The following is a 51,702-nucleotide window of genomic DNA, read 5'->3' as shown; positions in this document are numbered from 1 at the left end:
TCAGGGAGATATCGTGCTAATAAATGCAAGGGTGTTGGCTGTATTTTGTATTCTGGGCATACTCCAGAGGGGTTCTTGAAATCTTGGTATGCTGATGGAATTCATTTGCAGCTGTTACTGAGATCCTAAATGGAATCAGATACGTGTCAGGTGTTGAAGTGCATTGCTTTTGAAATCTCTCTGCTAATCACATCCCTTGTACCTAGTATAAGAAGAGAAGCTCAGATACCAGATCCAAAAAAATGTTGGTTTAAATTAAATTTCATAAAATCTGTTTAGTGGCATCCCCTGTGTCTGCTGCTCAGTTAAACTCATTCAACCCAGAAGCTTATTCTCATCCCAGCAGCCGAGGGATGGTCAACAATATACTTTGTATCAGTTCAGCTAAATTTCTGCCCAAGATACAGCTGTAACAACTCAGAACATCTGAATTTTCCATCTATGAAACTCACTGCTAGCAGAAAGGAAACTATCACATATGAGGTCATTTTAGACATGCACAGGGTATGTAACAACACAGAAATAAGCCTGCCTTCCATTCCAATGAGGTTTTCATCAGGGCTACATCCCCATCTCCCTTGTATTTAATCCACTAATCATCACTGGTCAAAGATGAGCTTACATCCCTGCAAGAGGGGATCAGTTGTTTCTGTAGGAACTAAAGAATCACAACTGAATGTAATCTGAACAGTCCCCTGTGAACTGCCCTGTGTTCTGTCATCACAGTTCTAGAATCTCTGAGCGAGGCAGCATCCAGAAAGAAGAAAGTAGGATAGGTCAAAACCACCACCCAGCAGAGTACCTGAGTTTACAGAGATTGGCTCAGGACCACAACTTCATTGTGGCACACAACAGCAGAGGAGTGGCAATGAGTGGCTGTAAGTAGAGCAGATAGGCAAGAGGTGAGGATCTAGGAGAAAGAGACAGAATTTGAAGCTACAGGAATCAAGATGAAAGCATCAGAGGCATGTTTCACATGTGCACTATGGTGTCTCCAACCACTCAGGACTGTTAGGGAGACATCTTTGTACAGGTGCTTGCCACACCTTGAAGCTCCACTTTTCCTTCATGTGTGTTCTACTGGAACAGTTACAGAGCCAAAATATTTCGGTAGTCTCATCTTTAGATATACTCAACAAGGGTCATACCCTATCCAATGTCTGACTTGCTCAGGACAAGCTCTCATTCATACCAACCCCGTCCTTCCATCATGCTGGCCCAAAGCATAATTTGTCACCAAGAGCAGAGTACATGGCCACAAATGTTTTGCCTTATGGCAGCTCAGTTCTAACCCAGGTCACATTGTGCCTCCAAGCCACAGAGGTGACAGATGTGTTCTGCTTATTACTTACTAGAAGACTGCCAAAGAGAAAGGATTCACTGATCATACCCTCTTCCTTTTCCACTATCAAAGAAAATGCTATTTACCTAAATGAGGAGGTATTCAGTCACACAGGACAGCTACAAGATGGGTGCTCAAAGAACGGATACGCTCAACTGAGCAATGTAGCACATGTATAAAACAGAAGCCTATTTCCTGAATAAGCAAAATATCTTGTTCTGACACATGGTGTCTTTGACATTTACCTTCAGTCATGAGGGGACTTACAATTCACAAGTGCCACCACCATGTATAATTCATCAGCTGTCTCCACAAGACTGAAAAATAAATCAGATCAAAACCACCATCAATTTTATAGATGCTTATTAATATGTTATATAATGTGCCAAATTTGTTTTGCAAATTTGTTTTACAAATTTGTAGTTGAAGAATTTTTTTTTTTAGGATTTTCCTTAATTTGTTTTTGAAGGCACTTTGCCATAAAATTAATTACACTTTCGTGGGAAGATGGCTGGGGGTAAAAAGTAGAGGAAACTGAGAAGTTATATTCACATCCTAACAGAAGTTATAACAGTATGGAAATTACAGGGTAAAATGCAGCTGCTACTCCCTGGATGGAACATGGTTGGCAGCTCCATGATGATTCCCCATAAAACAGTAAGCACCTGCTAAGGGGGACGGAACAGAGGGTGGAGCGGAGTGGAGACACCACGGCCAGGATCTGTGGAAACCCTTGCAGGGAGAGGAACTCGGTGGTACTTTTTCAGATAAAACTGCATAGCACCTGTCAGCCAAGGGAGATAGGAGAAGATGTCCTGCTGTTGAGCCAACAACTGTAGCAATCTGAAATTTGGATATCAGCAGAAAAGGAACTTATGGGATTGTGTGGCAAGCAGTGGACAGCAGGGGCTGGGAGAGACTCCTTGCTCTGAGGAGCTTCATCACAAGACTTACTGATATTTGGCTATGTTGATTGGCCTGTCTCCTGCAGCAAGATATGGAAAGACTTTGTGATGATGTTATCAGACCATGCTGAAACCCCTTTGTTCTCTTCCTCCCCACGTAATCGTGGTTACGGGAAATGTTAACCATCTTCCCCTCACATGTAATCCTGGATATGGGAAGTGTTAATCAATTGTGTAATCCCCTAGTTAGCATAACCCATCCCCTGATTAACATAACCCATCCTCCTCATTAACATGTCCTGCCCCCGAGACCCTTAAATTGCATTTCGCATGTTCAATAAAGATTCCAGTTTTCACCCCCAAAATTGGGATCGTGTAGTTTTGGACATTACAAATGACTGTGGCAAAATCTCTCTCCTGGGATGAACTTGGTTCATTAAAGCCTAATTGTGATATTAATGCACACTCAACCTCAAAGTTATCCACCTCCAAGGCACGACCACCCCCCACCACTGGGCATGCGCTCTGTATTTTTTTTGACTGTCTCTTTAAAAGCAAAGCAAGAGAATCCTACACCAGTCAGCAACAAAGTAGTATAAAAGTAAGTCAAGAATGTGGGAAAAGTGAGGGAAGACTCCATCGTAACTGTTGGGATCAGTCGATGAGTTGAATCTGTCTCGTCCCCCCTAGGGACGCCTACTGGGTAAGAGCCATACTCTGTGCATGCTCAATACTTTTACTGGGATCAGAGTTTGTCTAAATATTGCTTTAAAATGTTTTTGCAGCCAGATACTATCACTGTCAATCCTCAAACCTTAACCTGTCCCTATTTTGTATTAACAAAGCATGTTACTCTGTAAACTGTTAGTGGCAGTCCTTCCCAGCTGCTGGTAGAGGGTAATACACTCGAATAAAGTGCGAATACCCGCTGAAGGGTCTCCCTTATGTTGTTGGCGTAGTTGCCTGAAAAGGGCAGTGGAATCACCTCCAATCCATCAGGACTGTTCAGTGAAGGGCTCCCATAACAGGATGCTGACAGATTGGTCAGGCACAAGGGTCTCAGCTTTCCTGGGGCACTGACAGACAAATCAAACGCTAAGGGTTGAGGACATCCCCCCTTTCATGTGACTACCTTAAATGGGCTTTCCTGCTCAGAATTCATGTTGTTTGCTTTGCTTTCTAAACAATGTCTCTCTCCCAATATATTGAAACCATGGAGAAAATCCTCACCAAATTCAGAAGCAAAATCAGACCCAAAAGATTCAGAGGGTAGATCAGATTTCAGTGCTAAGAAACAGAGGCAATTTCACAGGTTTGGGAATTGTGCCATAGTGGAAAGAGGAAGTGTCCTACCACACTCAGAGAGCAAGACAAGGTGTAGGGAAAGAAGGAAGAGCCCATGTGCCAGTCCAACATGGATGATGAGGTGCAGTCCAATTCTGCAAAGTGCTGAGGGCCTCTCGGACAGTGATGAGAACTTCCTGTGGTGCCAAGTCTCTGGTCACTGAAGCCTAAATGTTCCTGTAATATAATGCTCTTAAAAAGGAATTGCCAATGATTCATCCTAGAAAAAAAAAAAGAAAGAATACCCCTACTCTCCCTGCTATTGGGCTTCTTGAAGTTTTCAGCATATGCCCACTGGCTGATGCCCACTTAGCCTAGCTGAACTCACCATACTGTTTATAGACAGTAGCAAAGTCTGGATGAAAAGGCCCTGGGCAACAGCCCCTGTCATGCAACAAGGACTACATCACTGCACATGCTGCTACACACAAGAGATCCCTGTTCTGCCTCTAATGATCCCCAAACTGCAAATCTACTTCCCATGAGGCTTTGATTGCCAGGCTCTATGTGAGCAGCACTTTCTAGACGAGTTTGTAAAGGCTGTAATTCCTTTTCATGTCCTGAAAAGCTGGAGCACAGTGAAAGCTTGCTCTGAGCCCCGCAGAAAATTTATTCAGTACATTTTCACTGGCATGTGGTTCCAGAGAGCCCCAGGCTCTGCTTCCTCTGCCCTTCCAACCCCAGAGTGCTGTAATGGCTCCAATTCCTTCTCCTTTGCTTCTAGATGGTTGGATGCTAAGACCCAGGGCCCCGGGTGTTATCAGCATTGCATGGCCATTCCATTGTAGGGGAGGAATAAGAGATCCCAGGAGCAGAAGCTAGAAGGGGCCAAAGTAAAGCTTTTAGCATCTCAGTGCAAGAGGCAGCAGCTGCAGTATTCTGGGATGTCCCAGCACTAAAAATAGTTATGACTGTAGAAGAGCTGTTTTGTTGACATGTGCCACCATATAATTTGACAAATGATGAGTTCACCATACTCACTAACAACACTTGTGTTATAGCTGCATCCTGGAAGGTATTTTAGGATTAAATCCAAAGTCTGCCACCAAACACAGACATGGACACACACTCTCATACTGTGCATATGTAAACATTGCCTTTTGAATAGTTCTCAAACAAATGGATTTTGTAGGTAGCTCATATACAGTACAGGCACGCAGAACTCTGGATATTTAAGCTGTACCTTTACAGGGAATGTTTACAAACGTAAAGCTGAGTGCATGAAAAAGGAGATGAAGTAGTTGGCAGCCAGAAGTGACAGCCTTCAAATACTATCAGTCCTGGTTTAACTTCCATTAAAAATGGTAGGATAAAATGGCTCTCAGATCTGTGGTACTATGAGAAGGAACCACTTCCAGTGTAAGTATCTCCTAATAGACAGCATTAGTCTAAAGAGGAACTCAGATTATCAAACTTGTCTAGCTCTACTCAATTAAAACACTGCTAGTAATTAGGGAACCCCACTGGCTTTCCTCCTGTCTACCTCCTGATGCTTCCACTCCTTGAAATTCAAATTGGTTTTGCAACCCAAATCACATTTTACCATTCTGTTCTGGAAAATAAATAAATAAAGAAGGCCATTTTAAAACCTTAAACTGTGTTTTCTGCATTTGTATGCATCACATTGTTCATCTTTGGTAGAAGGTTTAGCATGAGCAATATGTCACCTCATTAAATCCAGCTACCCTGCAAGCTGAAAATGCACTCTGTACCATGTTAGCAATACTACTGCAGTTCTACCACTGTGCTGCTAAATTCAGGAGAGACTCCAGCCTGTGTTTCTGCCCATTAGGAAGACTGTCAGCTGCTTATTTGCCTCTGACTTTCCTGTTGTCATAACTGTTGATGTTTGAAAGAGGGAAAGATAAAGACAAGGTACAGAAAGGGCATTTTGTGAATATAAGAAACTTATCTCCTGATATTCTTAAGTGATCTCCAATTCTGAACAACATACAAGATTGGGAACAACCTGGAAAAGGAAAGGAGCTGTTAGAACACCACTAATTATGTGGTTCTCCACAGAAAAAAGACAACTACCTCTAAGGGATGTACATGTTACTCCCCCAATACTATAGGGTCACTACAGCTTTATTAATTTGTCCCAGAAAACAATGCACTACCTGTTGGGAGATCTTCCACTTGCTTCACTGCAATATTATTAGATCACACCTTCCTGAATCTGTCTCGGTACTGTTATCTGTAAAGGACTGGCTCTGACCACTATACAACTTCAGAGTTTGTGGGAATCACAAAAACCCAGTCAGTGACTCTTCAATGAGCTGAGCACTGACAGTTGCCCAGAAGAGTCCCTTAAAGAGAAACTCCTTCCAGACTGAGTCTTTTTGGTTGGCACTCTTCTGACCTGCAAAATACCAGCAAAAAGACTAGAGAGTTAATGCTGTTTTCCTTTGGCATCTCAACTAAAAATCATACTATCTCTTAAGATCAGATTCTGCTTTGCAGGTGTGGTGGGGGGAAACAGTTTTCCCCCTGAAGTTATAAAATGGTAAAACCCCAGGGGGTGGTGACCCTTGAGGTTTTACCCAATGAGCGCTTCCGCAAAATATAAACATATCACAAGCAGAACAGAAGAAAAGGTGGTTGTAGTTGTTGTTGAAGGAGTAGCCATGTTGTAAGGCCACGAGGAGAAAGGGCAGGAGCCCCTGGGGGGCTCTGGCCCCCCAGCCCCTGCTGGGGGTGCTGCAGGGACTTGGAGCAGCGTAAGGCTGGGCTAAGTACCTGTGGCTGAAAGTTAAAGAAGTTTTCTCCACCGTGAGTGAGCAGAGACAGAGCAGCAGCAGCGTCCAGAGATTGTGGCTAAGAGCCAAGAGATAATTGAAGAAGCAGCAACAAATATGCAGCCAAGGAAGACACAGAGCTGTCCGAGAGAAAGAGAGCCAGCAGCAGAGAGCAGACCTAAGCTCTACAGACAGAGTTTCTGGGGTAAGAACTAAACCAAAAGACCCCAAACTCCTTGGAGACCCCTCACTTCCTAGAAGGGAGGGGTGAAGTGCAGCATGCACTGCAGGAAAGAGCTAAAAAGCTCAGAGAAGGAATGCGGAGAGGGTGACCTTGGCCCCATCGCTGCTTGAGACAGAGCACAGAGCACAGCAAAGGGGGCTGTTTTTCCCCTGAAGATGCAGACCGTCACAAAGACCCCCGTGCTTCGTGGTATGACCGTGGTGACGCGACCGTTGTCTGGGTGAACGCAGCCCACGGAAGAAAAGACCCTCGCTTGAAGACGAGTGGCCGAGGGGCTTGGATACCTCCTTGTGTGTATTGGCAGAGATCCAGCTACAGCTGCTGCATGAGAAGAAGAGAACCTGCTGCTTTAGAGACATTGCTGCTCTGAGAGTGAAAAGGGATCTTTTCCTTCTTCCCTCCTGGACTTTTGTTTGGAGGGGAAAAGAGATTTGATCCATTGTAAATACTTATGTCATGGTAGAGATAGTTAAGATTGTATATAACGTATTGTAGTATTTATTTGTACAGTCATTGTAATATATATTCCCTTTCCCCCATTCTGAGTCTCGTGTGGTGTCTGGAAAACCCAATCTCACATTGGGTTGAGATGTGGGAGGGGGTTTGGACTAGGGAATTGAATTTTTGAGGCTCTCAAACCATGACAGGAGGAGCATAGAAAACACTGTATTGATGTTCCAAAAAGGCAAAGGAAGTGATCTGGAGAACAGTAAGCAGAAGGAATCTCACCTTCCCTTCTGGTAAATTTGAGTGTGGAAAGAATAGGAAAAACTGACATTCATGGAGGAGTGAAGCAAATACGAGTCTCTACCCGGAGCTCACCTGCAGAAGGAGACTGGAGCTCTCTCTTCGGAACAATCTTTGCACTCAATGACACATCACCAGCCACATCAGCACCCTGAAGCCTATCTCCTTGTGTGGAAGGTTAGCTGACTTGAAGTTTGATAATGAAGATAAGAATCTATCATAATCAACACAACACATACTGAAACTAGTAGAAAACCTAGGACTTATTATTCAATATGGTATCTGAAAGAGTTTAGCAGTCTTCACTCCAAACACGAGCATACATCACTGTCCAAAACAAAGGCATTTCTGGGGTTGCCCAGGGATTCGACAAAAGGGGCTAAGGTGTACATTGTTTTTGGTAGAAGGCTGCACATACACAGCTGTAGCAGAGTGACAATCAGGAGAAACACCACAGGAACCAGTACAAAGTAGAAGAAAGCAAAAAACCTGTCAGAACAAGCAGACCTGGCTTGGAGAACAATTCAAGGAGGGAGTTTTGGGGTGAGATCTGGGTAGCTCCTTGAATGAGAGAAGGAGAAAGCACAGACACTACCTGCTGTACTAGATGAGGACCATGAATAACTTTTTTTTTAGATTGGAAGGTAATATCAAAGATTCCTAATTGTATCATCACTTTCTTTAGTATAAACAATCCAAAGGGATTTGGACTGTGTGCAGCAAAGGATGAGGCCAAAATTTTGAACTTTCAAGCGACTAGATACACAGTAAAAACATGCAGCCTTATTAGGAACAGCAATTCTTCCAGAGCAGTGCACTGAGGAGCTGGTGACAAGAAAACTTTCAGAAATAGGTGGAGAAAGGTCACATAGGTTTTGTTCACAACCCAGCAAAAAAGCAATATATTTCAGACATTGAAAAAAAATCACTAGAAGGCCATAAGAAAGTAAAGTTTTAGAGAATGGTTTCTAGTTTGATGATTTTAAAATAGATCAGCATTTGATAAGTAACAGAGACAACTATCTGTCATCCTCCTTCTCCTCCCACCTGCCCCCACTGCCAGGATAATCATGATGGGAACACCAGTTTAAGGTTGCTTTTCTTTTTTCAATGCTAGATGTTGAACCTTTGTATCTTCTGCTGTTAAGCTCTGCATCAGCAACTGTTGCCCCTAGTAAGGGGCCGTCTACAATCTCACCTCCAAAATGTTAAATATCATGACTGTCAGAACCTATTTCAGTCAGTTGAAGCCTTTGAGAACACTTTAAAACACTTTGAGAACACTTGGAGAACACTTTAAAATCAAGGGCATGTTGGTTTTATGCAAAAATACGCCTGCATTTTGGGCAAGTAGAGCCTGCTTTGCAGAGAATCAGCACAGACACTTCCAAGGCATTGACCGAGGTACAAACCTTGTCCTTTAGCAATAACTATTGAGTCCTTGGGGTTATCCAAACCTTACTACCTCTTCAGCCAATCTTTTGTAATCAAGGCCTTTCACACTCAGCCTACATCTCCATACTGTGCTGTTCACCTTGAACAACAGCACATGTTCTGAAGTCAGCATTTAAAACAGCACTTAGAGATGGCAGTAGTAAAGTGCTTTCCCTGAAGCAGTTTTTGACTAAGTGGTTTTTTTTTCCAGCTTCATATCACAGAACCATGTGTTCCCATTAATCTGATCAGTGCTCATATATCCTCTGTTTAGGATTTTTATAAGTATTCATGCAATACAAACAAATTCGGTTACAAAAATGGGACATACCAGTAGTTCAAGGAAAGATTAATTAAAGCTTGCCAAGCAGGGACAACTTGAATACAGAATGAAGAAGAGTTCTTCCTCCTCATCCCAGCATGTCTAAATGTTGACACAAGAACAAGTTCTGTTTCAACTTCTGAGCAAAATGCAGTGGAGCCCATAAACCACTGAGCTGGGTAATTTCAGTACAGATTCAAACACTCCCTTCTAATTACCATTAGAAGAAAATTAAGAGTTTGGTCAGATTCCTTGACCATATCCTTGACCTACATGGCACTTCATCAGCGGTTTATAGTTAACTGGTAAGCTGGGACCACAGTTAGGGAAAAAAAAAAAATAAAGCAATTTAAGAAAAAGGACCCAAGACTGACATTACCCTGCAGAACTGTAATCTTCAAGTGCTGGCCTGACAGAAAAACTGGCTTTTTGTGGCAGACCTGCTGCACTTCAGCCATGTGGCAGGTGACAACTCAGCTAGGAACTAGAAGGCCCACACAGCCACAGGGACTTGGATGAAGGGGCCAAGAGTTTTGTTCCTGCAGTGTGCTCCACTGATACCCACCCTGCTTCTGTGCTTCTTCTGGCCTTACTTTCTACCTGATGTATGCAGTCCCTTCCTATGCAACCCCGATATGGCAAAGCCAAGAATATGTGCATATTTCCCTTGTATAGGAGCACTTTACAGCCAAAGGTATTTGCTGTCAAGAGTGCGTGACCAGCATGCCTTTTTGTGCATCAGCTGACAGCAGTCTGTGAAGGAGCATAAGCAGAACTGCACAAAGTCTTCTCTACATTCACTAGAGCCCCTTCTGAAGAGTATTATTTACCCAATAAAAGAAGAAAAACATCCATGGATTACTACCCCCCTTTAAAAATTAAATTTCTGAACCATATTCCCAAACTTCGTACTAACTTGCTATATTTAAAAAGAAGGAAGTGAAAGAAGCCTTAAATATTGTAATTCTTTTATCCCCTTTTCTACTCTGTTTTATTGTTTCAGTGATTTATAAGTTTACTAAAACATGCTGAGGAGTGATGAATGCAAAAGATCATTTGGGGTAACTGGACCCCCTATTTCATGTATTGCATCTGGACTCCCACACAGCCTATGTACTTAAGTGGGACAGCAAATATTTCCTCCTGGGAATCCCCATGCTAACATCTTTCAAAACCAGACTGCTAATATCTCAAATATTCTAAATTTAAAAAACATCTTTAAGGATGTTAAGAGGTCGTGAAGAGATGAAGAGGTGGTGATGATAGGGAGGAGAACTTTACCAAAACAAAACATGGCTGGAAGACTTGGGACACAGAAACAAGCAGAAAAGCTTGGTGAATTATCTCAAATCATTCATATACTGCTTTGATTAATTACCCTGCATACTCAGCACAGTTACTCTTCTTTACTAAGAGCTTCAACCTAGGAAAGTTGGTTTTGGCAGTCAGGTAAGACAGATACAGTCACTCTACAGTGAAGTTTGCCTGTGACAAGTTACAGATACAGCAGCAAGTGCAAAAGCTTTCAAATTTGACAAGGAAAGACATTCTGAGCCTGTACAGCATTGCTCTTCATTTAAACTTGTATATGTTCTATGTATATGTGGCTCTGTCTTGAAGGAAGCATTGAAAGGCCTGGAGTTCTCCTCAGCTGCACATACAGAGAGAGAGCAGAGCTCCAGAGATGACACGTACCAAGCACTACAGCACTGACAAGGGTATAGTTAAGGCCCTCCTTCATATTTCACCACATAAGCCTTCCCTTGGGCCCCCAGCGTGTAGAAAATTGTCCCATTAGCAAATTATCTGCTCTTTCCTTCATCCTGAGTACAGGAAAATTACTTCCATAGGTAAAACCCACATCAATAAATTAGGAAAGAGGCTAGGAAAAAGACTGGCTCATAAAGCTCACCTGACCTGATTCTTACCCTGGTATCAGCTTCTGCCAGCAAGAGAACAGATGAAGTTTACTGACCACTCAGATGTAATCTACTTAGTACTACTCGACATGCCGATACATGCATTGTTAAAAAATCAATGCCATACATTATCAAAATGCATCCATTAAACAGATAAAGAAGCCAACAATCAGGAGATACCAACAGCTACTGAAAAAGCATAACCATGGAGGGAAGTTGCCCCCATACCAAACGCCATTCGGTATTTTAGCTGATTTACCCCTCATGTGGCAATGTTGTTTTTTCTATGGTTTACAGATTCCTTAGGGCACTTGAGACTGCAAATGAAGAAAGGGAAAGCTCTATGCAACTCCTAAGATACTTGTAAAAGTTATTTAAGAAAAACAAGCTCTTAGGAATTGGTGCTTAAATTTTTTTTGCACTTATCTGTACCTTAAAAAAATTTTAAAGGTTTGCAGATAAAAATTATATTACAAAACTCCTACTATAGGGTATTAGCATGGTCAAAAGTGAGAATCCCACGTGGTTGGGGTGTCTGGATTTTACAAAGCAATATGGAAACTGGAAACAGTATGGAGCCACAGAAACTACTCAAAGAGAGAAAGTACCCTACACTGAGAATCCTAAAGTTGACTTCTTTTCTTAAATATAATGAGCAAGGTAAGGCAACTACAACACACAAATCCCCTCAAAGAGAGGGACTATCAGTTACAAGAGGCCTCTTTAATCGAGCACAGAACCACCTAACAAACCAGTTGTTGGAACGTAAAGGCAAACTGAAAGCAACGCACCTCTCACTCCCACACACTCCCTTCTAGTTTGTGTTAATTAAAAAGTGCCAGAAGTAGTACACCTACCAATCTTCAGATCAAGTCTGGCTGCTTTTTCTCACTGTCATGTCCTAGTAAAATATTTATTATTAGCACATACAATTCTGAAGACTCTGAGACACAAAAGCCTAGAATATACAGGAAGTCAAACTAGATAGATGTCTTTAAACTATGAATATGAAAATCTAGTCTTTAGAAGACCAGTAGGTTCACAATACATTTGAGGGACCCAGATGAGAATGGGAGAGAAACACAGGGATTTAAGAGTTTCAGCTGCCCTCAGTATTAATGGCAAATGAGCTCTTAAAACAAACAAACAAACAAACAAACAGTTAGGTTGTTTTTATGTTTCTCTCAAAGATTTCAACTTACCTTTTTTTTAAATCCCAGAGATTTAAGTTGTAACAAAAGCTAAAATTCTCTCAGATCACTTGTACTTACAAGCTGTTCTCACTAGATTTTTTTTTAATTCACTTCTTCCACAATTATAGAAAATGTAGATACAGCATTTTGTGCACAGATTAAACTCAAGGCTACAGAAACCACACGGTGGAAAAGACTGGAAAAACCAGAAAGTTTAGATGAGACAGTTAAGCTGCTGAGAGAAAGTAATACAAGACAGTTCACAGGAGAGTTCAGAGCTGAGATATTTTCCACTTGGATTTTGTCAATAAATGGGACAAGAAGGGGCTGGGGATTGGAAAAGGGATTGTTTGGTACTCCCTAGGCACTAGTTTGAAGGAGGCAGACATAGAAAGGTGTTCCTGGCTGTTAGACTGGATGGTTTAAATTCTGAGTAAAAACTACTACTCAAATTTCTGGAAAAGTTACTGACTGAATGCTGTGGTACTAAAATCATTCCATAACTGTGAAAAGAAATCCAAAGGAACACTATGCACCAGAAAGAGCCTTTTCTTGGTCAATAAGTCACACCATTATCTGGGCACTGGATATAACCCTCTCCCTGCTGCAACACAGGTGGTAATCATGTCCGAACAGTATCAAAGTCCCAAAGCTGAAAGGTTAAAAAAATCAAACAAGCAAAAAATCCCAAAGGCTTTGCTTTCTCTTAGGTCAATGGAAAATGAGTGAAACTAACTTCCTTCTGCAAATTCTCATCCTCCTAGCCTGTTCCATATACTCCTTCTCATCACAAAAACTTAGCTCAGGCAAGGGCTAACAAGATGTTTGTTCCAGATGGGCTGTTTCCTTACTGTCTGCATCTTTATTCTGAAGGATGCGATAAAACACCATCGACTGCTAATCATCCTTCATAATACACACATGTGCTCCACGTGGACACCACAGCCAAATATTCAGAGAAGGTCACGGACAAACAAGCTGGTTCATGCTGTACCTGCAACAATCTGTCTGAACAGCAGCCCTGCTGCTATCAGGCATAACTGGTTCGCAGGCCAAGGCAAGTCACTGCATGCATCAGCTCAGGCCATCCAACACCAATATACATTCAACAAACCTCAAGTCTGTTCCTAAAGTCCCCTAAGAACATGGAGCAAAATTCCTCCCATTTCCTCTTCCCACTACACTAGAGCAGTTTATAGGCCAAAGCAGTATTTCATGAGGTTTAAGTGCTCTGAGACTCCATGGTGATTTAGGAATGCCACGTATAATAGCATACCGCTTCTATCTCCGGCAGACAGCAGGACAAGCCCTGAGCAAACACCACAATACATCAGCAATGTCCTGCTAGAATAATAAAGAACAGAGATAAGTAAAGCACCAAGACACCAGTTTTTCTTTGTTTGGATACATATATTGCATATGTGACTGGTTTTTTTTGCATCATACAGACCAGACCATGCATTCTGCTTTTCTTTTACAAAAAAACCAAAACATATTGACAAGAGAAACAGGTCTTACCCCATAGAGCTCATATCAGCTGGGGCATTTAAAACTATTCAAATCACAGTGAGGAGAATGAGACCCTTAGGTAAATTCAGCAATGTGCTTTCCAGAGCAATGGTCTCTCCCTCTGGTTTTACTTGCTAAGGTTTACCCTGACTTAAAGCTGTCAGTCTATCTCCTGAACATCATACAACACAAACAAGCAATAGCCAGGATGATCCCAGCCTGCTCTCAGTTTCTCTCTTTCAATCATCATGAGATGTTCTAACTGCAGAGAGCAAGTTACTTTATCTGAAGTATTCCCCATGAAAAAAACAACCCCCAAACCAGACCTTTAACCTGAGAGATGCAGACTTCAATCCAGTTGATGAATGGAGGGACTTCATTACTCATCTAAAGGCTCTTCTGCAGCTTCAACCTGCTTAAATCTCTTGCCTCCACTTATCCTTGTGATTCAGTTGTCTGCCTGTCTCTCTCTCTCCAGTATGCTACTATTTTGCGGAAAGCTTTCTCTTACAACCCTGACTCAAGAATGAGCAGACATTTTGACAAACAAAACCTTTTTCTAGTGGCAGGTTATCTTCTATCTTTCCACAACTGGCAAAATACCTCACCAATACTGCATATTACTGTTAAATCAGCAGCTATGCCAATGATTTTACCGGTAAACCCACGTATTAGATTTTACACATTTTTCTTAAGGCATTTATTTAGCAACAACCAACAAAAATTCAATGGAAAAAATAATATACCCTCTGCATTGCTTCTCTTTATTCATGCTTCAGACAGGGATCATTAGTTTCAAGAAAAAATTCTGTGGAAACAAGGCAAAGCCTCTAGTAAATATTTTTGATTTAAAATCACCCCAAATCCCACACCCTTTAACCAACAGTTACATCTTAAAATGTGGAATAGATGAGTGTGTTTGAAAGTTCGTGGTGCAAAATAGAGGAGGACGGCAAAACCTCCTCAGATTTGTCCAGAAAACAGCTATCCCACTTTTTACATAAATACAGTCTTCTCCTTTCCCCTTTTCCTCTCTGTTTCCATCAACCCTGCAACAAAATCAATATATAAGAACATCAGCAGCAGCTTTGATGATAGGCAATGATCCTTTTTGACATCAGTCTGTGACACGATCGTTGATTCTCTATCTTTAAATTACATCATAGTTGTGTAAAATATGCAGTGACATCCCAAACGTGAACTCTTCACATCCGCTGTCGATACCTCAGCCAGATCCAGACTGCTGTTGCGGCAAGCGCCAGGCCTGGCACAAGAATGGCTGCTAGAGGAAGCCCACCTGATTCTCCATCGCTTTGATGACCCACAGGGCCATTTTGTGGCTGCAACTACAAGGAAAAAAAGAAGTTATTTGTGTCAGAACCCATCACAGGAGAGCCTCCAGTTTGGTGTCTGGACCAGCTGGTTCTGTAAGGATGTTCAAGACAGTTTCCCCACTATCTGTGGGGAAGGTTAAAACAGCTTGTATGGACTGAGCTTAACTGCAGAGTATCCAGTCAGTATCAGGCATGTTCGTGTTTCTCTGCCACTTTGTAAACTAGGACTCTAACGAACTGAAGCAGGATACAGCAGAAACAATAACACACACATACCCAGTCATCCACTGATAAACTTCCCATCACACCACTTCCTCCTCATTACCAGGAAAAGGACATCACTAGTTATCTCTGTTTTTCTTACCTACCCTCTGCACTGGTCCAGAAGACTTACTCCTTTGCTAAGGGAGTAGAAAAGGGATCTCAACCCACCTCTCCCCACCAACATGCTTCAGGTTGATCAGCATTTCTTTTGTCAATTTCAATGCTAGCCAGAAATTAAGAATTCAATGCTAACAAAGGATTGATGATTCCTCTCTGTTTATATCTCAGATAGTGCCAGTACATTCAAACTACAGCAGTCCCCATTTCGTATTATCGTAAAATCCTTTAGGTTGGAAAAGACCTTTAAGATCATCAAGTCTTGCCATTAACCCAGCACTGCCAAGTCCACCATTAAATTAAGCCCCACATCTACACATTTTTTAAATGCCTCCAGGGATGGTGATTCAACCACTTCCCTCAACAGCCTGTTCCAACGTTGGACAATCCTTTCAAGTGAAGAAATTCTTCCTAACAGCCAACCTAAACTTCCCCTGGTGTAACTTGAGGACATCTCCCCTTGTCCTACCGCTTCTTACTCAGAAGAAGAGGCTGACACCCACCTCCCTACAACCTCCTTTCAGGTAGTTGTAGAGAGCGATAAGGTCTCCCCTGAGTCTCCTTTTCTCCGGGCTAAACAATCCCAGTTCCCTCAGCTGCTCCTCATAAGACTTGTACTCCAGACTCTTCACCAGCTCATTGTCCTTTTCTGGACACACTCCAGTGCCTCAGTGTCTTTCTTGTAGTGGTGGGCCACACACACATCTCAACACTAACATGAGTGATGACCTCTGAAAACAACAGAGGAATTCTGTGTCCAGTAAAATTTTGGTCATTGAAACAAAACTGGAGAACTCGAGATTCTCTCTTCACAGACAAACCTTTACCTCTGAGAAAGGAGATCTGTGAGCAAACACACCATACTCCAGCAAAACAAAGACAAAGCAATACGCAGACAATTACAGCTGTGGCAACTAGAGAAGGCCATAGGTCAAAAAAGATCTTTATATGCACATGTCACACGGAGCACCTGGACATAGTACTCTTCTTCCTTATCAAATAGACAGCTACCAATCATAAAAACCAGTCTAAACTGAGCCAGCAATAACCCTAAGAAACAGGTAACACATACCCTGCGCTGAATTTTCAGAGACACATCACAGCCTGCATTCCTGAACAGTTCCACAGCATCCTTGTGCCGCAAATCCTTCAAGTCTTTGCCATTGACCTAGCAAAAAAGGAAAAGGAGAACCAGATGCTGAAGACAAAAAAAGCAAATTTTTAATGACACAGGCTAACATAGGAAGGAGATAAAAATCTTCATCTTCCACAAAATTCTGTATTTGGGGCATGATACTATAATCAGCAATATCAATATTCATCCACTCATATTATAGATGTATTTTTATACGTTGAGGCAGAACATGAGAAACACCAAGCCAAAACACTGAGGGTACTGAAAAAAACTACCTAGAAGCAAAATCAGAATATAAGACCACAGTTGTGTCAATAGCAGCTTCTGATGCTGTTGCTTTACTGGAAACAAATCAAAGGTGTGATTCTGACAGCTAATGAAAACAAAAGAGCAGCTACAGCAAAATTATTATTATGAGTCTCTTTCCCACATTGTTCCCTCTACTGGTTCACCTTTGAAACCCTGCTGTTTGAGAAAGTGTTGTAAACATAAATAAAAAAGCACACTGATGTAACAAAACAAAACAAAAATACTTACATACTTATTGGCATCCCCTTGAAAGTGGTAGGATTTTTCTTAATTTAAAATAATATATCATGGCAGAAAGCTTTATAGCCTACTTGATTTCATTCACTAAGTGGTTATATTATCCTAATTTTTTATTTTCATCTCCATTACCCATAACTGTATCCCCTAAGATCACATCCAGTGCCTCCCTTCTCTTCATATTTAGATACCCCAAACACAAGTACATAAATATTAAACTGTCGAGAAAAGATAGGATAATATTCTCTATTTAACTTAGGATCATTTCATGGATCAATAATAGGTTCCAACTAGTGCAAGGCAGTCTACAGAGGCTAAAAATATTGCATGTGGAACATAATAATCAAGTGTAAAATAAAATTAAGGAGTATTAAAAGATTGTGTATCACACTAGAAGATGCTACTTCTTCACCCATCACTTCGTAAAGCATATTGTCTTGTATGATTGCCAGCTGACTGAAGAACCAGTGGGACTGAACATCAGTCATCTTAAAACATTTTTCTAAAAGGAGAAGCAGCCTGTATTATTCCTGAGGAGCTGAAATGAAAACAAGAATTTTATGGTCTAGAAGTTTTATAGTTAAAAAATCCCCCTGAGCAAAAGGATCAGTAATCATGGATTACCGGTCAAAAAATGGAAAACTTTTATTTACACGTGTGTAAATGACGATCCATTGTGAACAAGAGAAGTTCTGATGGATTCTATAACCTTAGGAAGGCAAGTCACAGAGGAAACACAAATGCAGCACCATGGAGTGCTTCTGAGACAAATCAAGAAGGCAAAAGAGATGAGCACATCTGTAGAGGCAGCACTCAAAGCTCTCCCCAGAACCCCAAGATAGCTCCTCCATGAAGACTGCTCAGCATCACCTAATTGCATTCACCAAATCATTCCTCTCTGTGCAGTGATGGCAAACCTGCCTCTCATATCGCATCACTGATAACAGCACTTCAAGAACACACGGGGCGACAGAGGACAGGGCTTACCGCTAAAATTTTATCTCCTTCTTGTAATCGGCCATCAAGGTAAGCTGCCCCATCCTTTTTGATCCGGCTGACATAGATGCTGCTGTCATTGGAAATGTACTGCTGATCTGTCCCACCAACAATGTTGAAGCCCAGCCCTAAGGTAAGCCAAAGAGAAAACCGATGAGAAAAAGCTCAAAGCTTCAGATATTCTTGCTGTCTTGCTTATTGGGAATGCACCTTCCCACGATGCCCTGCTTTCTTCACCACACTAAAACTCACAGCACGTAAATCTACATCATCCTTTTAAACTATCACTGTCTAGAAATTAGTCTCACAAAACTGGTCTTGAAAGCAGAGGAGAGACACTAAATGCCTGAGGAACCAGATGCTTCATTTCACAAAACATGGTGAGCTGTATTCAGGGTGTTGGGGAATACTGAGGGACGTGCCATCATTTCTGAGATGCCGGTTCAGCCCTCAGCAGGAATACATTTCTTCAGCACAGCATGAAGGAAAATGAAATCATTTTGCATTTGACATGAGGCCATAGTAAATCATTACCTTTGAGCAACAAGAAATCATGCCTGACAAGCATTTTGTGAGCTGGGAAACAGAGTAAGGAACGGCAAGAAACATCAGACCCTGTCTACAGATGAAGAAACAGGTAAGCAGAACTGTACTAGGGCTCAGAAGGCTCCCCTTCCACATCCCAGGAGCTGGAACTGGTGTGCTTTGCCTCCAAGAATAAGACTAGCCTATATGAAGCTACTTCAAATTGTATGCAATCATTTTGCTCTGTTACATGAATTCAAAATGTGACAGGAAATAAAGACAAAGTTTGCAGATTTAAAGCAAAACAAAAAAGAATATGCATACATTAAACAGAACTGATGTCCACTTCACATTTTTGCCATTTTATATCATTCTTTAAAGTAAGCCTCAGTTACAGATATCTAGCTGGATCCAGCTTCTGGATTAAAGTTAAAATTTCTTGCTTCATCAAAACCCAGAAGAACAAACTGAGTTCAGAATCTGGGAATCTGGAAAACCACAGGTTATGAGAGCACATTCCCCATTGCACATGCAGCTAAGATTGTCTATAAATAATAATACATGACAAGGGACAGGAACAATTCCCTAAGAAGAGGCTTGCAAAGAAATAAGGGAAAGAAAAGCTCAGGAAAAAGAAAAAAAAATCAAATACACAATCAAAGCAAATGAAAAAAACAACTTTTTTTTTTTCTGACATAGACCAGTCATCCAAAAGTTATAGTCAAGAACAGCTGAAGGTAAATTCTGCCCATGTTCAGCCAGGCTGATTTATTTGTTTTCACTTTCTTTCTTATCTTCACTCAAAGTTGTGGCTAGAAACCTTGAGAAGAGGAGTTGCAAATGAAAGTAAAACCACCTTGTGCCTGCTGGGAAGCAGCATTTTAAATCAGTCATAGGAGATCAAAGGATTTACAAAATGAGTCATGCTATTTCAAGTGTGCATCTACAGCTCGGAAGTAAAGAAATATTAACTGCAATCTTGCCACGCTTTTTTTTTTTTAAAAATTCCCTTCCTGGCAGCTTCAGACAAGCGAGGAAGAAAATGAAAGCAAGAGTAAATTGAATAAACACTGACTTTTCAACTAGACTAATATCTGTTCCAAGCAGGGGCAGTCGTGAACAATAACACACTCTTCAGTGGAAATAAAAAAGAAAAAAATTAAAAATCCATAAACCTAAAAATTATTTGCCACAAAGCCAATACCCTGGAAACAGGGGAAATCAATACTACAGAAAGCATAAGGTTTAATCAGTACTTATTAAAAAGCCAGAAAGAAGGAGCTAGAGTTTCAGAACATATCGATTCTCTTTCACATATATAAAAGCCCTCAAATATATTTATATATATGAAAAAAGTATATATTTTGCAACTTTTCATCCACAATTGGATAAATAATCAAAAGTCACAGTCTTCATCATCAGAGGCAAATCTTTGTGCCAAAGAAGCAGCAATTCACACTAGACGAAGTTCAATATTCACTGAACTTTTTCACTGTGTCTTTCCTTTCCAGCACTTAAACTTCCACTCTGGCTAAAAATATCTTCCCTATAATTCCTTGAGCTCTCTACTATTCTCTCCCTTACAGTTCATGTAGCCATAGAAAGAGACACAGCACAGCCAGAAGAAAAGGAGCAAGGGGAGGAAGGGAGCACATGGCACTAAGTCTCTTGTCTAAAAGGTACCAGAAGCAGAATGGTAAAGCTTTAAAAGCAGGCTCTGGGCTAAACTTCTCGCCCTCCCTGAGGCTGCAGACCTCCCTATGCCTCATTTACCCTCCCTGAAACTAAAAAAGTACCTCAAAAAGACATGAAAAAAATTATAATTGCCAGGATTAGCAAAAAAAAAGAACTGAATACAAGGAAAGTTGAAAAAGAGACATATACACACCATTTTGCCACTGGAAATACATTCAACACCTCAGCAAACTTTTGCCAGAGATGCTTAGTATCAGACCTATTTAAACAAGTTGCAGTCAAAACTATGATTTGGGAGACTATGGTATTACATTGTGCTTCACAGATAATAGTGTTTTGTTCCTTCCACAGAAATGAATTCATATGGTAAGTACATTAAGGCCAAAAGGGGTTGTGGAACCTTCAAATCGAGTAACATAGCTAGAAGCCTAACTAAAAATGCACAGCCCGTCTTAATAACCAGACTTAAATCACAGTGGCCACATCCAAGACCATTCTCAACTCTGCACATCAACATTCCCTTCCACCTCTCTCAAAGTTTTAGGTTCCCAAACGCATGAAAACAGCTTTCCCATCAGAAGCAGCTTTGTTTAGCAAACAGTTTTCACTGACAAGCACAGCTTCATTAGCTTGAGCTCATGGCTCTACAGGCAGGGCTACGCGGCTTTCAGACCAGTGGCCATTCTGGCGAGCAGGGGAGGCAGAGGACTGCACCCCAGGCCCACCCTCTGGGTTCTGATTGCCAGCACAGGGGCCAGGACCTACCAAGAAATACGTTCACCCCAGAAATCGGAAAACGGCACATAGGCCAAGGGTGTGGGTGCTGCAGTCCCGGGGGGCCCGTGGAGCCGAGGCCAGCCAGCAGCCGCCCCTAACAGTTGTGCAGACAGACAGAAGGGCTGCCACATTTTCTTTTATGCTCGTTTTAATTAAAGACAAGGCCTCACGCACAGAAGTACAGCTGTAGCTCTGAAACCTCCCTGGAGTCAGGATTTTGCTCCAGAGGTTCTTTAGAGCCAAGATTTTGCTCAGGAGTTGTACGTTTGGTGCTAACTTGCTGCACTTCTGAAAGTGTGATTTGAATGGCATCATAAATCCTGAAAAGCAAAGCCAAAACAATGCCCCAAGGACTGCCCTGTTCCCTCTCCCCTCCAGCCCGTGCTCCTCTCTCTCACCACCCCAAAGCCCCTCGTGCTACCCCGTACAATGACCGCCAAGCTGACACTACAGGGCACGGTCACTGGGACACACGACTTTGAAATGGCACCTAACTCAGGGTATCCAACGCGGCTGGGCGCTCAACGCCTGCCACCTCACTTGGAAGCGACAGGAGCTCCACCGGAGATGGCAGCTTCCCAGGAAAACCAGAGGCGAGTTGTTCACGGGGACACCGGCCGGGGCTCCCGCAGAGGACGGAGCCTGACCCAGCAGCTCTCCTCACCGCAGGGCTGCCCGCTCTCTCTCGCCGTCCTCGCCGGCACCGTCGCCGCCGGGCCCTCCGCCGCCGCGCCGGTGCCACCACGCAGCACTGCCAGCCCCGCCACCACCGCGCGCGCTCCCGCTCCGGCCTCCTCGGGGCTCCGCAGGCCTCGCGCGGCTGCCCGCGGCCCGGGAGGCGCCCGGGGCCAGCGCGGGGTGGTCCCCCGTCTTTACCTGAAGGTCTGCGGGTGAGGCTGATGATCTCCTCCGGCGTAGCCGCGCCCGCCACGCTGCCGTTCATGCTGCGGCCTGATGAACTCGACACCCGGGGCAGCCGCTCCCGTCCCCTCGGCCGGCCGCCGCCGGCCGCGCCGCGAGCGCTGGGAGTTTGTAGGTCCGCGCCGCGGGAAGCGGTGCCAAGCGCGTCCTGCGAGCGGCACGGCCCCCGCGCCGGCGGCCCGGAGCTACAGCCGCCCGCGGGACGGGGCTGCTCCCGCTGGGCCCTCGGGCCCCGGGCCGCCGCGACCGGCGCTCACTGCAGAGCCTGGAGAGGAGCGGGCCCGCGGGAACCCAGCACAGCGTCCTCCTGCCCCCCGCACCTTCCCCGGATCCTACGCGGCATCTGTGCCTGGCCGTGCTTTGCTCCCCAGGCTGGAGGTGGCTTTCTCAGGAAGGTTAAGAAGTAGGTGATTGTTGTCTAGGGGGAACTTAGCAGAGAAAGAGAGAGAGATCTGACCTGTTCCCAGCCCTTTTAACTAGCCTCACAGCAAACTGAAAAGCAGATCAGACAGTGATGGGCAGGAGCAAAAGCCAAATGCAGGCAAATCGCAGAGAGAGTGTCTATGCCATTGCCTAGATATCCTGTGATACAATAAAGTGATGCTCTAGATTCAGAAGCGCAAATGGTACACACTGACTGCCACTGCTGGGACAATAAATACCTATCTATGCCCTAACAAGGCATTTGGTTTGAGGATTTGAGAAATTTCCTCAAAACTCTACAGATAATTACCTAGCAATAAAGTGCAAAGTAGTTCAACTTGTCTAACAGAGAAGCCACTTGAACCTGGCACTCTGTATGACGGGGATTTCTTGAACCAACAGATTCTTTGGAAATAAACAGCAAGGCAAAATTTATCATTACTTATTTCCTTATTAAACTGTATCCTTATCTATTTCAGCACATGCTACAAGTATGTCAATACAGACAATGACAACAGGGAACAATGAACAGGCCTGATCCAATTAAATTGCCTGATTGCTTGGCACTACAAGATCAGTCACATCTACATGTTGCAGGAACTTCTCTGATGAAAATGAGGACCAGCTGCTCTGGTCTTCAGTGTTAACACTATCAATCAATTTGTTTGGTATTACAGTACAGATAACAAATATTTTTGACTGCATTCATTCCCAGATGATCTGCATATTTGGATTCCTGAATTTAATAGGGAGAGGCAATCTGGGTGATGGATCTCTGAATTAGAGGAAGAGTGTGCTATGTGCCTTAATGCTACAACATTATTGCTTAATGCTAAACTGAGTGTTAGAACACCTGCCTCAGAGGTGGGAGACAGGCATTCAAAGTCCAATTACACCTGCGGTGATGAGCAAAACCATGATTTGTCTATCATGGGAAGACTTCTTAAAAGTTGAGCACAGCATTCAGTTTCACATCTGTTTCAGTCCAGTTCACAGAGTTATGTTGTCCTGGATGTCTATACTTTTTGTGGCCATTAAATAGGAACACTGCACAATAAAACTTGCACAACAGTCATCCATTATTTTCCCCCCTGTCCTGGTTTCAGCTGGGACAGAGTTCATTTTCTCCTTGGTAGCTGGTACTGTGCTCTGTTTTTTGGATTTAGTATGAGAATAATGTTGATAACACACTGATGTTTTTGTTGTTGCTAAGTAGCGTTAACCTTAAGTGGAGGAGTTGAGGACTTTTCAGTGTCTTGTGCTCTGCCAGTGAGGCACAAAAGCCTGGGAGGGAGCATAGCCAGAACAGGTAACCTAAACTGGACAAAGGGATATTCCATACCACAGAACAGTCTAGTTCTAGACATATACATGTTCAGTATATAAACTGGGGAACTATCTGGAAGGGGGCAAATCACATTCTGGGATGGAATGGGTATTGGCCAGTGGGTGATGAGCAATTTTACTGTGCAGGACTTGTTTCCTTTGGGTTCCTTTACTCTTGCCTTTTTTTTCTCTTTTTCTTTTTTTTTGTTTTGTTTTGTTTCAATTATTAAACTGGTTTTATCTCTACCCACGAGGTTAACCTTTTCTTTTCCAAATCTCCTTTCCACTGGGTGGAAAGGGGTGGGAGAAGAGTGAGTGAGCAACTGCGAGGTAGTTAGCAAACTCCTTGAAGATACATACTGTTCCTTACCAGCAGTTTAATGTATTTTAAAGATGCCAATCTTGGTTTAGAACAAACCCAATTTTATCTTGACCTGAGATAACTGTGATATTAACTGTTCTTATAAGTCTTCTTTAGCCAGGAAGAGATTTCAAACAAGAAACATGGATATACGTTGTACATTATTGTTGTAACTTTCTCTTAGGCAGGTTCAGGCTTCACCTATCACTAAGTAGCCTGCCACGTGTTAACAGCTACCTAAGACAATACCTTACTGCACTGGCACAGGCCACTTCACAGAATCACAGAATGGTTTGGGTTGGAAGGGACCTTAAGGAGCATCTAGTTCCAACCCCCCTGCCAGGGGCAGGGACACCTTCCACTGGACCAGATTGTGTCTTCTTATTTCCTCCAGCACCATTTCAAGTACTCCACTGACCCACATCTCTTGGGAGACAGTGCAGCAGCATTTGCAGGCTGCCTCTTCCATGTTCAAGTGACTTATACATTAACCAAGTTCTAGCATCCATTTAAAGCACTTTAAAAGGTAATTAAAACTATGAGGGGAAAAAAGGGGAAACCAGAAAGATTAGGATTAAACTTGAACCTTCCTAGCACCTTCAGAGCAGCGTCTTCAGAGTAGTGCGACATTTCTAACAAACTACCAAAGGAACCAAGTTATTCATAGCTATAGTAAAATGAGAAACAACAATATTTTCAAAGAGCAAACCTTAGCAAGGCAGCTCACACTTTTTATAAAACACAGACTAGGTTTGTTGGGATATGTGTTTGTCTTGCTTATAGCCTAAATTGTGCTTTCATTTACACCTCTGTCTCTTCAGCATGCAGGTCTGTAAATAAAAACTCCCTGACCCTCTAACTTTTCTCTGGTCTCAGCACAGATCTATACTTGGCAATTTATGGTACAGTATCAATCAGCAATAGGCAGCCATAAAGATGGCAGTCTGAAACTTCTGCCACTCTTCATCTATTTAAAAAGCAAAATTTAAAAAAGTCTGCCAGTACTTACCAGTTTTGCATAGCTAGTTGGAAGGTGATGTGTTACTTTTTGTCTCTGTCTTTTGACTAACCCCCTTGTTTATCAAGTATCCCTTGTTAGCAACACCTGCATTACGATTACTATTTCTCAGAGAACACTCCCCCTATGCTCCCCAGAAAAAGGTCTCTGGCTATAAGGAATAAATTTGTGGTGTTAGTCAAGGGGCAGTTATCTTGTCATTTGACATAAACACAGGATTAAGTTTTCTTCATCTAATCAAAATTATCCATGTTTTATCAAGACAATAAGCACAGCCTGCTGAGCAAACAATGTGTTACCTCATTTCCTCAGACAAATATAGATAATTATGTAAGGATCCATTTGCTCTAGACAAAAAGCCATGAAACACTGTGAATCACATCCTTTGTATTTCACATCCAATCATAATCTAACCAGCCCTTTTTTCATATAGGACATAATTATGGAGAAAAAAGAGTATTACAGGAAAATGTGTATTCTAAAAACATAAATGTCACATTTGGGAGGCAGCTAGAGTTGACCATCATCATTTGTAGAGTCACCAACATATTTCTTCCCAAATGTTGCAAGTATTGGGGTACTTATCCTGCCTTTATAGAATGTTTGCTAAAAATGTCCTCTTTGCTTCCTAAATACAAATAATTCTTTTGTTAGCAGAGAAGTGCATTATAGCCCTTAATCCAGAAACACCAGACCTTTAGAAAAAAGGTCTGTAATGTGGACTACAGAATCCTCTTCATGCTGATCTGATAGAAAGATCTAGTCACTGCTATAATATAAAATAATAAAATTAAAACTTATTGAATGGTATTTCCACGTCCCTCATATTTTTCCAGAAGTTAGACACATTTTATCTTGTGTTAAAAAAAAAATGAAAAATACAGTGCTTCTGTGTGGCACTCTGTAGAGCTGCAAGGATACATTCAGTTATAGCGTAAGAAACAATCACATGGTAAACCAAGAGAAACATCATGAGAAAGTCAGATAAAACATCTATCAAATATTGTAGGAATTCTGGGTGGGGAAAACTCTTGCAGAATAGTTCCGAATACTTTAGAAATTCAGTTAACTTGTGCAACCCCACAGACAGCTCCTCTTAGTGACAATAAAATACACAACACTTCTCAGAAGAAGCCATCACTCAAGGCACTGGAAAATTTCCAGAAAATAAAGACAATTTGTTCTTGTGAAATGTCAGATTTGGTGCCACTACACTGTTGATGTATATCTGATGGTCAAAAATGTAATGCTTACTGGTGTGATCTGGATAATCCTTCTCTACTGTCTCACAAAATGAAGACCCTGTTTCCTTTGGTCTACCTCCCTCCTGAAAGGCTGCTCCCTGTAAACAGTTGGAAATACTAATGAAACAGACACCTGCATCCACTGCAATACCTGTTTCTTGCCTGTTTGTGTGTCACAGATGCGAATTAAATCATAGAATCATAGAATGGTTCGTGTTGGAAGGAACCCAGTGGAGACTGCAAGAGCAATATTTTCTCTTTAGTTGTTAACGAATGACAGAAGCAAGATGTTCACAAACATCTCTCTCCCTGAATCAAAGAAAGCATTAGATGAAGGAGTAAATTGAAGCAAATAATTTATCTACAGATAATTTATCTTATCTATTTAAGAAGTTTGCATTTTTAAACTGTTGATATGAAGCATAAACACTCTACCTACAGTTTACCTAACTACGTCAATTTAAGAGCTCAGCGTACAAAGAACAGCAGGCCTTAATGCCTACATTTATTAATTTAAATTAAACAAAGATAACTTTTACTCTGCATTTAATGATATCATATGAGATTAGAGCTATTCGGAATGTGTTGAATTATTTTGATGATATTATCAGATGGCTTTGCTAAAGAGAGATTTCCCCAGGAGCATTGGTCTTCTTGCTTGTTGGTCTTCAGTAGATTTTGACTCACCATCAGGTGAGTCTTCTTTAGGTACTTCTGGTTTTTTCAGTCTTTGAAATAACTGCAGTATTCTGTGGAATTGGGCCTTTATCCTCCTAAGCCATCCTACTATTTCCTGTCTATAACGCATGGTAAGGTTTACTCCAAGGAAACAGAGAAAAAAAAAAGTAAGTAGTATTAGTCTTACTTTTGCTCTCTGAGAAATCTTCCTGGCTGGAGGGGGTCCACTGTCAATGCTACCTCCAAATCCTTCCAATTCACAATATGGAGGAGCCCAGCCATACTCGCAGTGGCAGTTCTTACGATTGTTACACACTCCTCTGTCATAACACTTTGTCACGTTACAGTCGTAGTTCAGCACTGATACATTCATACACGTCCTGTTGATACAAAGCTTATCACTACCACATGGTGTGCCATCTTCCACAGCTCCCATGTCAGCTCCTGGCATCCCTACGTGATAGTCAAGACCCCAACAATTTTTATCTCCAACAGGAGTTTGGACTAGCGTTACATGGTTCTGCAAGGGAGGTAGTTTGACTATGTTTTCACACTGAATCCTACCGCATAAGATATTCTCAATACTGCATTTTGTAAAACGGATATTGTCATGAATACCACAATTCCCAAACCGGTCACCTTGAGTATTCACTGCTTTGAAGCAATCTAAAGAAGCAGCCCTAGCTTGTTTGCCAAAGAGATCCTGGCACTGTTTACTGTGGGAAGAACATTTTCCTTGATAGCAATAAGCACCATCTTTGCAAGGGGTTCCATCTTGTAGGTAGACATCCAGTGGGCACTGAGGGGAAATCCCATTGCAATACTCTGGCAGGTCACAGCTGCCAGTACTTTCTCTGCAGAGTGTTCCTGCTGGAAGGACCTTACAGTTCTTGCAGCATTTTCCAGACGCACAGACTGAACCTACAGTAAGCGTACAGTTCGGGTGGCAACAAGGATCCTTTCTGCAGACTGATTCTGAACCGCAGTCACATTGCTCTCCACTTTCTAATATCTTATTCCCACAGTATTCACGCTTCGAGGTGTAGAAAGCGCCTGGTGGTGGTGGTTGACGAAGGCAGTCAGCGCCATTTACAAGCAGGTCAAAGTAGTATTTGTAACTGCAGTCACTGAATGCATCAGTGTCAGCGTTGCTTTCGTACATAATGCATTTCTCTCGTCTGCATTTACAGTCTGGTTTATCATGGCTCATCCCAAGATTATGGCCCAGCTCATGGACAAATGTGATAAAAAATCCGGACAACTTTTTTTCAGTGAAGGAAGCAACAGCTGATGACCAGTGGTTATCACACACTGTCCCTATATATGCCAATCCCAGGGTGCTTCCAAAGCTCTGGAATGCAAATAAGTGAGCAACATCATGGCGCATCCGTCGGGACAGGTTTGACTTTCGCCAATTGTTAAAGTCACTGAGTACCTTGCCGAGAGATCTAGTAATATTTATTAAGTTGCTTTCGGTCCATATCTCCAATCCCATAAGAAACAGCCGGACAGAAAGCTGTTTGTACAGAATGTCCCCAATGTTGATTACTTCCATGACTTGCCTCAAGACTTCGGATTTGTTCCTGCCTGACTTCACAAACCGCACATTGTCCACGACCACTACTATCTTGACATATCTGATGTGTGTCCACCAGTCCTTCAGTTCCTCGTTCTCCTCCTCTGCCTTTGGAGCCTTGAACCAGGGCAGCACAGCCTTTTGGTGCTGCAGCATCTCAGGGGTCAGTCCGCAGGTAGGGCCCATGTGGTTGTTGGCCTCCTCCATGCGGTAGAGGATGTGCCGAAAGGCTGGATCGTTGGGGATGGGCTCGATCTGGAAGGTATCATCCTCCACCCAGAGCACACCGTGGAGGCCCCTGTCACAGGCACTGAGGGCCACCAGGGAGCCAGGGCTGCCCAGCACCTCGCCCTGGTAGAAGCAGTTGTCCCGCACGAAGGGGTGCTCCTCCCGGCGGGTGCCGTCCTTGCCATAGGTGACCAACGTGAAGGGCCGGGAGACCAGGCCCCGCCGGGGCTGCAGGCGCAGCACCCGCGGCCGCCCCGCCACCTTCAGCCAGTAGGTCACGGCCGGGGGTCGCTGCCGGCCCGCGGGCTCAGCTGCCGCGGCACCGTCACCACGCGCGAGGGACGGGGCGGCGGCGCCCCCTCGCGCACCGGGGCACCCGCCAGCACCCCAGCAGCAAGCAGCACCAGGAGCCCCGGCAGCGCCCCCATCGCTGCCGCCCGGCACCGGCGCCCCCCGCCCCCGACCGGGCATGGAACCCGAGAAGGCCCGGCCCGGGAGGAACCGCCCGAGGCTCCAACTGCCGCCGTGCCGGCCCGGCCCCCGCGGGAAATGGCACCCGCGGCCGCGGGCACATCGCTGCCTTGCAGCACGGACAGAGGCTCTTGGGGGGAGGAAGGAGTAAATTAGCCTTCCACAAGCACGTTCCCATATTTTTATAAGCTTCATTTCAAATTAATGGGTGCTTCTCCTTCTGAACAGACATAGAGAGGCCCCCAGCTCAGATTCACACTCCTTGTCACAGATGTTTGTGTTGAGCAAGGAGATCATTCTTGGGTAGGCCACAAGTGGGAAAATCTGTTTTAAAACCTCAAAGGATGGCTTTTGCTTTTTTCACTCTTTCTATTAGAGGATAATTTGTGAGTGGACATCAGAAACAGGCTATTTTCAGCTCAAAAGAATATCTGGAAAAGTTTAGCGTCTGAAATGAAAAAGTATAGAAATACTCCTTGTGGTACCCTTTCTTAGTGTCTGCCTTATTATAGCTACTTACAGCTATACACACCCCTCCAAAAAAAGATAGAATAAGGGTAATTCACTTCCACTACATTCAATAATATAGAGGCAAATTAACAGCACCAAATATAAGACCTCAAGCCTATTTACACCATAGATGCTACATACCTACAACGATATGCTTTAATTACAGACATAACCGATGCAGCAGCCATTTTCCCACATCATGGCCTTTCTAAAGGCTTGTGCTTGCACAGCACTGGAAAGAGAATACTTACAGGTACCTCTACCACTTGGCTGCCATTCTCATTTTGGGATACAGCTACATCAAGACATCATCATCACTGGTCTACTCTGGCCTCCAATCGGGAGGTCTGGAGACACACTATATAACACTGCTGCTTCTTTTGAGAACGCACGCAGGATCACTCTTGAGGAGAAAAGACAACGCAGAAAGAATCATGTCTTGTTGATGCCACCTAAAGAGTCTTTCTGCTGTGCCTTTTGCAACTGGACCAGTCTATTTTGCATTGGCCTTTTTAGTCACCAGCGCATTTGTAGCAAATGTGGGTAGAGCCCTTCCCAAATCTTCGTTTGTGAAGCCTAGCCATGATGACATCAAGACACAGCTAGAACACAGTGATCTGGATTGTGGTAGGACAGGATGCCCTGTGCAACACAGCTTTGCACACCGGTTTTCTGGCACATATTGCTGGGATTCAGCATAGCCACAGCTGTTATCTTTTGGGAATTCTTCAAAACTTTCATTTCAGTGCTGAAAACACAGCTGGCATGAAGTCCAACCTGCTATGGCCATTATTTTCCTCAGCTGCAGGAGGTGCACCCTCCCACCACCCCATACCATCTCAGGAATCGTGCTTTTCAAGACCAGTTTCTATGTGCTGACCATCACTCTGGGACAGGCAGCAACATTTAACATTTCAAACTATCTGAGACAGGCACTGCCCCTCAGGAGGCTGAGCAGTGAGAGAAGCAGGAAGCAAAATGTTCAGAGCCTCCTTCTGCTGCCTCATGCCCCAGGGTCCTGAGTGGGATGGTTTTCTAAGCTGGGCACCTGGCAGGCCTAACCAACAGCTGTGGAGGTTACCAACAGTTGTCCAAAGGAACTTCAGACTCTGTGAACTGGCACCTTGCTCACTCCTTGCAAGTATGGCCAGCATTAGTAGCATACACTTTGTAATACAGTACCTCAGATTAAAGAAAACAGGATGCCTGCTTCTATTAGGATCCATCTAGAAGGATCTTTCTAGATATACATTCAAATCCATGATGTGTGTTAGCCTTAGATTTATTATTAATTTTAAAATTATAGGAACTGGTTTTTTTTGTGAAGTCTTTTATGTGCAGCTAGTTACTGAAAAATGATCCACTGTTTTTCAATTATTAGTTTTGCATTCCCAGGCTGCAAACTATGTCAGATTATGTCTTTTGAAATATATATAACTCAGACTACAATAACAGAAAAATCCTGTTATATAATCTGTATGCAATGTCTGTAGTGCTGTTTTTAAATACATACTTCTCCTGTGTGATGACTCCTTAAGTTATAGTAAAGGCCCTACTAAATCACTCTGCCAATTTGCTAAAGACATCCCTTGCCACCTGTACAAGCCCCCAACCTGAAGTTGTCCACTACTTTCTTTCTTTTTTTATATTTAGGACTAGAAAATAGTCTAGTTCCACTGTTGAACTCATGGCAGATTATTCTTGTGGGGTAGTGTCAATGTAACTTTGTGCCACTGCATTCAGCACCTAAGCAAGCCCTTAGGCATTGAGGTTACATAATTTTTATACAGTGATCTCACTGTTATGTTCAGGTTACCAGACCCTTGCATTTCTGTATGGACCAGGTAAAGATCAAAGGGCAGGGAGGGAAAGATTCTCATTGCATGACAATGAACAGGTTGGGAAGAAAAAATGACTAGCATTACAGTAGAGCAGGGAAAAAATATCACAGCAGTCTTTGCTACTTCAACTGCAGAAACATTTCTTCGGCAGGTGTAATTGGCTTCCTCATGAGTGTTTTTCAAATTTTTTTCAATCTAGTAGCCCCCTAAAATTTCCAGTGAAGGTGCAAGCTCCTATGGAATTGAATCCTACCAGTGAGAAATTTACTGTTCTCACTTACCTTCAGTTGAGTCTTTAGGAACAGGTCACAAAACCCCAGGAGCCTTGTGGACCACAGGTTAAAATCCACTGTCCTGCTAGAAAGAAATTTAACCACCTGATTGCTGAGAAATCACTAATACGTCATAACTCATCCCACTGGGAAAATTTCTCCCCCCCACCCATCCATCTATGATTCATTGAACCTTGAATGCCTAGTTATCATTTGCTTTGCTATTGAAAAAAATAATGAAAACAACCCTGAGAAAGTGTATCACATCAACTTTTGTTCAGAAACCACCTGTTGGTTCAGTGAAACCATAGTCTATTTGCATAATATATCTTCACCATTTTCTTCAAAGGGAACCTCTATGTCTCAAAATAAAGCTATTCTATCCCCTTTGCCTTGTCCCTCCTATTGCCTATACCCTTCTAGCCTTGCTCCAAGTACAGCTTGCTTTGGCAAACAACAAGTACTGACTGTCCAGATGGCATCTAACATTTTTGCTGGGAAAAGGTTACTAAAATATGAAGTATAGGGGCAGAGTAGCAAAGAGAAATGGGCAAGAGCAACACATAGCCTGGTCAGACCTTACTTAGTGAAAAGTTGAAAATGACAGTATTTCTGCTGCACCTGAGACACCATTAGCTTTACACAGTAAATTGAGGTAGCTAGACTAACCCTCTTCCTACAGTTTGGCTGGATTTTTACATGTATGTGTATATATAAACACATATATACAATACATGCATAACCGTTCATGGGTATGCACACATTTATATGTACTTTCAGACTATGAGAAGAATTGTTTCTATTAGAGTTCTAGGTAATTTTTAGCTCCTGCTACCCTGTGACTTAGAAAAGCCCTTCTGAAGTCTGAATGGTTATTGTCTAAGAGCAAAAAGTAGAGACAGTATGACCAAATCTCTCCTTTATGCAAAAGGAGCATGGGCAAATTTCAGAACTGCTGGCTTATCTCCCTTTCATCTATAAGCTTTACGAATACTGAAGGTCCTTTGGAAGGACTTTGGACCTCAGCAGTCAAGCTCTAAACCAAGAGAGAGCCTATAAATATCAAAGAGAAAAGGTTTAGATTCTTACACACTGGAAAACATTATTGACTACAAGATAGCTGCTTAACTTCTTTTTAACAGTAAATTACTTGGAGTTTAACAGTAATATCTGACATAATGTCATTTCAGTAAGTTAATATCATAGCTCACTTAACTGATAAAATTATTTTAGAATATCTGGTCAGCAAGTAACAGGATCAGAAGGTATTTCAGTCCCTTGTATGGCAAACGTTCAGCACTGGACAGCTGCTAAGAAATGGGCACACTCATTAGTAACATCCCTAACTGCTTTATAATCTAATTCTCTCAGGAAAAGATCATTCCCCTAGAAGAGGCTTATCACATTTAAATGCATTGTTTCATGAATGGAAGCCATTTTCTGTCCTCTCAATAACTTAGATGCTAGCACTTTACCTCAGATGGGATCAGACCAGAAGTCCATTCTTTGTAACGCCCTTTGACACCAGCCAATACCAGATATTTCTGCAGAACGCAAAAAGGCTGCTAAGAGATGAAGAGATGAGGACAGTCTGCCCCTTCAGGCCCTTATCTCTGAATTGGCTCAAATTCTGAGCATGGAATATGATTCAGTCTAAATGTTAACTCCAATTCAGCTTCATTAACTTGTCTCTCTGTTCTTGTACTACAAGACGGAACAAGAGTTCTCTACTTTCCTATTTGCTTCACTACTCAGTTTTACAAACACTCGGTATTTGTCCTTTCTTTCCAAAGGAACTGAAGTCTTGGTCCTCCAAGTACCATCATAGGAGAAACTTTCTCCTACTCATTTTATTGCCCTTCTTCAAACCCCCCTACTTTAGAGGAATTCTTTTTCAGACATTGAGCTGTACAATACACTTTATTTCAGGTAAAGTCCAGTGGCTGATAGAATACTTTGCTCATACTATGTTCTACCATCCATTTTTTACCACAGCTGTTCGTCTCTTCAGCAAGATATCTTTCTTCTGCTAGTAGTGGTAAATATTTCCTTGGTATACAAATAGATAATTTTTTTCCATTAAAACAAACAACCAACAACAACAATAAAAAGAACCAAAAGAAACCCCCCACAACCAAAGCCTAACACTCCAGATCTTCATTACAATGCAGTCTAGTTATCTTTCTTGCTTAAGTTTTTCCAAATTACATACAGGTTCCTCAGCTCCTCAAATGGACATTTCCAAGGACTTCATTCTGAACATCAACAGCAAGGACTCCTGAGGTTCCTCACCATTCAGGTCTTATTTCTGGAGACCCTTCCTTTCCATCATTGGGGTAGATGAGATGATGGCTTTGGTGCTTCTTCAGCTACTTGCTTTCAGAGGAATTTCTTTAATAAAAGAAGGAACCAACACCCTTTTGTTCTAAGGATATTCGCACCACCTTGTCGTGATTCAATGCTGAACAATTAGCTCTGTCTTGTTTTAAGCATCCCAGAATAAATGCTTTCTATATTTTCACTTGACCTAATAGTTCACACTAGCTTATTATCTGCTTCCATCAACATTTGGATAAATAGCTGTTCAAACCTGACCCAGGTATGAAATAAACCTAATACACACTTAAGTACACCAATATATGAATTTCAGATATGTATCTGCTTCAGCAGAGAATTGGCTTATCTACATCTTTAACATTACAGCTTTGGATTACAGGACAAAAATGACATAGGTCTTTCTATCATTCAATAATAAATAGTTCTGACAGGTTGTTCTATCATTCAGTAATAAATAGCTCTGAGTGGGTAGCTAAGTTACTGAAACAGAAAAAGAGTATCTTGTAACCTGAAAATAAATTTGGCACAGCCATCTAAGCATATCTTAGTCTTCCTTCCTATCTACATTTTGGTTGCTATGTACAAACCTTTTTCTTGCTTACTACAGTTTACTACAGAAAAGAAGGTAACAGTTGTGGAAAGCAAGCAAGCTATTTTGAGGATTGCTCCATTATTTCAATTAAAAAAAAGGTTTGTGCAATAAATATGCTTCAATAAGCATATAGCTGTCAGTGGTGTTTCTCTTCCACTGACCTACCTCCTCAGGTCTAAAAGGATGATGTCTAATCAAGGAGTAAGGAAGTGCTAGGAGCACAGAAGAAGAGATGTAATTGATATATTTGAGTTACAGTGAAAAATTAGAAATATGAGCAGCTTCACTGAGTGTGCCACAGCAAGAAATTTTATCCTGTTTTGTTACGAATCTCTCTCACAGAACACTAGGTTTTATTATAAAGTGTCAGTTTAACCTATAAGTCAAATGAGTACCAAAGAACATTTGGAGACCGAGTGCAGTCTGACATCTAATTACACGGATTTGAGGCTCCAGTTATCAAATTTTTTATCTTTATCCCAAGCATACTAAAGGCATGGCAATTTATAGCAGGCAGCCTAAATCCTTCAGTTGAACTTTTCCTCCTCAAAATATATTCCAGTAGCCAAGCAAAAATAATGCTGCCAGCACATATGGTGTATTTGCTGTTAACAAAGTATACATCTAAGAAAGGCATTCCAGCAGCCAGGAGTTTTATTTGCCAAGAATTCTGATTTTATATATATAAATATATATAAAAGTTTTTTCTTTTTACATAGGAAACTTAGACACAAAGGATGCAAGAGTTTGTAAAGTTTTCAAGAGGCTGCTAAATATGTCCATGTAAAAACCATGCTCAGAAGCCGACATTCAAAAAAACATGAAGACTGAAAACACCTTCTTTGAGGCAGCTCACATCCTGACATTAACATTTGCATGAGAGGTTTCTACAGAAAAAGCTCTTACAGGGACTTCAGTTCCTGAATTGTCAGCCTCAGTGGAAGAGCTTAAACATAAAGAAAGGGGAGCAAGAATCTCCTGTTTTTCAGGTAATGACAAATCCAGAAGTACAACTTCTCCCTTCACTGGAGCCTCATTCGTTTTTCGGGTGGTCCTTTAGCAGCAGCACTCTGCTGAGCATTCTTTACAGTGTCTTTTTCCTCTGGCTTGACAGTTTCAGGGGCTGGTTCTGGTTCCTTCTTGATTTGATCCACTAAAGATGTAACAGTAAAAGAAAGTCAAACCTCTGATTTTTATTGCTAAAATACTGTTCTGAGCACATAGAAAATATTGTTGCTGTCAAAGGGGCAAAACTAATTTCAAAGGTGTAAGAATAAGCAGGGAGTAAATTCATACTTATGTGTGAAAAAGTGGAATAGGTTGAAGAGAGTTCATCCGCTTCCTGTTTTGAGGTTGCTTGTGATCAACTGAAAGTCTTCAGAGGCTTTCTAGAGCTTCCAGTACCATGCAAAATTACTAAGATGCTGGACTGACTAAACTGTTTCCTCATTCACCCTTTCACCCTCCTCCTACTTTCAAAGACCACTGCCTGCATTTGGACCTTGAGGCAATCCAGTTTTCCAGTGAGGGTAGGAATAGAATACACATTTTTTTCATTTTCATTCTGGCTCTCACAAAGAACTCTTATCCAGTATTTTGCACAATTAGGCAATGTCAGAATTCCAAACTACCTCAGTAGCAGCAGCAAGGATCTTACATGGCAACTGGAAAATACTGCCATATAGAGGCTATTTTTTATGTCTTGTGAGAATATTAGAGTTTTACCTGGGATAGGCTTTTCTCCGGGCTTTTGCTGTAGGAGAAGAAGAAAAAAAAATAAAACAACACATCAAGGGAACCAAAATCATAATTTTTAACCTTTCCAACTATTAATTTTGGAATAAAATCCAGGCAATGCACTCTTACAAATATGAATTGAGGGTAGAATGGATCACTAAATACACTTCAAACAAAATCCAATTAACATTTTATAACATCAAGTTTTTCCTCTTACAACGGAAGAACACTAAAGCAAAAATATGCAGTTAGCTGGTCTTTACCACATCTGAGGAGCAAATGATTTTGTGAGATGCTGTAAACATAATTTCCTTTGCTCCCAAGCAGACCACCTGGTGGAACAAATGGCTAGCAAAGACAATCAGAGGTAATCACAACAACTTTCACAGAATGCCAAGAATTCCACACTAATGAGTCTTCAGAACAATGGAGCAACTAAAACAAAATATTGTGGTGACTTGATTGAGCTCACAAAGCACGAAAATGGAAGCAGCAGAAAAACCTGATAGCTGAGACCCTCTGTTATTAGATAAGGAGTTTGTATAATAAAATACTCTCATAGTTTGGCCTAAGTCTTAATGACTCCTGCAATTACAAAGGGGAATCTTACGCTTCAATCAGGGCCTTCCATTTTAAATTTATTATCTAATCCATGTTACCATTGCAGAAATACACAAAATTCCTATTCGGTTTCAACTACTCAAGTACTTATAACTGTCTTTTAATTCCTAACTAAGTTACAGTAATATTGTGGCTTTTAAGTGTCATACCTGAACAAACCTGGGTGGAAACTTCTGTCTTAGGTCTAAAAGCAAAGCATCTACCCGTTGCCTTTGGAAAATGGAACTTGGTTCTTCTTTCTTCTTGGCTTTTGGTTTAGCTTTCTCTGCAAGTCACAGAAACATTAGAGAAAGAGGTATTAAAAATTCTTTTAGCAGCTCTTTGTTGTACAAGTTGGTATTTGACTCTCCTCTAACCTTACCACTTGACAAACTTGTTTGACTTATGAAAATGTACACTGGCCTCCAGCGGGTTGAACAGTTGCCCACTTTGTTGACACTCAGCTCACCATTTTCATGTCCCACCTATGCCTCAATGTTCATCCCCACCAGCACAGAAGAACAAGATTTGTTTCCTCACACAGGGAGCTCTAACTTACCCTTTAGACACTTCACCTCACCTCTACACCATCACTATGCATCGCCTCAAGCTTTTCCCTACATTACCTTTCCTCTTCCAAAGTATGCAGGAGCAACTAGGAATCATACCTCTTTCTTCTTGATCTTTAAAATGCCACCAGTAGCCCTTGGATGGGTGATAGCGACAGTAAGACATAGCTTCTTCAAAAGCAGACTGAATTCCGTGCACTGCAGTGAGCTTTCAGGACAGGAACATATGGCAGTGTTAGAATTTAAGGAGAAAATACAATATAAATTTTTGAAAGCAGAGTTTTTAAAATTAGCGTTCTATATTAATTTTTATTCTGGGAAGGGAACTTGGGACATCTAGATTTGGACCAAGAATATAATTTAACTGGTGCTCACAAGGCATTTTCTGAAATGCTCTTCTAAACTGGCAGAGAAAAACTTGCAAAAGCAGTAGTTTATGAGACAGAAGGAATCAAAACAAATCCAAGCATGCAATTTAAAAAGAAATACCATCACATCAGCTTAAAAATGTAAGCCTCATTTAAAAATATATATTACATTAGCTTAACATCAACATTCACATTTCAAAGCAAGCTTCACTGAATATGTATTTAGTTACTATTTCATATGTATTTGTCAAGTAATTTTTCTTTTAATTATTCAAACCTGATGCTGTTTTAGCAATTGTGTAGCTTCAGTTATTCTGATCCTTCATCCTTAAGCAATGTATCTCACTTTTTGGGCAATACTGCACTGTCACAGGATCTTTTATTTTCATGTGGGATGCACACAATATTAACCAGGGGGGTTTGGTTTTAAGTTATTGCACTGTTACTACACAAAAGCGAAGGAAAGATTTAAACAGCCTGGAGAAAAAACAAAAGTAAAAACAAACACAAACCAGTACACATCAAATGCACAGAACACTTACAACTCTGGAGTTAATGACAGACCCTAAGTCAGGTGCTTGATAAATTACTCCAGCAATAATATAGTAGTCGGCCAATGGAATAACTGTGGGGAGAAAAAAAAAGGGCAAGATCAATTTAAAGCTCTGGTTTAAGACTGTGTATTTATTGCTGATTTTAAGTAGTAACAGCAGAAATTGCAATATTTATCTTATCACAAAATTTTCTCTTCTTAACCTTTTCCTTCAAGGCACTTTATTTGCAGCTTAGCCATAGACTGATAAGAAGAAAAAAAAACCCCAAAGTCTGTTTAACAAATAGAAGAGAATCAGCTTTAAGACTTCAAACAAATGACTGGCCTCACAAGAGTTGGAGTTTTCAGAGCCACACCAGTAGAGTCAAGTGAACTGCACTGGAAGTAATTCCACTTGCCTTGGCTACCAGCATAAACCCACAACACTGTAAGATCTCATTCTTCTGGACTCAGCTTTCTCCAACTCATACAATCCTCTCAGCTAGACTTCCCAGATCAAATGGTGTTAAACACACACAGACCATGCCTTTCTAAATTAATAACATTTTGCCAAAAAAAGACTACCTTCCAAAGGCATTTGCTAAATCAGATTTGGAACCTCTACTAACCAATCCAAAATTCTCGTTCATGAGAGATGCAGTGCAGAGAAACATCACAACTGCCTCCGTAAAAATCTGCCAAACATTCTTCAACTGAGCAACAATCACAATGCTATCGGCTTTGCATTCCTAAGGACTTTACCTGTGCACACCTTTGTTGCAGTTCCTCCATCTGTATTAACAATTCATCCAGTACTTGCATTTTATGAAGCTTGGACACCTGCCTAAATTAACAGTCCAAGACAGCTGGGTGCATAGTTCAGCCAGTACCCACTTATCCTCAAAAGAAAAAAAGATTCTCAGCACTTCCTTACAAGTGGAGCAAGATACAGAACAGCAGCTTTACTGTCTCAGAGCTCTGTACCAGAGCAGCCTACTTTCTTAGACAGGTTACTCTCCCTAATCATTGGATCTAAAGATCTTTCTAAAATCACTTCAAATAGGCAAAAACTTGTCTTAAAGAATTTAAAATATAAATACATGTTTTTTAAAAACACACGGAAGTCATAAGACAGGTCTGCACCAGTTGTATTTGAGTACCCTACACTAGCTGTGAACTCATTAAATTTTAGTTTTCCCTCCCTATTCCCATGTCTCAAATACACTAATATTTGTGCCATTACAAAATGAAACACATGGGTAACATCTGAGCTAGGGAACTGTGTGACTCAATCAAGGTACCCAGCACAAACTGTACAGTCACAGTGAGAAAAAGATGTTACCAAACAAGTCCCAGCTAAGTTCCACCAAACATACATTTGCCTTATGGCACAAGTTTGAACACACATATTGTGGAAATCCAATCTTGATCTAAAAGGTGTCAAAACCAGAAATTAAGGGCTGCATGATATTTCCATACTCACCTTCTGGAAGCTAGATTCAAAACCTTTAATAAGGAAATAACTCAAATCTACCAAAGAATCAATCACGTATGTTCTTTTTCAATATGGAACTGCAATATAAAGAGGTCATTACCTAATATAAGCAAATAAGCAGCATTGCAAGACAAGGTAAAGTCCCATACCAGACCAAAATGCATATGCAGAGTTTAAATCCCTAAAAAAAAAAGTTAAAAAATAACTTGCACTAACTTTGCCTTTCCTTTCTATAAAGCTTACTCTGAAATAACCTAAATTATTTTATATAAGCATGCAGTAAACAGAGAAGATAGTCCAATAGCTACTGAAATGTGACTACTTATCTGATTAATCACACACACACACAAACAAATTCGAGGTTAAAAAGGAATAATTATGCCAGTTACATGCAGACAGGGGAAAAAAAAGCTAAGGTATTGCATTAAAATCTTGAAAAGGTCATCAGTGACCCTGTAAGGAGTGGTGCTGTTGTCACAAGATTCCATCACGATAAGAAATCAACACTCTTGCATAGCCTAACAGATAAATGTGACATGGAATGAATGCTATTACCAATCTCCCGTGGCAAAATGTACCACGGGGCAGCACTTTCTCATTTGCTCTTCCCATGTCACCACAAGATGGCAGTCCCTGCTGCCGGCACTCCGCAGGGCGCTGCTGGAGAAGTACGCCTGCCCCATCACAGAGCCTCAGGCCCTTCCAGTTAGATTTAAGGTAAAGACAGAAAAGGGGAAACAGAAGTGCTTAGATGCAGATTAGGAACTGATAAAACGACTAACTGATCAGACTTCTCAACAGCGGGAAGAACTGAGTGACCATACCTTGCGTTGGAGATTGCCTTTGCTGCTTTCGGATAATGAAGAGAATGGGCTCTTGAGCGTGGAGAAGGATGTACTCCACTCCAACCATCTGGCTGAAAAAGATGCAACCAGAATAAGTATCTTCCTCAAAGTAAAATCTGTAGGATGTGAAGAGCAACCAAGGGGCCCAGCAGTAAACCGATGAAGTTCTGATGCTTTGGAAGCTCTTCTATATAATGTGCAGTAAATAAAGGCATAAGATTTCCTGAGTTAGCTATCAAGCCCTAGGTGCATGTACAAAAGGAGTTATAACAACCTGACACAACATCTAAGTGGAACATATTAGCAACAAATAAATGGCAAGAAAGATAACAATCTATCATCATCGAAATTTCATTTAAACACAGCAACTAAGAATCCATGTATGATGTGACCATCTGCATGGCTGGTGTAAAAGCCTCTCTGCAACCACAACCAAGCACAAGGGACTTTACCAATGAACTTTTAGCTCTGCTTGCACACTCCCTATCATATTATGTAGTCTTTAAATAGTTCTCAATCTTGTGCTCAGCGTAACAGATGGGGAACTGCAAAGAAAGTTAACTTGCATGTCCAGCAATCTCATTACACAGCCAGATGTGATGTGATTATTTACAACACTCACTACTCTTATTATCCATACTAAAAAGCCAGCTATTCGGAGGAATTATGTACTGATTATGGCACATGGCCAGCAGGATATGGAAACACAAACTATTAATGAACTCAAAGTATCCCCTAACATAAACCCTATTCACCACAGAAAAATATTTAACTACATTACCATTACTCAGGTTCTGTTGAGCTGGAAGAATGAGAGAAGGCAGCTTTTCTATTTCAGAGAAATATCTAAAAGGTGATTTACTGGAATCTCAAAAGATACACAGAATACTTCATGCTTAACACCTCCTTGAAATAGCACAAGAGAAAGTAGAAGACATCCAAATACAAAAAAAGCTGGATTCCCTGGCTAGTGGTGGGACTAAAAAGTACAGAACAGAAGGAGGTTTCCAGCATCCTTTCATTCAACCATCAAAGTCTTTGGATGGAGGGACAAGGGACACTGCACAGGAAGCAGTTGCAAATTACAACTTACTTCAAATGGTCCAAGGTCATCCGCTGCATTTTGACGACTTCATTGTTACATGTTCGGTCATAGAAGGGGTTACTTCTCTCTGAGAAATAGTCCAACACACTCCCATTGTTTAATATTGGAATCCAGGAGCTGTCAACCCAGGAAATTCCTAGGAGGTTGTCTGGGAAGATAAATCTACACTGAGTACTAAAGCAGCCAGAAACATGCAAATCCATCCAAGAGTAAATTGCCACCAGTTAATGACTACAGCAGAGAAAGGAGATGGAACGCAGCCTCACACAAACCAGTTATAATTAAAAGTGTTTCAAAGAGTTCAAATAATAACTGATAACCTTTAACCTGTTGCAGTTCTCTTGGAGGTACACAAAAGAAACAGTCTCTTTTTATGACTGCACTTTTCTTTCCTTGACCACTTCACACCTTTGTGTCTCAAGAACGTGAGCAGGGTCTGTGTGCACATGTGTGTGCACATGTATGTGCTCTGTGCTGCTGGGACTTAATTGGCTCTGACACTGCATATAATACTATCATACTGCATCGACTCAGCAGTATTATGGACAAGTTTACTTTCCAAACACAGCATTAGCTGAGTAGAAAGCCAATACAAAGCATGGTTCCTTTTGAAAACTAAGTCTGGTAAGTAAGTTGAATTTACTAAACTAGGTCAGAATCAGTTATGGAGGTGAGGGTGGAGTGGAAATGATACAGTCCACACTAAATATGAACCTGATCATGTTTAAAACAATTTATTTCTTACAAATAGTTTCCAAGCTGTAAACTATGATACTGAAAAACAGGTAGAACTCTACAGATTAAACCAAGAGTTTTCTATTGCTAAAGCCGACGTGTAAACTACTGAGTGAAACAAAATAGTGTTACTAGTAACATTTCTCATATGTTCTGTTACTAAAATATATAACATCATGATGTTTCAAAGATTGTTATTATACAAAAAAAAGAAAACTGACCCCAAAAAACAACAGCAGATACAAAGATGCTATCTTTAGGCAGATGTTTCCCAATAGTCTTGAACAAGAGATTCTATTCCTGGCTATATAATTAATCTGCCAATTTGCCTGCAGAAAATTATTTATTCCACAACTCAGTAGGTATTACAGAAATCAAAATACAGAACATTAACAATTATATAAAAAGCAAGCTTTTTAAATGAAACATATTCAATAACCTACAAGTCATTACATGCCAGCTAAATTCCTACAGATTTAGGGAAATTTGCATTAACGTCTCTGAATTTTATTATCACACTGCAGCAAAAGCATATTCCTCAAGCAGACAAAAAAAAACCAGTGTAACAATCAGTTTCATTGTCAACAAATCTGCTAACATTGGAGATCCATGAGGCACCTTAAAAAACACATTCAAACTCATCCATTTTAAACCGCAGAAGCAGCAAATAGAATTTCCAAGACACAAAAAAGCAGGAAAAGACATGTATTGTTTAGATTTAAAAAAATGTAAGCGATGAGATGTCACTGAAGACTGACTAAAGAACTGAAATTCCCTCTGCACAGGAACCACTCCCTAAAGCTCACACATTATATACTTACCCAGAACTCCCACTTTCATCATTCCGCTAAGAATATTTTACTTCTGTGCAATTCTGTGACAATTCAGCATGCTCAAGGATGACCGGATCAGTCCCAAAAATGTCAGTTCATACACTATTAGCAGCTTCTCTGAGGAACAGTTAATTAAGTAACACTACCTGCTCAGCTAATTAGGACAAATGCAGCATAAATAGCTACACATAAACCTTGTTCATCTTAGAATTGCCAGCCTAACTCTTTTTGGGTGGGGGAGCAGGAGGTCTAGAGGTATTCATGTTATTTCACACACACTATTCTCTCTCCTCACTATAAAAATGGAAATCTCAGTAACACAGCACTAAGATCCATTATTAAGCACTTAAGTCATGGTAACGCTGATTATTCCAAATGCCTTTCAAAGCCAAAAAAGCTTTCCTTTCAAAAAAACACACAAAATATGAAGTGCTTGCATTATTATCATAATAAATTCTCACAGTATATTTCAAATACAAACTTTTCTTGTTTGTATGCTTAATAAGAACTGCATTTCTCTGGGGAATGTCAGGCAAGCTTTAGATCTATATATATATATAGCTATAATGCTGTATACAGACTGATAAATGTATCATAAAATGGAATATAAAGTTGGACTCTAAGGTTCAATTATCCATAGATGCTTAGTGCCAGTATTTACAACTGCCTTTATAACTAGCAAGATTGTTCTCTTAAACTATTGTTGGAAAAAGGGAGGAAGAATAAAACCAATCTCGAACTTGACATGCCTGTTATACTGAAAGGAGTACTGTTTATTTTGGGTATGAGAAAGAAAGGATGGTGTTCCTGCTTCCCTGTTCATTTCAAAAATAGGACATCTTGTTCAAAGCATTTCTTGTGGAATTTGCATCACAGATGCAAAAGTAAAGTGCTTGTGACAATACTGCCAATCTGTCATGAATTTCAAGACAATTTGGGAGACAAGCCAGCAAACCATAGCAAAAAAGAAGAGTAATTCACACAACGGCTTGTTCCTGGCCTTGACGGCTGGATAGCCCAACGCTAGGCTTTGATAAACTAAGAGAACAGTAAAATAGCCTGATAGGGTATTGGGTTTGCATGACCAGGTTTTAGTAGTGGGGCTGCTACAGGGGTGGCTTCTGTGAGAAGCTGCCAGAAGCTTCTCCTATGTCTCACAGAGCCAATGCCAGTTGGCTCAAAGACAGACCTGTCACTGGTCAAGGCCAAGCCCATCAGCAATGTCAGTTCCACCTCTGCAATAATGTATTTAAGAAAAGGGAAAAAAGCTGCACAACAGCAATTTCAGCTGGAGAAAGGAGAGAGAAACAACTCTGCAGTCAGTGAAGAAAGAGGAGCAAGAGGTGCTCCAGGCACCAGAGCAGAGATTCCCCTGCAGCCCATGGTGCAGACAATGGTGAAGCAGGCTGTTCCCATGGAGCACCACAGCGGAGCAGAGATCCACCCGCAGCCCCTAGAGGATCCCCCACCAGAGCAGGTAGATGCCCAAAAGAGGCTGCAACCCCATGGGAAGCCATCACTGGAGCAGGCTCCTGGCAGGACCTGTGGTGCCATGGAGAGAGGAGCCCAAGACTGGAGCAGGTTTGCTGGCAGGACTTATGACCCTGTGGAGGACCCACACTGGAGCACCTCGTTCACATTTCTCCCAATGCCAAGTGCAATACAAGCCATGCCAAGCAGCCCCATGAGTTGCCAGGCCCTGCAGAGCTGGCAGATCCTGTCCACCTCCCAAAGCTGGCCCAGAGGACAGGGCGGGTCAGAGGCCATGCTCTCTGTGACAATGGACAGTTGCTTCAGTCCCTTGGGGGGTGATGTCCATCCTGACCCAGCCCTGGGGGCTGCAAAGGTCTTGGTCATTTTGGAAAAGTGAGGGATCACCCGTGTAACCAAGCTACTCATCCTGCATAGGAGGTACTTAAAAACTGTAAGCAGGTTGGTTTAAGTGCAGAATATTAATCTGCATTATTAATTCCACCAGTTTAAGAGACCAAGATGGATTAAACAAAATTCATTGCTGACCTGTATTTTAGATCACACATGGTCCAATTTCAAAAATTTGTGGAGATAAAATTTTCTCAGCCTCTTTGATTGCCAAAAATACGGTTGGTTTTAGTGTCAGCAATATCTACTTTGGGCCCAGCATAATGTGGGAATATCATTTAAATTCAAAGGCATAAGCTAAAATTATACCAACAATTCCACTTTTCAGAGGTGCAAAATTTTGGATTTTTCACTGTTGGTTTTGATGTATGATGCACAGAAAACTGGGATGCCTTTTTATAGGTAGATCCATTGATCATCCAGCATTCTACTTTAATTCCTAACCCTTCTTCTTGAATTCAGGGAATATTAATATCAGCTTCAGCCTTACCTGACCCCATTCATTTTTCAAATATATAACCAAAGTGGCTAGGCTTGAGTCTGTTTTACTGGAACATACCACCTTTTGTAAACTGTTTCACTGCCTGATAATCCTAACTGGGGAGTTATGAAGGCTATATGGAATACCTTTTAACTGTGACAGAAAAAAGAACTGTATTAAAGATGGTGAAAGGAGAGCAACAGGCAGGGGGGCTGGGCTCTGAAAGGGCTACCACCTTTGGCCTGAAGCAATGTGCTCTTTGTAGGCAGGAAGGGTCAACTAGAGGATGCAAATGTTATGACGCCAGAGAATTTCTGACAATGAGGGAAGGGGATGGGGGAAAATACCAGGGCATCCCCAGCAGGTCTCCTAGTTCCAGTACAAGCAGGGAATGAAACAATAGATTTCTGATTGACAGCAGAGCCACATAATCAGTAATAACTAGCTGCAAGGGCCTGCTAAGTAAAGTTATGATACTGATTATTGGAGCAATGGGAAAAAGAGCTTTACTGCCATTCTTGACACTCATGGAGTGTCCAGTTGGACTAAACTGACTCACAAGTTTCTATATCCAGAATGTCTTCTTCCACTGTTGTTGAGCTAAATGGACAAATAACTTTTTTGGAGAACTCTGTACAGCTATACATCTCATAGGAAAAGGCATAGAAAGCTCAAATCTATTTACCAGGAACCAGACTTGAGAGGAACCCGAACACGTCACCCTGGATGCAGTACCCTGGCTGCTTAGAGACTGTCAATCTGAATTTAACACCAATAAAGAAGCCTCGTTCTAAGGAGGATAGGCTGGTACAGGGTTTAAGAGCAATAAATCAAATACCTCAACTCTGTGTGTGGATGGGCTTCTTGCACAATGGGTGAAAGAACCTGTTTTGTGACAACAACAGTGGAGAAGTTCATGGAGGACAGTCCTCCATGGGAGGGATGCCACAACGGAGCAGGGCAAGAGTGTGAGGAGTCCTCCCACTGAGGAGGATGGAGCAGCAGTGACAGCATGTCTGAACTGATCACAACCCCATTCCCTGTCCCTCTTTGCTGCTCAGGGGAGAGGAGGTAGAGAATTTGAGAGTAAAGTTAAGCCCAGGAAGAAAGGAGGGTAGAGGGGAGATTTTGTTTTGTTTCTCATTATCCTCCTCTGATTTGATTTAATTAATCTGATTCAATTAATTTTCCCACATTGAGTCAGGTATGCCCATGACAGTAACTCGTGACAGGTGATCTCTCCCTGTCCTGCTCTCGACCCACAAGCCTTTCATTTTATTTTCTCTCCCCTGTCCTGTTGAGGACAAGAGTGATAGAGTGGCTTTGGTGGGCACCTGCCATCCAGCGAGGGTTAACCCACAGCAGACAGCTTAAAAACATAAGTATGCCTCAAAATCTACTTAATATATTAAATCATGTCAGATAAAAGACTCTGAGGGAGCTTAAATGATCTGGATTAAGACAGAAGGTCCTCACACCAGCTAATAACTTAACACAGTGCTCCTCCATTAAATGTCCAAATAATTCCTTCCTGTAATCTCAAATAAGGTAGTCAGAAAAACACAGAGGACTACACATATCATTAAGAATTTAAAGAAAAAAGGAGAAAACCTCTGTGGCATTACCAAAATTGACTCTTCACAAGCTTTCCCTAAATATCTGCTCTTGATCACTGAGACTCCACCACAAAGGCTTCTGATGTGATTCCAATAAGTCACCCTTATAAAGAAAAATAATTTCCTTTCTCTTGCCTTCTCAACCCCCAATTCCTCTCTCAAAGTTCAAATTCTTCACAGTAATGTAACTTTTATTTTGATTACAACATAAACCTTCTTTAATACTTTATTCAAATATCACCCCTTCTTCAAAACATTATCTCTTTTTTCCTTGTAACCCTCAATTCTCGCACAAATGTTTCTCGTTCTCAGTTACTTCAGCTTGCTTTCTGGCCTTCCTAACATCTGGCCTCCCTCATAACATCCCCCTAAAATGCTTTTAAGATTAGCAGCCTCACTCCCTCCTCTGGTCTCATGCAAGTCCCACACACACGCCCGCGTTTCCTACTTCCCTCCACATTTCAGAGCTGAAACTCTCTTTTCTTAGCTATTCCCTTATGTCACCATCTCACCCCAGGACCTGCTTATCCCACCTGTAAAGGCAGAGCCTACCAAAGGGAGGCTTGCTTTGCCCAGGTGACCCTCGGCACACCCTCCTAGCCCGCTGCATATCCCGGAAAACTGTTTTTTCGGGCAGCTTTTCATCTCACCGCACGGATGCATTAGCAACGCTACTTGGGCACAGTTTCCAAGGACCGCCGCACCATCACACCGAGCCCTTCCTCAAGTCGCCCCCCGCGCTCTGCCCCGCGGAGGGGCCCGGCTGTGCCCGCGGAGGCGCTCCCCGCCCGCGGGCGGAGGTGGGCGCGGCGGCGGCAGAGCCCCCGAGCCGCGGGAGCGAGCCCCGAGCGCCCGCCCCCGGCCCGGGCCTACCTCGGATGTCCACAGCAAGCCATGGCCGCGCCGCGCACTTCCTCACCGGGCGGGCGAACCGCAGGAAGAAGCGGCTTTGAAGCGGGGAGGCGGCCCCGGCGGGACTGTGGATGTGGTGGGAGAAGGTTCCTGATCCCGGGGCCGAGTTGCTGGACAGGGAAGCACTCGCTCGAAGAGCAGTCGTTTTCACCTGATCTTGACTCTCTGGTTGTTGCCGGAGTCACTTTCGGAGTAAAAGAGATGCAGGCTGCGGGTTTGCTGCTCGGCATCACAGTCATCCTGGTTGAATTGGCTGGGGTATCTCTGATTTAGTTTGCCATATGGGAATAATGTGGGATGTTTGAGATCACACTATCAGAATACTGCATGGTTCCTGCCCTGAGGTTTGGTCCTTGGCATTTTGGCTCTTAAGTGATACCATTGGTCATTTACAGGGTGAAGAACAACATTCAGTGAGTGGAAGAATATACATGCACTAAAGATTAACGAGCTTTTTATTTAGATTGACAACTACAATCTATCAATCTGCTGTACACAGCATCCAATATCCTTGTGTCATGCTAGCATAGCTCCAGGCACTCATCTTGCCCGAGCCTTTGCAGAGGCTGCCGAGATCGGCCCTTCCTTCGCTGGCAGCAGCAGGGTCTGAGTGAGTCTGGAGGTTATCAGCTCGCTAATGGCACGTAATGGTAATTAGTGATGGAATTTCTTCCCCTTTTGTTAGAGATCTGTGTGAATAAAGTACACAAGTACTTTAGTGTGTATAAAGTACAGGAAAGGGATATTATTATTGTATGAGAGCAATCAAAAAGTTAGACCAAACCAGAGCTGATGCTGCTTATTTGCTCTTTATTCAGTCCTTTCATACCAGTGCATTAGCAGACAAACATTATGTTGCAAACCCATATATTCCTCCCCCCGGCTCTCCACCCCCAAGGTTTCCAGTCTCATTCAATATGTTAGAGTCACTATCTGACTTGCGAATATTCTGGGCTTATTTTCTGTGAAGGAGAGCTGCCTGAAGAACACTTGTTTATGTGTTTCAGGTGATGAAAGATGTGAAGGTACCAAGTGAAGGTTACAGAAAGTGAGAAGATCAGGCACGATAATGCTGCTTTGGAAAACTGGACTTTAGTCATGCCAGTGATATAGTCATTGCATTACATTAATGAAGTTTTTTTCAACCTAACGTGGTGTATAGATGCGCTGAGCCTTTGTTGCAAATACAGTAATGGTCATGCTTTGTCTGTTCTATAAGTCTCTGCACACTGAGAAGTCAAGTTCTCTGAAATCTCTCACACTTTAATCACCCAAAATAAGATTTTTGTAATCTTAGTACCTCAAGGCTGTATCTCTAAAAGGGAGGTGATGACATGCTCCTTAGCTCTGAGTGGTTCATGAAAATAAATTTAATAATGTCTGCAAAAATATGAGGCTGGGGTGGTAAGTATCCTGAGAAAAATGATCTTCTCTTCAAAAAATGATTTGCTTATTGTGCAAAAAATAAGTAAAAAAGATTGAACAGTGGAAAAAAAACTACTGAACAGAAGAGCACTTTTCAATTGTAGCACTGAATTCAGAAGAAAGCTATGAAAACACAGCACTTGGTAGTCTTTAATGGCACAAATACAGTAAAAATTGAATCTAACCTTAATTTTTCAATTTTACGATTCCTGAGTGCTCATTTTCATTACCGAGATAATATTCTGTGCAATATACTTTTCCATGGGGTAATTCACATGCATGTACACTGCGTATCCCCATGCCCTAGGTAGCTGCTACTTGTCAGCAGTTTGAACCTTTGCCAGACACATCTCTCTGGTGTTATCCTCACCAGAGCGTTTCCAAATAATACTATGATAGGTTGCCATTCTAAACCAAATACTTTAATATCCCTGTCATGAACAATCCTCCTGAAGGGCAAAAATGCCAACCGACATAACAGCCACCCTTCTGGAGAATCTCTGACGCCCTGTCTCATTCTATTTTTGTGCAAACCATTTCTCTTCAGTAGCAAATAGGAACTCAACCTCTATTTTAATTATTCATATTGTCCATCTTTCCTGCTGACTCTGCACCTCTCCAGAGCAAGTATGTCTTTGGATGAGTGAGGGGATGAAAAGTAAAGATTTCTGGATGGGAAATAATGGGGTTTGATGGCTTACGATAAATTTTCAATTACATGGTGAGACTAGCCAAAGCACTGCTGGAAAGAACTGTTCATCTGGTAACATTTTCACCTTCTGCTATAGCATAAAAGGCTAGGGCTTTTTCACTCGACTCCCTCTAAAGGGAGAGTCCTAATGAGCATTGCGGTTCTGTCCTTCTCAGCAGGAGGTGTGGATTACAGATGGAGAGCTAATGAAAGCTATCAGATAAAATGAGAAATTTATGCACACTGCTTTTGATGTCAAAGAAAGGCACCTTAAGCAATGAATACTTAGACATATTAATTCCATTTGTGTACTTATGAATTCATAAAATACTTGGATAAAAACTGACACCTTTTCATGGCTCGGTATTTGGATGTCATTTAGCATCACCCTCCCCCAGTGGAATTATTCTGTGTATTTCTCTGGTCAGAGATAATGAGGAATCTCATTCTACTGTGCCCCCCTCTACACATATATATATATATAACAGAAGAGACTGTCTGTAATTTACAATGTTCGTTATCTCCAGTGGATGCAGGATTGGTAATCCTATGTGCTCCAAACCACATTATGGGCATAGCTGGAAGACTACCAAGGAGTCCCTTTATAGTCTCAAATAAACACAGCTAAATTGAGAAGGCTACATCTAAAAAGGGACGGAAAACCATCTCTGTGCACATCTCTAGCAGTCTGCAGGGACTGAACAATAATTTAGCTATATGCCATCAAGTGAAAAGTATTGTGTATGTATCCTTATCATTATACTCTGGGCAGTTTCCAAAACATATTAGAGGCTGCTGAAAAAGATCATCACAGCACTTTGGATTCTGCCAACCTGCATTTGAACTCACAGATTAGTAGTAAGAAGCTCCAAGTCCCATTCTGTGTTCTACTACATCTAGTTCTGCAGTGAAGCACAAGGGAAATTTAAATTCCTATGCTAATAAAAAATTGCTGGGCTTGAATTAGTTATGAAATGAGCAATTTGCTACTGG

At 41.8% G+C, this 51,702-nt stretch overlaps 3 protein-coding genes across 3 annotated transcripts; all 3 read right to left on the bottom strand.

The window, feature by feature from the left end:
* Nucleotides 1-14,373: 14,373 nt before the first annotated feature.
* On the bottom strand, nucleotides 14,374-22,093 carry LOC115307927 (synaptojanin-2-binding protein-like). The gene is made up of 4 exons (XM_029964186.1): nucleotides 21,963-22,093; nucleotides 18,081-18,217; nucleotides 16,485-16,580; nucleotides 14,374-15,043 (listed from the first exon to the last, which is right to left on the bottom strand). Exons 1-4 carry the CDS (start codon nucleotides 22,027-22,029, stop codon nucleotides 14,903-14,905), a joined length of 441 nt encoding a protein of 146 aa, XP_029820046.1. The 5' UTR covers nucleotides 22,030-22,093; the 3' UTR covers nucleotides 14,374-14,902.
* A 4,432-nt stretch (nucleotides 22,094-26,525) lies between these two features.
* LOC103761036 (disintegrin and metalloproteinase domain-containing protein 20) lies at nucleotides 26,526-29,289 on the bottom strand. The gene is given in 2 exon segments (XM_018082359.2): nucleotides 26,526-29,151; nucleotides 29,154-29,289. Coding segments are annotated over 2 exon segments (2,301 nt in total). The 3' UTR covers nucleotides 26,526-26,986.
* Nucleotides 29,290-33,856: 4,567 nt separating this feature from the next.
* On the bottom strand, nucleotides 33,857-50,318 carry MED6 (mediator complex subunit 6). The gene is made up of 9 exons (XM_029964368.1): nucleotides 50,249-50,318; nucleotides 48,555-48,758; nucleotides 42,124-42,283; nucleotides 41,010-41,101; nucleotides 38,701-38,783; nucleotides 37,890-37,998; nucleotides 37,392-37,507; nucleotides 36,610-36,637; nucleotides 33,857-36,037 (listed from the first exon to the last, which is right to left on the bottom strand). Exons 1-9 carry the CDS (start codon nucleotides 50,316-50,318, stop codon nucleotides 35,907-35,909), a joined length of 993 nt encoding a protein of 330 aa, XP_029820228.1. The 3' UTR covers nucleotides 33,857-35,906.
* Between the last annotated feature and the right edge of the window lie 1,384 nt (nucleotides 50,319-51,702).

Source organism: Manacus vitellinus, unplaced genomic scaffold, assembly GCF_001715985.3.
Source record: "Manacus vitellinus isolate BGI_N305 unplaced genomic scaffold, ASM171598v3 scaffold_6_pilon, whole genome shotgun sequence".
Classification (NCBI taxonomy): domain Eukaryota; kingdom Metazoa; phylum Chordata; class Aves; order Passeriformes; family Pipridae; genus Manacus; species Manacus vitellinus.
This window is presented reverse-complemented; position numbering and strand designations above follow the sequence as displayed.

What these genes read in the sequence shown, in the direction of transcription:
- LOC115307927 (XM_029964186.1), bottom strand. Translation starts at nt 22,029, where the DNA reads ATGAACGGCAGCGTGGCGGGCGCGGCTACGCCGGAGGAGATCATCAGC. An exon ending in CCTCACCCGCAGACCTTCAG is followed by an intron (nt 18,218 to 21,962) that starts GTAAAGACGGGG and finishes GGCTTACCTTAG; the next exon opens with GGCTGGGCTTCAACATTGTT. An exon ending in AAGGAGATAAAATTTTAGCG is followed by an intron (nt 16,581 to 18,080) that starts GTAAGCCCTGTC and finishes CTTTTTTGCTAG; the next exon opens with GTCAATGGCAAAGACTTGAA.
- MED6 (XM_029964368.1), bottom strand. Translation starts at nt 50,318, where the DNA reads ATGGGGATACGCAGTGTACATGCATGTGAATTACCCCATGGAAAAGTA. An exon ending in GCTTGCTGTGGACATCCGAG is followed by an intron (nt 42,284 to 48,554) that starts GTAGGCCCGGGC and finishes TTATCTTCCCAG; the next exon opens with ACAACCTCCTAGGAATTTCC. An exon ending in TAAAGATCAAGAAGAAAGAG is followed by an intron (nt 37,508 to 37,889) that starts GTATGATTCCTA and finishes TGTGACTTGCAG; the next exon opens with AGAAAGCTAAACCAAAAGCC.